Below are 72,089 nucleotides of genomic sequence, written 5' to 3'. Positions count from 1 at the left end.
GAAAACACCGAAAGAAACATGTGCACCATAATCGCTCACACGGCGCGGCCGCAGCTTGCCCACGGGAAACTCGGGCTAAACTGCACAACGCGACTAACCTCACGTATGCGAAGTTAAACAGCGTGAAAGACGAAGACGAAAGACACACGAACAACAGGACTAGTGCTGACCCTGTTGTTCATGTGCTGTTCGTTTTTCGTGCTGTTTAACTTTGCAGATGTCGCACCAACTCTGCAGATGTCGCACTTTTAAACCTCACGTAATTAAACTCAACCAACAGTTAACTTCTTTAAAGTGCATACCACATCGGCCAACTTGGGGACCACATATCTATACTTGATGATGATTATTAATAGGCTTTCTTGGCGCAAGGGCCACTTTTGGCCAAAGAACAACGGACACATGGTAGGAATGAGCCGACAACGATATGATACATCAGTGTACATGACTGTATAAAGGCCTAAAATCGCTCGACTATTGCAGGCTCACTCTGAACAAGGAGGGTTGCCCCGCTGGTCCTCCGAGGATGGCAACTGATGAACCGGAGTTCTTTGTCCAAACTTTACTGCCCAGGTGACGTCGACGGTCAGAAGAACGCGTACATAGCAAAACGGATCAAGGCGTGCATGACTTGCGACTTGCAGTACGCTGCTCCGGCTTTACTGAGTAGTGGTTGGCGTTATAAGCCTCCGTTACGGTAGTACACGTCACAATGGTAGGAAAGCACGCAAAGAGTCCCGTGTATTCCAGGAGTTCTCACAGAAGACAAGCACTGCCGAGCAGGAGAAACTTTGGGGCGAGAATAAACCTCCGCGGTAGCCGCTCTTGCATTACGTAGGGCTGTGGGTAATCGCATCAAAGCGACTGTGACATGCTCACCGCTGCGGTCTGGGCTGACTTCCTAGCCATGAATTCCACCGGGACATTCATCACACGCTTCCAAGCCCTGAGATAGAAGCCAGTCCTCTGGCACAGAGTGTACTATCGCGATGAAAAGAAACACGAACAGCGTGGCTTTAGGTACAGTCGAACTCTTACATGTCTTGAGTGTCGATAGGCGAATCTGTGCTTTCAGCCGGGTCACCGTACCGCTATAGAATCTTCCTCTGGCTGGCGTTATCGCGCCGCGTGTGCTTATCAGCTGCCAGTCATGCCTGGCACTCGGAACACACGTGCGGTGCGACAGCGCCGGCCGGAGCAAGATTCTAGCGCTACGGTGACGCCGGCTGAAAGCATAGATTCTCCTATCGACAGTCAAGGCATGTCGTGGTTCGACTGCGCCGAAAGTCGCGCTGTTCGTGTTTCTTTTCATCGCGATAGTACGTGTAGCATATGCGTGGAAAGAGGCGTAACGTGTAATATTGGCTAGCACAACTACTGTTATAGTACGTAACGTAGGGCCCGTACGACGCCGGGCTCAGCAGGCACAACACGCACCAAGGAGCTATAGGGAAAAAGAATGCGAAATTGCGTTAGTAGCACCCCTATGTTCGCGCCAGAACCACTACGATGACGATGCTGAGCTGCCTGGCGCATGCGCAGATACGGCCGTTCAGTTTTCCTGCGTTCGCCCATCGGTCTAATCTTGCCTCAAGTCACTGGCTCGCACGCCGCTTCGCCGTCCTTATCAGAGCGATCGGTGACGCAGCAAAAAAGCGCAGCAGCGTGATGCTGCCTATCTTGGAATGTTCTAGACGCTTCTCCTGTCTTCCGTGACAGCAACTGCGCAGTTAGCAATGCCACCGTCGCTTTATCGATATACGACGCGTGAATTCACGAAACAGCGGTACAGTGTAAGGCAGGATTTCCACGTCTTGATCCGTACGTTACATTTACTTTCAATGCTTGCCTGAAAATTACGTTTCTGAGGCTCAAACAATAAAAAAAAGAAACAAATGGAGGTGATCGTAATCTTTGACTAAGGAGCCTGGTAGTGATACTCGCACGTCCGCGTTCGTCTGTCCTGGTGTATTCCCTGGGTGAACTTCTTGATTCGCGCGCTGCCAACGAGGATCTCAGAGGCCAGAAGCGTGCGGTTGAGACCTGCTCCACCAGGTGCCGCAACGATCCCAGCTGCTCATAATCTTTCAATGAACTTAATCAATTATTTTTCATTAATTATCCTGACAGTAAATTGGCTCTTAGCTTAAGTAAGGTTGTGTTTCGATACTATACGTATCCAAATAACTGTTAACATAAACAAGAACCATCGATTCTTATTTTTTGGAAGGCTCTTTCTGAATATTCGAAATACCGAAAGTAAGTGCTCGACCGGAAATGCTTGGAAGAGAAACAAGAGCGTCACTTGGTGCTCGTGCCAGCAAAAAGAACAAAAATAAACAAAAAAGACATTGCCGAATGCATTACTGCAATGCTAAAGCGGCCACTTTCAGACTAACTTGGTTTGCAAATCGAGGTACAGCAAATGGATGATAGGGAACGTAATGAAGGCGACTGAAAATAAAATGATAGCGTCGATCATTAATCAATTGTTTAATAATTAGTAGGGTGCGAAATTTGGGTGCGAAGCGAATTCGAATAATAAAGATTGCGTGAGAATCGAATCGAATATTTTCGAATATTTCTGAAATATTTTTCGAATACTTCGAAGCGAAATTACAGAAAAAAGTTGCAGAGAATTCCTGAATATGTTCTTACGAGACAGCAACAGTTACAAGTCACAAACATGGTGAAAGAACGGATTTATTCCTATGGGAGGATGCGGCTTCCGTATCGCAAAAAATAGCGAAAAAATTCATTTTCGAAAATCGCATTTTCAGTTCCTGTAGCCCTTCTGATTCCAAAATATCGCCACTGAAAACTACGTACAAGTGCGGTAAAAAATTTGTTGTGCTTGTCGAGGTGGCGAAACTTATTGCGCAAATCTAAAAAAAAAAATTGCGTTAAAAATTATAGCTCCGCAATGGCGCAACCGGGCGCCGCCATCTTGGGCTCGTCGGAAAGAGCATTTCTCCGACTTCAAGTTTCCCGCTTCAGCTAGGTCCTCCATTAAGAAAAAAGCGTTCGAAAAGCAAATGTTTGAAGTTCGTTCCAAGGCCTTCGATTGGCTGCGTCCGCCAGGTTGCTCCAGCAAACCTCGCCATTGGTCCGATCCTCGCTCCGGGAGAGCGTCGTCTGCTGCTTGCACGTCGCGAGGTCACTGCTGTCTAAAATCGCGCTACTTAGTGACGCGTTCGCACTCGTTCTGTGTTCACAGGTCGACGATCATTTAGAATACAATTACGCTTTAGTCTGGCAGCTGCAAGCGGCAGCTCAAGCATCAGATTACGATAGTGCGCCGCGATCGTCGTGAACATCGAAGACGTGCGTCTCGGACCGACTGTTCTGCTTATCAGCATTTCGCACCTCGTGACGAAGACCGTCGCGGGACGACTCTTCGTACTCGTGATTGAAACATCGGGCACCGCGGCCACGCACATCGCGACTGAGCTTACTGCTCGGAGTAATGGCTAGGCCTAACTCCGCTCGCGGCGCCGATATACGAGACGAATCTGAACTTTGCGGGAAAGAACGTCGCGCTAGCGCACCAGCGAAAGCGAAAAACGAATCGCAACGCCCGCTGGCTCCTCGGAACTGTTGATGGGCATTTTATGCATCGGCAGCGAACTCCCCGGCAAGCTCGTCGCGCAGCGACCGCTCGAAGCACCGGTGGAAGCGGCTAGCAGTTCGCACGTCGGCGCCCCAAAACTCAAGACCGAGCACGCTGCACGCCGATTTATCGTCTTTATTTTCCGTATTTACAAACCGATATATTTATTTTCTGGAAATTCGAATACCTCGAACAGTAAAATTTCGGTGCGAATCGAATCGATTAGCAAACACTACTAGAAAAATATTCGAAACTTCGAATAGTCGCACACCCCTACTAATTAGCGATTAAAAAGGATATCCTCAGAAAAGTAAATAGTGGCACACCATGGGTGAAATTCGAAAAAGTCGTCAAGATAATTCTACAATCAAGATTGGCTAATAAGTTCGTAGTTGAGATCCTTCAAAAAAATTGTTCTGATAGAATAGATTTTGGAAATGCTGAGACGGTGCGATAATAAAACAATAATTAAAATTGCTCACTAAATTACTTATCGCTAATGGGTCTGTAATGAACACGTTCTGGCATTTTTTCAAAAGTGGAAAATGACGGCACTCTACAGCAACACAGGCAGTATTAAGATTATTTCTCAATAGAGAGAGAGAGTAAACGTTTATTATCAATTCCTATTAGCAACTAAAGTGGGTGGGGCCCTTCGTCCAGTGCTCCCCTGGCTATAGGGGCTCGCCCGGCCTGGACCGGCGTTGCCTGTTGGCTTCCCAAGGCCTGATCCGAGAGTCGCGCCTCCCATAACCAGTGTGGTAATGTGCGCGTTTTTATGAGAGCGGAGTTTGCCGCAACAGGACGCGAGGGACAGCTGTGTGTAATGTGTGTCAGTGTTGGTATCCCTCCGCAGCAGGGGCACTCACCGCGATATTCGGAGGGGGTGTATCTTAGAAAGTGTGTGTAGGTTGGGGCACGTGTTCGTCTGCAGTCGGCGCCATTCTCTAGACTGCTCTCTGTTCAGATGAGGGGCTGCCATAGTGCGTCGCTCCAGTCGTTGAGCTTCGACAATGTCGGCTCGACCACTTGGTCGCTCGTCATCGTCAGGGACTATGGTTTCGTCGCCAGGCGCGTCCGTCACTCGGTATGTACTTGCGCGAGCGGGTCGGTCGGCCCGTTCATTCCCAGAAACACCCGTACGTGCCGGCCGGGCACCAAATGATGCCGTCGTCAGATGCGATGCGCGAGTCTATAGGATTCTGAGAACAGTTCGTGGTAGTTTGTCATGCATGTAAAGTCGACATGCTGTTTGTGAATCCGTGAGGATGGTGGAGTTTGTACCTCGCATGTCCGCATCCGTGATGGCCAGGGCGGCTGCAGCTGCCTCCGTCGTTGCCACGGAAGATGTGCGTATCGTCGCTGCTGCCACCAGTTGTCCTCTACTACTTGCCACTGCCGTGTACGTGCGGTACACACTTGGAGAGTTGCCGGAGGGGCAGGCGTCCGTGTAGTACACGTCGGGATCAGTGCCGTGGCTGCGAAGCTTTTGTGCACGAGCTTGGCGTCGCGCACTGTGGAAGTCCGGGTGCATGTGACGCGGTATTGGTGCCACGTGGATACGTGAGCGTATAGTCGGATGGATTAATTCTGTGCTATCTCCACTGTACTGCGGGGCGAGAGGAAAGCCAATCTTGGTCAGTATAGCCCGTCTTTGTGGTGTGGTGCTTAGCCGTTCCCGCTGTGCAAGGAGGTAGCGATTCGTGCTAAATGACGCAGGGGCGGACGGTCGGACAGGCACTTTTATTGTTGAATCGACATAGAAATGGTTATGGATTCGCATTCGGTTTCCCGGCCGCCTTTGAATTGACATCTTTCGAACTTATGGGCACCGGTATTGAATACTTATCATTTCGTCTATTTTCACATAAAGGATGACAATCGAGGGTAACGTGTCTCAAAAACATTCGTCCGGCGTTAGGTGAACCAACAATGCTAATAAACTACCGCCAATAAAATGAGCGCGACACCCAGATAAAGGATGGTGGACGTATAGGTGGCTTATGCTAGCAATGCATACTTTTTTTTTCTTTATTGATATGATATATAAGGAGATGTTGGCGCACAATTTTGGCGCCGGCTACTCCTTAGCCCTTGAGTGAAAGTTGAACACATATCTTAAATTAAAACATACAAGGCAGTTCATGTAAAATAGAACACTCGGGCACACATATGCAAAAACACACTTATAGGCACATATTACAACAAAATGATAAAGAAATGTTCCAAAGACAGCGAATGAAGTCTCTGATAATGTCCGTCGTTAATATTTGGTCCGACCAGCACAAAACAGCAGAGCACACGTCTGGTCTTTAAGACATGCATACTTTCATTCGGCTCGATCTACAGCGTGACCACGTGCGCGCGTTTTGCTATGGACAGCTGCTTGTAACTCTCCTATAGTACAGTGCGTAATACTAAATATGGCCTCCCTTTAATTACCGATATATGGTAGTAGATTACATATTACTCTGCAGCCCTTGAGAGTAGACGGCTATAGAGACAGCTAAGCGGACAGGGGCCACCGGAAGTCCCATTCCAGTTCTTACGTAGCCAGCAAAATAGACAGCTTAGCGAAGCCATCATAGGAGACATATACGATGCGGGCATAGGCGTGCGCAGGGTTCCCCATAAGGGGGGGGGGGGCAAAGGTTCATTACAGCGACTCCCCTCTACTAAGTTAATGTACGAGGCAGATTTTGCGCCGCCCCCCCCCCCTCTTAGCTGACCAGGGTGATCATTGTATGGGGCAGATTTTGCGCCCTCCCCCTCTTAGGGGATTAGGGGGGCGGCCGCCCTCCCTGCCCCTTCCCCCCCCCCCCCCCACCTCCGTGCTCACGTCTATGGATGAGGGCTATTTTGCTGTCCAAACAAGACGGCGGCTGAGCGGAGTTAGGGTGGCTAGAATCGGAGTGCTCTGGTAGCGCGGATCTCGCCAGCACGGCCGTCTGCCCATAAGTAGACGCGTTTTTTTACGCTTAATGTAAGCCACGTTCGGTTCTAAGTGCGGAGCACATAGGGGCACGGCTTGTGGTCCATCCATGCATCTCATGTGACGTGATCACGCTCACAGTAAAGCGTTCAATACAGGCCATAATGCTCAAAACCGGGTTAAAATGAACGAACAAGGTATAAAATAGTATAATTAACAGAAATAACCAATAAGTAATCGCAATACTTAAAGGGACACTAAAGGCAAATAACAATTTACGTCAGAGTGAAAGCTCAATGTATGACAACTTCTAAAACGGCAATATTATCAACATCAGTGCCCTACTTACCGAGAAATTAAGCTAAGTGTACCACATGATGAGCGCCACGAATGGGACATTTTCGAAGTGATCCCGATGACGTATGAGAGTCTGCCTACAATAAATCACTAGTAATCAAACTAGCAGCAATAAATAAAAGAACCTTCCGTGCATCGAAAGACGCAATAAAAAAATCACAGCATATCCACGGAGTGAATGATGATGAGTGGGCGAAGCTGCGGAGGTTCATCGTTAAACCGTGAATCTTCCGTGAATTCTGCCCAGTACATCATCACCGACGTGAGATCGGGCGCGTTTATACTAAAGGTTCGATGAGTTATGACGACTTGCAGCTCACTTTAATTTTACATGTACGCTGTGAATTTTCATTGTTTAGAAAACCATTGCTTTAGAAAACATGTGGCGTCTTTCGTTAAGCAGCTGGCGTCTTTTCGCTTTGCTTTAGAAACATCTGGCGTTCTTTCGTTTTGCTTTTACAAAACATCTGGCGTCTTTCGTAGGTTTATTTCATCAATCAACGGCGTTCTGAACAAAATTTTTATTGTTTAATCACGCACAGGAGAAATCTCACCAGGCACTACCTTGGAGGTAAACAATGGCTGCTAATGGGAATGAGAGACAGAAGAAGTCGGCTTTTAGCAAACACTTACACTTCTACTTCTACTAACGTTTCCTACTGGAACATGCCAATGGCTGCTAATGGGGAATGAGAGACAGAAGAATTCGGCTTTTAGTTAACGCGCACGCTGCGAATTTTTTATTGTTCAACAACGCACAGGAAAAATCTCCCACCGGCACCACCTTGGAGGTCAAAGCGTAAGAGTTGTTACGCACTACTACTACGACTACGACTACGAGGGAGGAACGGGTGCCGCCTTAAGGAGCTTCGCCCCTAAAATGCTGTTTGTTCGTTTTCGTTTGATTCATGGAAAAAAGAACCTCTGTGGCGTTGCCATGGGGAACGGAGCGCGTGGTTCAAAGGTTCCGGTTTCGCCGAACTGCGCTTCGCCCGGCGCCCTGCTTCGCTCACGCGGTCGCGTCTCAGTGGTAGTTTCGGGATCGCGTAATGCCGCGTGTGTTTTGCACGCTCGTGAAAGTCGCTCTGACAGAAAGTTCGACAAAATGCCGCATGCATGTGATATTGCCGGATGAGCGAATGGTGCCTAACGCCAATGCTGCAGCAAGGAAATCGATGTGTCTTTTCACTGGGTGCAGCGGAATGAACCCTTACGCTCGAAGTCTCGTTGTCAAGTTCTCCGTCCACATCTATTGCGGCGATTGCGGCAAGATTCGATGGCTTCGATGGCCGTTGTTGCTGCTGTGGGTCCCGCTACTTTCGCTCTGCTGCTACTAGTGTCGGCGGCCGCGCAGTAAAGGCGGGCAACGTTGGGCACGGCAGCAGTGGCGGATGAGTCTGATTTTAGGCGGGTGATTTGAAGTGCGCTAACGCAATGCGGACCCCTAAACCGTGATTTTATTTCAAAAATGAGCACTTCCTTGGCATAAAAGTAGCACTACGAGGTTTCTGGACCGCTATTTCAACAATCAACGTCGACTTAATATTTGCCTTTAGTGTCCCTTTAAGAGTGCGGGTGTGAACCCATACAATAGTATCTCATAAATTTTTGTTCTTTTTTAAGGCGAAAGCGTTAGTGTCGGCGTCAACACGAGTGATGCAAAAAAATCATCATCACGTAATGACGTCACCATGACGTCACAGATCGCCAAAATTTGTGACGTCGTCGTGACGCGACATGATGACGCCATCATATGACATTGTCGCTAGGTCAAAGTTGGGCCATCAAGGAGGCAGTGCAAAACCAGGTGAGGTGCAGAAAGCGTGCATTGCCTACGATCTTGGAGGCAATGTAAAACCGCGCTGAGTGCAGAAACCTCCCGGAGGAGAGCAGAGGGCGATGAATACATCGAGTGAGAAGAAAAAAGAAGATGGCTTTTGCTTAGAGTCGTTTTAGGGGAGTGCAAGAGCGTCTCTGTCAGTTCTTTCTTTTTTTTTCTCCAGATAGAAGGTGCGAACAAAGCTAATTGAGCACGAGGCCGCAGTTTGAACCTACGCAGCCTTCGCGTCGTGTGCTTTTTCCTACCTAATTTTCACGAGAACTACCTCTATTACTACTTCTATTTCGCGAGAAACAAATTTCGCAATTACAGGGCTATTTTACGGTGTTCCTTTTGTGGCGTGGGACTCGTAGCGACGGAAAAGCAAACAGCCTGTCAAGCCGCTGGTGATAAAAAAGATCCGCCTTTGTCCGTGAGCGCACGGCATTCGCACACCTGGGCGGTAGATGCTGTGAGCGCCTCCTTTATGAAGGTGCGGTGACCCATGAGCCACCGAGCTCAATCTTTAATGCGGCCTTACGCCTAGCCACCTGAATTAAATACGTTTTCCTTAAAAAAAAAGAAAGTCAGGATGCCCTTGCCCTATCGGGAAAAGGGGGGCCAGCGAAACCTGCCGTGTGCCTTCCTTATGTAACACTTTCCTTTCTTTTAGATGCGAAGTATCTTAAGGTCGAGCTCAATCCGGCGGTGGTGGTGGTGGTGGTGTGCGGCGTGACCACCCTCACTGAGCATGCGCATACCCTCTCCACATACCTCCTCTCCACTTCCCCTCACCATTCCCCTCTCCACTTCCCCTCTCCACTTTCCCTCTCCCATCTCCCTTTCCACTCTTCCTCTGAAACGCGGGCTAGACATGCCGAAATTCTCTCCTGCACAACGCCGCGATGAGCTCGAGCGCATGCGCGTCCCCTCCCCTTCTCTCTCCTCTCCTACGCTGCCCCCTCCCCTCTCGCCCGCCTGTCGACCGCGTTCCCCGCTCGCCCTGTGAGAATTAACGGCCAGGCTAGATGGAAGACACGACGCTCGTAGCGTCCCTCTTCGCGTTCCACGACACGAGGTCGGTAGCATGCCCAACGAACGCCGACGGAACGCGATCGTGCAAGTGCTCCGGCTTCGCATCGCCTCATGGTCCCCTTTAGCGGGAGATGGCGTAATTTTTTCTTTCTTTCTTTCTTTCTTTCTTTCTTTCTTTCTTTCTTTCTTTCTTTCTTTCTTTCTTTCTTTCTTTCTTTCTTTCTTTCTTTTTTTCTTTATTTCTTTTTTCTCTCTTCTTTCTTTCTCTTCTTTTCTTTCTTTCTTTCTTTCTATCTTCTCTTTCCTTTCTCTCTTTCTTTCTTTCTTTCTTCCTTTCTTTGTACCGCATTGCGCAATGCTCCCTTTTAACTTTTTCCTTCCTCCATGTTGGGAATCGAACCTTCATCCACGTGCTTAGCAGCGCAACACTTCAGTAGCTACACGCAACAACGACGGTCATGCGTGCCTATCCAGGCAACAATGAAATAGTGGCAACGTGAAATGACAAGTGATCTCGATAAAAGATTAGATTGCCATATGAGAAAGGTCTGATCGCCGACAAGCCCAAGATCGAGAGAGCATCATTTATTGCAAAACGGCGTATACAAATACGCATGCGACCGGTGAACTTTCGAGGGCCGCATTTCTGTGCGCTCCCCGGTGCTGGATTTTTCGGGTACTATGGCGGCATAGTACCCGAAAGTGCCCGGTGCTGGGTTTTGAGGTACTATGCCGCTGCCGCCGCGTCCACACCCCCTCCCTCTCCTCTCCCACGCTCCCCCTTCTCGCGCGCCTCATTCTCTCCTGCGCAACGCCGCGTTGGGCGCCCTCCTACGCTCCCGCCCTTTCGCACGTTCGCGCATGACGCCGCCACCTTAAAGGGACCGACAACTGGCCAGAACGCGTGATTAAATCCTAGTGGAAGTGAAAGGACCGTGAAATATACGACAGATTCAAGCGTTCTTTTCGCAAGCTGAGTAGGATTTATATTTTTGAAGTCGCGTTTAAAAGTCACAAGAAATCAGTATGTCGCGCACCCTAGTGGAAGATTCTTGAAGCTGGCTTATGGAGTCGTTCACTTTGGTGTACGTATAGTCAGACCCTTTCATGTGCGCCATAATTAGAGCTCAAGAATTAGAGTATGTATATAATTATCCATCCTCGCTATATTCTGTGTTGCTTACCAGGTAAAAAAAAGCTGCACGCTGAGAAGTGGCGATGCCTTTGCGGCGCCTAGTGGTACATGTCGAGTCGCGGCGCGTACGCGCGGAGTGCACGCATGCGCAGCGAACCACCGCGCACAAACACGAAGCGCTCTCGCGCTCACCTCCCGCTGTTTGCGGCATGTGTTCGACTCCATAATCGCCGCAGATAGAAAAATTTGATTATAAACGTTCGCCAGCATTTTCCGCGTTACCATTCCGTGATTAGACACTCTGACCGCTAAGCTTTCCGTTGCGCTAAAGAAAACATGTACCATAAAAATTTATTTTCGATGCCTTTAGGTTATATACTTAAAGCTTTATAAATTCTTAGCTTGACATTCCACGTTTTACGGTAGAGTAACCTCCGCTTTCTTGCTGTTTCGTTCCTTGCCCTTTCTCACCCTCTAGCGCCACCAATCCTCCAACCATCTTTTACTATCTCTATTGCATTTTCGATGGACGCGAAAATGTTTGAGGTCCGTCTACTTGATTTAGTTGCACGTAAAAGAACCCCAAATGGTCGAAATTTCCGGAGCCCTCAACTACGGCGTCTCTCATAATCATATCGTGGTTTTGGGACGTTAAACCCCAGACATTAATATTATGGCGGACATGTCCACCATTCCCGTAATGCTCCTCAAACCCACGCCTTCGTATAGGCTAGTGCCCAAAGCATACATTACACACGGGGGATATTTTCACGTTCTGTTAAAACACGCTCCGTCGTTTCCCTCAACTTTCTCGCAACAAGCACATCGCCATCTTTACTGGATATCGCTTTATAACTGCGTATTCTAAAGCACGCGACATCGCTAAGAACAGTAAAGTTGGGCCCCTCTGTCTCCCAGTAAAGCACTCCTACTCCTCGAGGGAAAGGGACGAACAGAGCGGCGGTTCATTAAACCCACGTCAATGAACGCACTTCTAACCAATCTACGACATTAAATGTAACTCACTAATTTAGTTAAACGCCGCTTGCTTATCATGAGTGATATTCAAGTCGACGCCACACGTGATTCTTCACACTATCAATGTTAAATGGTATATGCCAATGTTAGATCCTGTTATTGCTGATGCAACACAACATGGAAAAAAAAGAGACAGGAACGTCGTTGCTGAAAAACTCATGCTTGTTTTTGAACGATTCCTGCCACGAGGGACGATTCCTGCCACGAACATCGAAACTTTCACCCTAGTGAGGGACAACTCTACAGCTGTAACAAGCGGAAGGAGCCGCGAAGGGTCAGGCCCTTGCTTTCCCCAAGTGGTCATCCACCCGTGGACTGAACCAAGCAAAAAAGGGCTGTGTATGTATAGTTTCGGCATCCTGACTCAAAGAACAACAAAAAACAAAAGAAAATGACTTCGGCATTCCAACAGAAAAAAAAACAAGAACAAAAAAAAAACGACGCGTTCAACATGATCGACACATGGCCGGCGGCCGCCTCTCTCGCGAAACAACCCCTTTCTTATTTTTCGAGAAGCTCCCCCCCCCCCCTCCTATTCAAACCCACCCGGAGTTCCTCAATCGGCGCGTCCCGTCCGTGACTGAGTCCCCTTCTTCGGCAAGGCCGAGCGCGCTGGCCATGCCTTTTCTCGCGCGAACGCCACGCCGGGACCCCACCACTGGCGCTCTGAACGCCACGAGAAGAACAAGACGAGGAACCGGTCAGACCCGAAAGGCAAGCAGCTAGCGAGCGAGAGGAGGAACGGACGTCCACGTGGCTGCCGCCGCTAGCAGCGCGCAGGAACAGCAGCAGCAGAAGCAAACGCGAGGTCAGCCGCCGCCGTCGACTGGCCTGGCACGCTCGCCGACGCCGCCGACGCCAGCGGCGGCGGCGGCCGAGAAAGGGTCAACGCTCCGGCGAGCGCGAGCGATGCCCAAGAGAGGCCGGTCCGGTCCACTCTGCTGCCACTGGACGCCCGTTGAGCCCCGCGAGCGCCACAAGGAGTCGCTGCCTGCACCTCCTCCTCCTCGCCTAAGTTGCATGGCCCTAGCGACCGTGCCCGCCCGGACAGGTCTCTGGCCGCGGCATGGGAAAATAAGCGACGCCGGCCTCTACCGCCAGGGGTGGAGGGGTGGGGGTGAGCAGTCTCACTTGGAGCGGGCTTCCAGAAGCCGACGACCTCCGTAGGGTTTAGCCAACCGACAGGCCGGTTGGCTAGCTGGCCGGCCGGTCTCTTGGCTGGTCCGGTGGCGGACCGTACGCCCACCTGCTACTTCTGTACGGGCTACCGTGGTCTCCGTGTCCTCTTCCGCCTTCCAGATGGGAGACTACAGTTACTTACAGGTGAGTCAAAGGATTGCAGTGACGGCAGTGACGTCGAGTACATAGCTGTGTGGAACGGGAGTAGCACTTGAACATTGTGTTCCTCCGCAGTATATGGCACGATTGTGCTTAATCCACCATCCAAGTACTTTAAATCCTGTGCGTACACTTTCTTGTCCGTAAACTTTACAGGTTAGTTGAGTACAATATCGACCAAGACAGCGATATTAACCGTAGCTCAAAAATGATACTTTCAGCAATGCTACGGAGTAGGGAAGCAAACGTGAACTAGGAGCGTCGCACAAGACAGCTTGAGTATCGGCTTTGTGGATGCGCTTCTCTGTCACCTTACACAGCCAATGAGTATATTCGATAAGAATATCGGCACGAGCAAGAGAGGAGGAAAAGTTGACTGTCCGCGACGTTGTGAGTCGTTCGATAGCCTCGAAATGCACAATCCGTAACTATGCGTAACGTTTGGTTTATTCTCTTCTGGCCAGTACCAGTGAACTCACAATGGTTCTTTCCGAAGCAAACAACTTCCACAAACTTTACTCTGGAAGTTGCACCCCGTAAGACATCTTTGTTCCAAGACCCGATTACCAAGTCTGTTCTGTTGAGACACTAGACGGCGTAGTTGAGAGGGTAAGCTCATGGGCGCAACAATGCCTGACAGCTCGTTACGGTGCGGAGTCTAGCTGAAATCCACGGATAAGACATCGCCTGCTCGATACACAAGACCACTGCGATGCTACAAACTGCACCATGCGACACAGGTATCGCTATTCCTTAATCTAATCCTTGCGGAAAACCATAGCTCCCATTTTATTTCGGCATTCAGTTACTCGATGCATGGATTCACGTATAAGCTCAATGAGTTACCACATAGACGAAACTTTTGCTCGTGAGTGGAACCTACAGTTCTTGGTGCCAGCCGCCTATCGTTGGCTACCTGTCCTTTCGTATGTGTGTGTCAAGAAAGCAAATTTGCTGCCAACTAGCCTGACAAGTGATATCTGATTGACAAGCGAGTGCCAAATTGATTGCAATAAAAAGACTACTGATACACGGGGAGCAATCGCGCCGGTCACGGGTGTCCAGAGGTGAATACCTCCGCAAGGTCAATGTCCGAGGGTCCAATGCCCCTTATGGGCCGAAACGCGAGAGCCATTGTCGTCATGAGCAAACTCGCGCTGCATAAGTTATTAAGTGTTGAGGAGAAGGAATGAAAAAGTGAGGATATTACTCTCTTTTAAGCTATAGATAGTATCCCCGTCGCATTAAGACGTGGTTTGCGTCGCCTTAAACGGGACACGGCTTCTATTTCTGGAGCGAGATGTTATCGTTCGGCGATCAATGACCCGGATAGAACAATCGACACGCTTTAACAGGTTGCTTACCCCTGCCCATATGGAACTTGTGTGCACTTATATGATAATAGTAATTGTAATAATATTTGAGGTTTCACTTGTTTAAAACCACGATATGATTATGAAAACGGCAGGAAGGGGAATATAGAAGCTTGCGATGAAAAAATCCGTAAACAGGCAGTAGGTGCTCGAGGCGACGTTTCGACTTGTGTTCTTCAAGCCTTGAAGAAGACAAGTCCACTTTTCGAAACGTCGGCTCGAGCACCCACCCCCTGTTTACGGATTTTTTCATATGATTATGAAGCACACCGTAGTGGAGGGCTCCGGAAAATTTCGGCCATCTGGTGTTCTTTAACGTGCTCACTGACGTCGCACATTACACGGGCCTCTACCATTTCGCTTCCACCGATATGCGACCGCCGCGGCCGGGATCGAACCCGCCACCTTCGGGTCAGCAGCCGAGCACCGTAACCACTGTGCCACGGAGGCGGACTGCGTTTCTGTGATAGGCTAAATACTTTGTTTAATATCAACGAAAGAAGGGGAGTTTTACTTGGAGGGGCACGTTTCTTTGTTAGACACATCCAAATGAATCTAACAGACAATTAGGTCCGGGAAACCATAGTGTACATTAATTGTTGCTTTCAACCGTAGTGTACTAATCGTAACGTAGATTGAAATGAATTAAAGTGGACGAAAAAGTCATCCTTTCCGTCGGTGGGATCCGAAGCCACAAGCTTCGCATTACGCGACAGAGCATCGGATTACGTGGTGGAACATCGATAGACCTTCGATTTACGCGATAGAGCATCGGACGCGTAATTCGAAGGTTGTAGGTTCGTGTCCCACAGGTGGAAAGGGTGACTTTTTTCGTCCATTTTAAGTCGCTTTACGTTACCTCATGATTGCTACACTACTGTTAAAGACAACAATTAATGTCCCCTGTGCTTTCCTAGGCCTGACTGTCTGTTGGATACATTTGGTTGGTTATTTAAAATGAGTCATTTATAACAAATATCGTAGGAGTAAGTATGACTCTCGTTCGACTAGACGCAACGCATCCTAAAGTTGGCTGCCTAGATCCTTAGCAGCTAGTCAGCTGTCTTTTATGTCGATGTTATTCTTTCTTTCTTTTTTCTTTTTCTTCACAAATGCACGAATATTAGAGGTTATGTGGAACTCTTGTTGAAAGTCCGTCGTCATTTTTTTTATCCCGCGAGTGAAACGGAGAAAGTTCAAATTCGCCGCGAGGGGTTACACGAAGCTAGGTCAGGTCAACGACCCAGACAGCGCGGATTTTCCTGAAGGCGAAAACGCAGGCTATTCTTCTCAGTGCAAATGTTTCCTTGGTGCCTCTGTGGGCAAACTGAGCTTGAAGACCGTCTAAATATTCCCAACACTAGAATGTATATCGGTCCATGAAATTTTCTTATCGCCAACCTATAACGAAATAAGGGTATCTGAATACCACCTGCATTGACATTCAGATCATGGGGCCAGCCCGTAGATAGCGATACGTCCACGAGACTTTGTCGTAGACTTAGTGACGAAACATATGCACCAAATTAGATGGTGTGCACACGGAGACATCTACGTAATCAGTGTACAGAGTTATTTCTGTATTGGTAATTTAATCGTTACCTGATGTCAAAACACAGGCAGAAATAATTTACGGGATATATTTGAACAGGGATAATCTTCAGTCCATGCAATTTTGTCACTCTATTTTACGACGAAACATGGATGCCAGTTCGTATTAATTACGCGTTCTACCAATGGCGTACTGTGCAATAACTTCGGCCCACTAAATGCTGCTATAAACCTTATGACAAAAGATACGTGGCGGATTGAATGATGTGTTCACGCGGACAGATAAATAGTCCGCAGTGTTATCCAGGCGTGACAAACTACAGCTCATGACGAATCATTAGCAGGCACAACGTATTGATTATACCGGAACAGCATTAACGGTATATCCGTCAGCGATTCCAGCGGCATTCCGCACATGTCATCAACATGTTGTTGATTTCCAGTTGAGGAGCGATTGCTGATAACAGATGAACACGATTGAACAAAAGAAATCATTCCACGTTGAAGATTCTAGCTGCTAATTCGGTTGATCCGATTGACGTATTATCATTCTGACGTACTTTGCGATCATACTTAGAAGTCTTAAATGAACACTAGCCGCCCTTGGCAGTGTCATCTATAGCATAAGCTTGACTTCACGGCAACGGCATTTACTCACTGAAATTCACACAAACTAGCGCTATGTTGTATGTTTTAATACCACAATCTATGCGGCGAAATTGAAATGGCGGTCGCAGGCACTTCTCATATAGACTGCAATAGTGTTCATCGTCTATTTTTTTAAATAAATGTTTTTAAGGAGCGATTGGTGCTCCTACGTGATTCCGGCATGCACTCCTTTTCTCTTACTTCACAAGTGTCATCGTAAAACTCTCAAGCAATCCCGAAACTAGACAAATCTACACAGGAATGATCATTCACATACTCAGTACCACAACATAAATTTTCACGCACCAGGAAGTTTCACAGAGCGTAAATGTTGACACCTCCAAATTGTCCACAAACGACTGAAGAGTTCATCAAGACGCTCGCACAGCAAACACTGAGCACTTGCAAACTGCATGTAAATTGCCGCAGTCAGACTCACAGCGAATGAAAAACACGCTAGGATTGTTTCAAGGCTGTTTGCAAGGCCTCAAAACGAAATTAGTGCCGTCATCTTAAAGAAATGTGCCGCTTCGCGTTTCTGAGCTTCAGGGCATGAACGTCCGAATAAGAAAGTCATTAGCTGTTTGCAAAAAATAAATTAAAAAACGCTTAGTTCGACGACCTTCAGCGGCTTGCCGTCGACTCATTTGTGTTTGCTTTACTTACCTGAAATGTCGAAGGCCCGCGCTCAGACTTCAAGGTTCGAGAATGCGCGACACTGACATTCGCGGACAGTTTCATTACTGAGAAATTTCTCGGCGCCGTCCACGACGTCGTCAACAAGGCTGGTTCTTTTGGATTGAACGGCTTTGTGGCCTGGCCCGGCTAACAGTGGAAGAGGGTTCAACCAACCTTTATACATGTTCGCGCGTGTGTTTACATGTGTGCATGTATACACACATATGCAAAAGCGAAAACTTTCGGGAGGGAGTGGGGCTTGAACCCCCAAGCTCCCCAGGCTACGTCAACGATGGCTAATGATACACATCTTCATGATCAGCACATCGTGATACACATCGTCATGATCAGCAATGAAATTTATGAAAATGTCGAACTTGTTTGCTCCTTCCTTTTTTGTTATTTTCGTTATCGAATAATAACTAGACCAACACACGTGGCAGTGCTGATACGCGATAGCAGTTTAGGCCACGTCGAGTTAATCAACACGTTTTATCAGTTACAACTTTTCCGGCCTTGCCTACGAGTGCTCTGTGTTTCATCTCTCTCTCTCTCTTTCTCTTCTTTTTTTTTTGCGGGTGCACTTCTTGCACTCGGAAGTTCGGTCCACCTTCCTGTACCCGTAGCTCGCACAATCTTATTTTTTTTTGCCATTGCAATCTATAACTGACTTCTACAAATAGAGATATTTTTTCCTCAACAATTTAACGTTGCATCGAATGCAATGCCCGGAAATGTTCGTTCTTTGCTCACGACCGATTTTTTTTTTTTTTGTCTTCACGTGAAACGCGATGTTATCGCCACTCCTGCCCTATAGCCCATGATGGGCCGCGGTGTAAAAATAGAGAAATATACCTCCTCCGGGAGGCCTTTAAAGGTCAATAAACTGAACTGAACTGAATGGCGGCCATAGTAGATAACCTTCTTTACGGGTATCGAATACACTGCAGGAAGAGTAGTGGTCCACTGATACCGCTAGAGTGCGCGTATTGAGGCCAAGCAGCTCCGCCCTTATACGTGTCTGTTCTAGTTACCCAGGCACACCCTTGCTTAGCGTCGTTGCAAGTGGGTCGTTCTGCAAGATTATTTTCCCGTCCTTTTAATTTGAGCGTTTCTGCGCACCTGTATCTACTCAATACGATTTATTTTTTTTTTTTGCATCTCGCATAGCGCGAATATACGCAAACGCGATTTAAATTTGTTGCGAGAATTATCTGGTATAAAACCCTTTCGTAATCACTTCGCGATCACGTGGCGTGTAGTACTTACGGATAATAACGAGGTCACTGGTTCATGGAGGCGACATGCTAGAGACCCGCTTGCTTAGATTTAGGTGCACGTTAAAGAACCCCAGGTGGTCGAAGCCTCCGGAGCCCTCCAATACGCGCCTCTCGTAATCATATCGTGCTTTTGGGACGTAAAACCCCGACAATTATTATATATTATTAAGGTCACTAGTTCGATTCCTGGCTGCTGCATCTTCGTTGTGATGGCCACTGTTAGCAAAAAGCGTTCGTCCGTGGATATTTAGGGCAGGCAGTTCCAGCTCACTGAATTTCTTTCGGAGCAAATGAATGTTAATACAGAAATATACAGAAATTCCCACGAGAGAATTCTTCGTGTCCTCCGCAGACGATCTCCTACATCTACACTTTCTTATCTTCCTTCCGTCGTTCACGCTGTGTCTGACAAAATCACCATCGATTGGAGCTTAGATTTTAATTATTCGTTTATTTCTGTATTTATATGGTGGTACTGGAAACAGCTGAAAAATTTTAGTCGACCATTTTTACTTTCCCAATGTTTTTATTTGTAAAGCCAAGCTATAAACTAAACGTGCACAGTTACCAGCATATCGGCTTTCGTACTACTCAATCCCTCAGCACTGGCCAATAATTCCGTATGTTTCCGTAAGAATCTTACGGAAATATATGGAAAACGCATGGAAAATATACGGAAAACATGGATTCCGTATGAAAACATATGAAATTATTGGACTGGCATACGGAACGTTTCAGTAGGGAGGGGGAGGGAGAAAGGGGTTGGAGGGGGTTTGACTCCCTCCCTCCCTTTCCTAAATTTTTCAGTTTTGCATCTGTAATGTACACGCACACATACAAACAAACATGCATAAAGTGTGGTTAACCCCCTCCCCGGAAAGATTTCTGGCAACGCCCCTGCCCCTCGGCATTTCTGTAGACCCATCAAAACACTCTGCAATATACAATGCGAAAAGCGCAAATCAACAGCGAAAGGAGAAAAATTAATTAAAGAAAGCGATTAAATAAATAGAAAAAAAAATAGGGTAATCAATCACCCTCATAGGTGAGCATTGAGGAACTGTCACAGTGGCGACAGAAAAACGTGAACGGGGACAAGGCGTACGCGTAGTGGACAATACAAATAAGCGAAAAAATTAAGCTGACCACATAACGAGCGAGAGAATTAATTGCATTCCGCAGCCATCAAAGGCTAATGTAAGGACGCGGAACGCGTGGCACTGATAGCTATCCGCCTATCTTTGTATCATTCGCAGCTCAACAACAAAACACATTAATTACTGCATCCCTCCTCACCCCATACATGGCCGTCAAAATCGCCGCAAAACGACACTTCGAAGGCTGCCGTATCTGGAGCGAGCGCGCGCGCGCGCAAGGATATTTTTTCTGATTCATTCGCCGCGTTTCAGCCTAGCTATGTAGACAACGATACAAACGACATCAAGGATTCCTTCAGGGCTTCCACACAACGTGGCCGCAGTTAGCGAGAGAGAGAGAGAGAGAGAGAGAGAAAGACTTGACTGTCCCTCTCTCCACCACGCCGAAAAACGCGTCCTCGAATCTCGCCGACTGTGTACGACAGACTTTGTCACGCCCTATGTAGGCCACAAAGGCGCCCGTCTCGCGAAGGAGGCGAGGGAGAGAGTATAAAAAGATGAGAGAGAGAGGGGGAGATGTTATTGGAGGAAGGTGGGAAAGGGGGCACGGCTATCAATTATGGGGGTGGGCGCGCGAAGTGTGGACCACCATCACCGACAACAGTCCCGTTCACTCGGCTTTCGGTAAGGCGGTGACCTCTAAACGGTGAGCTAGCAGAAAGCAGCCCAAACTTCTTTAAAAAAAAGAAATAAGCAAACACACAAATAAGCAGAAATTAGGGCAACCCTTTTCCACAGCCATTCCTGTATTTTCTTTCGCTGTAGTTGATTACGTTTTGCCCTCCTCTCAATTTTAATCTGGCTCACCAAATTCGTGCATTACTGAGCGGACTCCTAATATATAGACTTAGGCAGTCCGCAGCTTTAACACTACTTCGCGTTCCTATAGTTTCGTTTTTCATGTTGTACGCGTTCGATCTATAGATTGTACGCAAAGATGGGTAAGAATTAGTACCTCCAGCTATATGACTTCAATTAGACCCGCGTTCCGCATCTGCATGTAGTTGGTCTATATGCAGACCGTAGACTGCAGTTTCGCTTACGTAATGCTCAGACGTTTGACGGACAGATGGTACTAGCTGTGTTGTCGGCATACAGGCAATCTTGAACTCATGGTGTTATAGCGCTCTTACAGTAAACGTGGAAATTTCGCATAACAGAGCATTTATGCGTAGAGTTTCTAAAAGATATCTAAGAGACATCATCAACAAACTTACAGAGAACCTGCTAACTGCCCACATATTACAAGATGTAAAAACAATCTCTGATGTTTCGTAGCTACGCAAAAAAAAGCATATTGTGACTTTATCGTCAACCTATCAGGGGCCACATGCCGTGGCAACCGGTCTTATGTCAAAACAGTTCCGGATAGGCAAGAGGCCAATGTACACACTGCCACGCTCTTTAGGAAGCATTAGGAGAACTATTGCTTCGACAAAACCAGAATTGCGGTTACGTACTCTCAGATTTTTGAACTTGTCTGTTCCCATTAGCCCGAGGCTGCTCTCTACGGAGCTCACTTCTTTTGCTTTCGCGCCCGCGTTGACGGCAAAGCATACGTGATCTCGACACCTGTTATCACCAGTCATCGAGGCCAGCACAGGGACTGCGGATGCTCTGTCCTTTCGTTAGGCTGGCTCGACCATTTCATTACTTTCCTGCGCTGTTTTCAGTTAGGAAATGACAAACCTACTTGCCCAATGTTCGACGTGGGTTGGTTACGGCACTGTTGACGGCGAGCAAACACTAGCGGCAAGCACGCCATAAAGACTGACCGAACGTTATCGTGGTTTCCCCGTCCGAGCAGCCTCCGGGCGCAGATGGCTGCCCCCTGTGCAAGCGATATATATTCTCATCAAAGGGTCATCAAAACTGCCGTCCTGTGTTTAGTGAGAACAACGGTTCTAAGGGAGACGATGTAGCTCGTCCATGATTATAATATTATCTGGGGTTTTGCGTGCCAAAACCACGACATGATTTTGAGAGACACCGTAGTGAAGGGCTCCGCAAATTTCGACCATCTGGTGTTATTTAACGAGCACTGACATCGCACAGTACACGGGCCTCTATAGCATTCCGCCTCCATCTAAACGCGACCACCGCAGCCGGGGTCGTACCCGCGACCTTCAGGTCGGCAGCCGAGCACCGTAATCACTGTACCACCGATGTGGACGAAGTTACCCAAGTTCCTGCTCTTGTTTCCAGTGGGAACAACGGTTCAAAAAGGGGCCCGTCCAGCTCTTCCTCGACGTCCACACCTGCAGGAACCACGAAGAAATTGGGGCGCGAAACGCGATGACGTGTCCCACGCTAAACATACGCCGTGGTGAGTGATGAAGGCGTCAGGACCGGCCTACGTATGCGTGGACCGCTATAGGCGCTAGCCCCTTTTTTTTTTCAGCGTACTCCACCACCACAAACGCCCCCGTTATGTCCACCAAGCTTGTTTCGACCGCGTTCGTCGGTCGCCCACCCTCTCCTGCCCATTGGCTCCGTCCTTCATTAGACAGCACGGCAAGGCCGTTCCAAGGGACGACGCTTGTCCGAGCCGGAGAAGCGGGATCAAAATATGATGAAGGCAGTGAGAAAGAGAGAGAGAGAGAGGTCCCAGTGAGAAGGAAAGAGAAAAAAAAGGAACCAGGATGTGCCCCGGGAGTCTGTGTTTCTCCACTGTCCTAGACGGCATAGTGGTCGCCCGTTGTGTCCAGGTCGTTTTGTGGAACACGAAATGCAAGGACTGGCCTCTCCGTTGGTGTATCGCCAGTGAGTGCGCAGTGTCTGTAAGGCTTCTTCTGAAAGCACTGCAGTTGTACAGCGGACTTGGTCTATACGCCTTTTTACCGGAAAATTCTGTGAACGACGTTGCACGACTGTCGGGACGTCCTGGGTACGTCAGCCGTGAGCTTCGAGAAGTGTCATGTAAGTAGGTAGCTGTCGACCGTTGCTCATTGCATTTAGCGCTAAATTTAGGTAATAAATTGTGGAGTCGTACGTGTCAGGAACATGATATGATCGTGAGGCACGCCGTATAGTGGAGGTCTAAGAAAATATTTACCATCTGTTGTTGTTTACCTTCCACTAACATCGCACAGTACACGGGCCTCTAGCATTTTGCCTTCATCGAAATGCGACCGCCACGGCCGGAACCGAACCCGCGACCTTCGAGCCAGCAGCCGAGTGTAACCACTGTACCACCGAGGCGGACACCACAAGGCTCAGCTCGTAATGGTTAATGCGTTGAGAGAATATGCTTCGAACCTCTCTAGAAAGCCGTGACAGTGTACCAGTCTGTTAGATACCTGGTATCCTCACGTCAGGTAAGTGATACCAGCACATGAAGCAAGAGAGACACGGGTTCTTTAGCGAGTACTGGGGAGGAAGGAATCAGCAAAACCAGATCTACATCTGCTTCCTAATGTACAGTTACGCTGGATGTCTCACGTGATAATGCGTTGGGTTGCCTCTTCCTACGTTTAGTGAAGAAACGTAACGCTGTTACGTTTCTTCACTAAACGTAGGAAGAGGCACTGTGTCATGGTAACGCAATTTGCGCTACATGAAACAAGGATTGAAAGTGACACAGCAAATCTTATGGTAACAGAAACGTTTTTGCATTTTCTTTCTCGGCTCGTAGCAATACAATGATGGTGTGTTTGTCATCGCCGATGAATCGCGCTAACAGACGCGTAACAACGTTTGGAGAAAAGTGTCCAGCACGCATTCGGTGACAATTGGTGTTCTACAGCGTTTCAAACGGGTTCATCGGCATACATCACGAAAACGATGAAATCTGCCGAGAAATGTGAATTGCGTTCGAAAGAAGGAAGTCTTTTTTTTTGTGGTTCATGGGATCTGCAATGTGCAAGCTAGTCGGACTTTCTGGACCCCCACTAACATTAGGGATTCTTACTACATTGAACAAGAGTGCGTCCGGCTCGTGGGCCACACGTGACGAACATTTCTGGCAATTGCGTCATTATATAAAAAAATAGTCTGAAAGCCATATGCATTAATTCCCTTATTACAGCGTTCCTCCACGTGGAGTCTGCAGCGGCGCAGTGCGTCGTGGCCTTGACAGTCTCGACGATCTGCACGACTTATTACGAAGACTCCGTAGCAAATCGCTTGCTCTGAATTCCGAGTGTATCGTTTTCGCTCGAGATCAGTGTCGTAACTTGCCTCCTCACCGTAAGCGCTGCGGATGAAGGTCTACAGGTCACACCGTCTCGGAAAAAAAAAATGATGCCACAACGAAGAAACTAGAAAGCAAAACGTAATCTTTCAAGTTCTTCGATGAGACCGAACGTGCTTGGACTTCGTTAAACGCGTGACTCACACAGCCAGATAACTTGTAACGGCTCTGCACACCGTTACGGGCAATGCAGGGCTAGAGGTACTAAAGGTGCATTACGATGAACAACGGCTCGCTAAAACACGCCGCCGTTTAGTGCCTGCAGGTTTCCTTGCGCATAACACAAAGTTGCGGTTTCAATTCCTGGAGGTGGCGATCTCGTTGTGAAACATGTGCAGCTACCTCGGACTGGATACTGAGGACTGCGTTATGATGCACGATGATTCTTTTGTTCAAATGCGTTCGTTTGGCGGCTGGAAGTTTTTCTGCCAAGTACGAGGGTACGAGGGTTCGATTGAGGATCTGTTTTGGTGGAGGTCCGCCGCGGTGGTGCAATGGTTACGATGCTCGGCTGCGGAGCCGTAGGCCGCGGATTGGATTCCGGCCGGGGCGGCCGCATTTTGATGGATGCGAAATGCTAGAGGCGCGCGTAATGTGACGATGTGAGTGGACTTTAAAGAGAAACAGATGGTCGAAAGTTGCTCGTTACGTCTGCCCAGAAACTTTAATTGGCGTTTGCCGCCCTAGTGTTCCCTTGTTCAATTTTAGTGGACCAGTGGTGAGAAGTACGACAATTGCGTCCTCGCACACATCGAGAGGGACATACGGCGGCATGCTAATAGAACAACAGCGGTCATGATCCCTCATTACGGCGCGAATATCATGCGCTGTGCATCAATAAACGTTATGCCCAAATTTTTCAACCGTGACGTCGTCATGTCGTGTGAAGACAAGAGGCGCCCCTCATGGCACCAGGCGCACGTATATCGAGAAGGAACATCCATATACGTGGTCGGCCTGCTAGAGTTAGAACGTGCCGAACCTTGCAAGCAGCTCCCTAAAGAACTCTTCGTGAATCTTAGACGACAAAGAGAGAGAGGAGAGAGAGTGAGACAGGGACGTAGAAAAACCGAGGAAAACGCCAGAAGTCTGGAAAGCCAGGTCCACACACGAGGAAGGGCAAGGAAGCCGCCTGGTGTGTATAAAGCTGCAGCCATGGAAGGACAGTGGCCACCTTCAGCTTCGACAGACACACATACACAGCCCCCTCTAGCTTCTCTCTCTTTGTCCCGTCCTTTTTTTTTGCGCTGTTAAAGTGAACACACGCACACAAGCACAAACACGCACGCACGCACGGACATACACAAGCACGGATATATAAAAAAAAGCTGAGCGATGCGAGAGAACCTAGGTGCGCCATGATGAAGGAAGACCGGAGAGGGTTGATTCCGGTTTGAGGCGCCGCGCGGCTGCCTGCCGCGGCCACGCATCGCAGCGTCGCCGCGCCGGCTTCTTTTCTTTCCCCGTCACGCGTAGAAAACGAGAGAGGAAGAGGTGGAAAGAAGAGACTCGAGAGGAAAGAACGAGGAAGGAAGAAGGAGGCGTGAGTGGCATACGGAAGAAGAGGAAGCACGAAAGAAGAAAAAGGAGCGAAGATTCTGCTAGGCGATGGAATTCACCCGTCCCTCATCGTTGCACCGAAAAGCGGAGAAGGAGGAGCCAAGAGTAGAAGCGAAAAGAAGAAGGAGACGGAAAAGAAAGAGGAATGGAAAACAGAGCGGAGTAAGAAGATGCGGGGAAAGCAAGAAGATGCAGCAGCAGCATAGTTCTCCCGCGGCACTCGTGGTAGCGACGGTTTCAACTGCAGTAGCGGCGGCCAGCTGAGCCAGGACAACCGCGACGCACAGGACTCCAATAGAAGAAACACACGCAGTGTCTTCTAACCGAAGCAAGGTTTCGGTACAGGCTGGTATTCCAACCGCCGCCTTGTCTGTTCAGATGTACACTAACACCAGGATCTTAAATACTGGATAGCGCGAATTCAACACAGGACAAGCGCTACTCGCAGTTGCCTAGTTGCGCCTCTCCTGTGCACCAGTATTGTCTTGAACAAGCGCTATACTCCTGGACAGCGCTTGTCCAGGACAGCGCTTGTAGCGCTTGTCCTGTGCATCAGTTTTCTTTATTGTCCTGGACAAGTGCTACTCCTGGAGAGCGCTTGTCCACGACAGCGCTTGTAGCACTTCGTCCTGTGCATCAGTTTTCTTTCTCTGTCCTAAGTTGGATCCGCGCTATCCAATATATGACTATGAACCAGCTAGCCCATCAATGAAATTTGTTAAGCTATATCCCTCCAGGATGTTCTCTCGTTAAGTAGATCGTATGCAGACAGTGAAAGACGCAGATGGTATGAGCTCGGCAAGCAGGTGAAATATGCGTACTTTGTGCGGGCGAGAAAGAAGGTGGGAATTCAGGCACACCCCGCCTCATTGCCGCGCTTTTAGCACATGGCATATATCATAAGACGTCATGAGATGCAAGGCCGCGAAGTCAACTGACCGGCTATGAGATACGTCTTAACGCGGAATCGATTTCGACCACGCCTGGAGCAATTCGCCAATGCGCTGTTATACCTAAGTATACGCGATTGATTCTGCATTCTATCCAAAGATGGGGGACACGCGGCTGACAGGAACCGAACGCGCGACTTCCAGCACCAGCAGCGCAACGCCAAAGGCGCTGAGCCACGGCCGCAGGTTTCGGACCCTAACAGAATGACCGGCAAGTTTAGAAGCGAGCTAGGACGAACTGCGAGGATCTAAGCGGCGCTGCTGGCGTTTAAAACATGGCGTCCGTGACGCAGTTCCCAGCGCCCGAAATGCTTCCGGCGTAAGCAGCCTACAAAAGCGCAGCCTTAGAGATCTCTCTGTTCACCAAAGAGAGTACCATCGCAGGGAGCATAAACTTGGAACACCATTCGTTATGTTTGACCAAATCAGCACTTAATATGCCATTTGCTGAGCCCTCCACTACGGCGTGTCTGCATAGGCGATAATCATATCGTAGGTTTCGGCACGTAAAACCCCTGAAATTAGAAGCGCTTAACCTGCTCGTCGGTTCATCCTTAGGTCGTGTTTCTTTGACCCGTTCTTACGCACAGGCTGATTTCGGAGCAGGCGCTCTTGGAATTCCGACCAAAACAGTCGCCGCAGCGAAAACGCTCAATGCTTTGCTGGATTTATGTACGGGTTAGTGGACTATTAGTGAGGCTGTAATGCCCCTTTTCTTCGAATCCTTATATTAAGGCGAAAGCCTCAGATGCCTCATCAAGCGCTAAAATTGACCGTTGTCCCGCGTTCACGTCCCCCGTCGGCGGCGTCAACGAGAGTGATGCAGAAAATCATCAGGCGGTGACGTCACTATATGACGTTATCATGACGTCACTTACAGGTAGCAAAATTTTTGACGTCATTATGTTGTCATGGTGATGTCGCGTGACGTAACGCCCCATGATGACGTCATCGCATGACATCGTAGCTTGGTCAAATCTGGGCCGATCACGGAGGCAGTGCAAGACCAGGTGAGAGGCCTCCGATTCTGGGGGCAGTGCAAAACCACGTCAGGTGCAGAAAGCTATCGGAGGACGACGGGGCAGGATCAGTGCATCGACTGAGAAAAAAAGATGGCCTCAACTCTTACTTCCTTTCTTCTTATTTTCCCCTTTCCCTTCCCCCTATTGTTGGGTAGCAAACGAGGCATAGAAATGGCGGGTAACCTCCCTGCCTTGCCGTCTTTCATATTTATTGCCCTCGCTCTCATACAAACGCCCGAAATGGCGATTATTTTTCGAATCACCAGCGCCGACAGAAAATCCCCGAAGGGAAAAATTTATGGAACAGCGAGGGGCCACTTTTCTTGTGTCGATCATCTAAGTAATACCGCTATGCGTACAGCCCAAGCTTTTACGGTACTATTGACGATATGTCGATCAAAGTATAGAGGCGTTCTTGGTTGAAACTCCAGTGTCGCCGAAGAGGTGGCGCCATAAATACGCTATCATCATCACGACATCGATGGTTTCCGTTGGCCGGGCTCTTTCAATATTCTAACGTTTATCAATAGCCATGCAATTTATATGTGTCCATTTCTTTTATAAATTTATTCGTTGCTTGGCCAATCACCCAGGGTGGGTGTGAGCCACTGACATAGGCCCTCACTATCATCATCATCATCACCATCTCTCTCTCTCACTCTCTTTCTCTCGTTCTGCCTGCATGTTCTTGTTCACATAAATGGCAACAGACGCTACTGCTGTGTTAGTGTAACTTGTTCGTGCAGATAATACTATTGAACACTGATGCTCATCTTATATTAGTGCTAAGGCTCGTGCTGTTATAGCTGGTTCATATTGTATTTAATTGCATGGTCCAAGGTTTGTTTTCACGGACCCACTTCCCTGCGCTTTATTCTTTAAATTTCAGAGACATTTTCTGCACGGTGGTGGTGCTGGTGAAAATCATTTACTGGAGAGATTAGGGCACTTTCCGTGGTGGAGTGCAGTGAAGCCTATCCTCTGCATAGTGTCAAAAAATTTTCTTTGCGTGTATCTTGCGAAGAAACCGCTTTTGAATAATTTTTTAGATGTTTGAAGACACGTAGAATCAATTGGGCAAATTTTACAAAATATGAATTTTTATCATCTTCGGGCGATAAAGTAGGTAGGGAAAGGGCTGTTCACCATTCAAGCGCCACCAGCGCTGTTCTTCAGACATAGGACAGATGATGTATGTAATAAATAACGCAATCCTGCTGCCCTTCGTCTTAAATCCTGCTGCCCTTCGTGACAAAAAGATCCACAGCATATCCACGGGGTGAATGATGATCATCAACGACGTGAGATCGGGCGCGTTTATACTAGCACGCATCTTCAACGCAGCAAGCGCCTCCGCGCCATCTAGGGATCTTTCTGAGAACTAGAGGTGGCTACGACAGTGCCATCTAGTGAACACTCCAAGAACTAGAGGTGGCTACCTACTACTACTACTACTACGTACTACAGAGGAGGGGACAGACCCACACCCAAAGGAGCTTCGCCCCTAAAAAGCTGCCCTGCGTCTTACAAGGCCCCTCACCAGGTGGCATAACGAATTTTAGTTAGACATTGGAAGTTGTTGCGCGCCCAATAAAACAGCATTATGCCACAAGAATTTTTCTAATCGGTCCGTTAGAAGCTGAGAAAACCAATGTTTTGAGGCGGCGCGAAACCATGATGCGAGGAGGCTAGCTCGAAACCCTTGCCGCTCGCTCCGTGTAGCCTTCGCAATCCCTTCCCTACCCTCTTCGGCACGCGAGCGGGAAGATCACATTATGCATACACATGAACACGGCATGCGTACACAATGTCACGAGCGCATGACGTGCCCGAACCAGCCCGGGCCCATGAGAAGCGAGCGGTGTTGTGGCGGCGTTCTTTGCGCTTCATTTCTGCACGTTGTACCGAATGCGCCCTCGCCGATCACTTGGCTTTCAACCTCTGACTTAGCACGAAAGCTGCGGCATTTTTGCGGACGCGAGACTATAGCGGTGTGCCGCATGAACATCTAGTTAGACGCGGGAGGATAAATGAGCCTAATGAGCGCTGGAACGCGGTAGAAAGTTAGTTTCGTTGTAAGGGGCGGCGTCTGCACGATGCGCAAACCGCATCTCGCTGCGTTTCGCAGTAAAAAATTTAAAAAAAAGAAAGCGCATTCATTCCCTTTGTGTGTCTAATTATTTCTCTCAAGCTTCATTAATCTATTCAAGCAACAAATTACACGAACTACACGTCGTGTGAAATAATTATCGCAATGTCACGTGCTACTGTTGGCGACGTCAGAGCACATTCGTCTACGTAGAGGAGCGACGTCACAGCACTGCCATCTACGTAGGGCCATTCCACCATGTACGTCATCCTTTATTCTCTAGGCGCGAGCCCGCGAGAGGAAGGGCAAGCAGCGTTCAGCTTGAAATTTGATCCATTTCCGCGGTGCGTAGCGCTGCAAATTTTGGCAGACGTGATCGAGAACGCCCAATGCATGCATTACGCTCGTCAGATCAAAATTGTCAAACCCGGGGTGCAACTTCTTAAGGGGAGACGTGGGTCTTGAAAAGTGTGTTTTTAATAGTTGGGTGAACAAAATGAAATTTAATACACTTATTCAGTTTTTTCTGTAGATTCCAAATCTGTGAGCAGATTTTTAATAGCTGCATTAGAACAAAAGATATGCTATTTCTACAACGTTTTCTTGCACATTTCTTACGGGGATTTCTGGCAACTTCTTTTCGTCAAACACAAAAGCAAAGTATGAGGCAAGATTGCCAGAATGCTGATCTAGCCGATGATGCTATTTATTTTCTTATAATGTTGTTTACCAAATTATAATTATCAATAATCATAAAGTGTGTGAAGCAAAAATTTTTCACTCATATTTGCATGCATTTATTTTGCATTCAAAGTTCGATGAAAATAATAAAATTAGCATCATCGGCTAGAAGAGCTCTCTGGCAGTCTTGCCACATACTTTGTTTTTTGTGTTTGGCAAAGCAAAGTTACCAAAAATACCGTAAGAAATATGCTCTCAGAAATTGCATATCTTTTGTTCTAATGCAGATAATAAAAATCTACTTGAAAATTTGGAATCTGCAGAAAAAGCTGAATAAGTGCACTAAATTTCATTCAGTTAACCTAACTAATAAAAAAACTTTTTTTCAAGACCCACGTCTCCCCTTAAATGACATTTATCCACAAAGCAGCATATTTATCATCAATAAGGATAACTGGTAATCTAGGGCCCCTCTAGACGCACAACTTTAACAGCAAGATTGCGATTCAGTATTTCGTATTTTTCTAAGTAACAGCTCTTCTTTGTCAAAAGGTTGCGTTTGTCGCTTTCCACTGCACAGGTCTTTTATATTAATCTTTTATTGTCCTGCAGTTCGCTCCCGGAGCTTCACGAAAAAAAATAGGCAAACATGCAGCTCTGCAGGAGAAATATACGATGGTGTGTCGGACGGAAGTGAAGGAGCTTGTTGCCGACGGTTGGGAACAACATCACAATTGTGATTCAGTACAGTAAATGCTCGTTTATTCCGATATCATAGGGCCGGAAAGGATGACCGAATTACCCGAATTTCGAATGATCGAAAGTTCCAAGAAAACAATAAGCAAATGTCTATTTTCATTTTCTTGATGAATACTTAAATGATGTACTTATTTAGCATGTGAGAGCGGCGTAAAAGCCGCAATTTTTGTCATCCTGCGACCTATTTCACAATGCGACCGCGGCGCAAGACCCCCATGTCTTAATTAGCCCGAAACGTGCTCAGCACCCCGACCTCCCAGCCCAATTACTACCACCGCCACCACCGCCACCACCACGTGCACGTGACGACACTTTTTTTCGCTGGTACACGAAAGAAATGTGGCGAAGCAACTCAAGCCTTGGTCGCCAACAACGTGATTGTGGATGGCGACAACCCCTTTTCGAACACCCGCAGCCAACAGGGTGTCACACGCGGTGGTAAACGCAAATAGGCGTTCTGGCTTTCCGGTCGTTATATACTGACCGGAAAGTTCACACCGATGACGGTGTGAACTGTGCCGCCGCGTTTCGGTTGTCCTCGAACGTCTTTTTCGCTCTCTCGCGCCGAACATTTGCGGCCCTCTGCGCTGGGCGCGCTTCCAGGATCGTCCGAATTAACCGGGTTGCGGCCAGTTATGACCGAACTAACGAGAGTTCGGTTCCATTAAGCGATATATGTGCTCGCCGGGACCGGCGAACACGTTCGAATGATCGGATTTGCCAAATTAACGAAGGTCGAATTAACGAGCTTTTACTGTATTTCGTATCTTTCTTAGTATAATCGCTCTTTTTTGCAAAAAAAAAAAAAATTAGTTTTTCGTTGTCCGCTGCACAAGTCTTTTATGCTATCTAATCTTTTATTCTTCTGCAGCTCGCTCCCGAAGCTTCACGAAAAAAAAAAAAAAAAAACAGACTATATGCAGTTCTGGAGGAGAAATTAATATACGGTGGTGTGTCGGGCGGAAGTAATGGAGGTTATTACCGACGGTTGGGAACACTCGACCAGCCAATAATAATACTTGTGTTTTACGTGCCAAAACCAGGACATGATTATGAAGCACGCCGTAGTGGAGGGGCTCTGGAAGTTTTGACCATCTGGTGTTCTTTAACGTGCACTGACATCGCGCAGTACACGGGCCTCTCGCATTTCGCCTCCATCGAAATGCGATCGCCGCGGCCGGGATCGAACCCGCGACCTTCGGGACAAGCAGCCGAGTACCGTAACCACTGTACCACCGAGGCGGACATCGGGGCCGGGCGAGAAAGTGATGTCTGGTCAAAGCGAGTTCAAACACATAAGGGGAGCGTTAAGTTTTTTATTATTATTATTATTGTTGGAAAAACTAAGCGGCGAGTGTTTGCTGCCGCACACGGAACCACACAGGTCGTGGACGCCATATGTTTACTCTGCAAAACAGAGGTGCAGAAAACGTGGAGCTGTGTAAAAAAAAAATGAAAAAAAACAAGAAATTCTTGTATAGCGAACATTAAAATTACTATATACCTACGACTTCCCGTAACTGTTACTCTCGTAATCAAGTATTCATAGTTTCGCCGCAACGGCGAAGCAATGAATGCGACAGCAACAAATTGGAGTGTAACGCGAAGAACGGAAAGCAGCTCGAAATTTCCAGCGCGTCGCTCAAGCGCAAAGGACGCACGAAAAGAGCACACACAGGACGAGCTCGAACTATCAAGTGTCACAGCTCGACACTAATTAAAGTGCGTTGCTCAAAAATAAAGAAAGACGCACGAAACGAACGCACAGGTATACACAGGACGAGCGCGAACTAACAAGTGTCACAGTTGTTACTTATTTCTGTTTGAACAGCGCGCTCCTTTCGCAAACGCGGCCGCTGCAGCGAGCGACGTCACTTTCGTACGCTTTGTAACTTCAGCACGGACATCGCGGTGAAACAGAAAACATACAACTCCCTCCCCCCAGGAGATAAGCGCGCGGCGCAGGCGACCACGCACTGTAGGGCGAAGTGCACCGTAGACCGCGCGCATCGCAGCGAGCGGGGCGACGACCTTTAAAGCGCGCCCATCGCGCACTTCGCGCCATCTCGCTGTTGACCAAGAAAGCACGCCTGAAGTAAATGGTGTATATAAATAGCCCGCCGTTAGCATGCTGAAAGACGTTTCTCACGTGGCCTAGCCGTCTATCGCCGCGCGCTGCGGAGTGAGAGGTCGCCCGTTCGATTCCGCGCGTCGGAGAGTATTTTCCTCTCCGACGCGCGTCAGGTCCCGTATATATACGGGACCTGACGCCGACGGCAAAAACCGGCCGAGAGTGTCCATATAAATGCTATCTCAATAATAAAGCAGTATTTATTGGAAGAAGGCAAATCAGAAAATCATCAGTACAAATAGGTATTGTGTCTTGGCGCACTATATAGCAGGCATGCGTTTCGGTTCTGTAGCTTCCGCAGAGCTCCCACGAAACGTTGTCCCTGAGTACGTGGGAGAGTTGTATGCAGCCGTCCCTGAATAAGGCAGATAAATGAATATAGAAAAAGAAAGCTAGCACAGGGCATTGTGTAATTAGATACAAAGAAAGAAAGAACCAAAGAAAGAAAAAGAGAAAAATCCTGCGTTAATAGTCGTTCTTGTGTAGCTCTTCGTGTATTCTAAATACTGCGCTTAATGCAGGTCCACAACCGTGAAACCTAAAGACGTACGTACCTTGGGCAACCTTGGCGCTTGCCACCGCGTCGTCAATCGCGTGCTTGCCGAAGCGGTGGCGCCCTCACTAGCGCGGCGCGAGTACCAGCCACATGTTTCAGCAGCAAGTTTAGGTAAATTATTGCGATTAATTGGTTATTTCTGTACTTCATATTAGATTCTTCGTTGCTCTTTAGATAGCTAGTACTTCAGAGCTCGTTGTTTTGCACTGACTTCGAGCAATGTTTAAGGCCTGTATTTACCATTGCGTGGCCATGCAACTGGAGACAGTGGGTGGACAAGTAGGGGCCCTATAGTGCTGCGCAGTTGCAATACTAGACGAATGAGGGTAGGAACCGTGCTACACCCCTCCGCTTCCCTCGACTACCCACAGTTTAATCCAACAGTTAAGAAGATACGGGCAGCCCTACGCTATCCGTCGAAACCTCCATTCACACTCCGACAATATTCAATCTTTCATAGATTTTACTCTTAAAAATTAGTAGACATCGCGCTTCGTTAAGTTTCTTTAAAGTTACTTTGTTCCGCAACGTCAGCCTTTTATTCAATATTTGGGGAATCTGAAATAGCAGGCACAGGGAGGTATCTGGTGCACGCGAAAATGGTGCCTGGTGCTACAGCGACACGCATGGGCGCCGTGGCAACGACCCTTGGCAACGATACACGCGGAAACATGGAGGAAGAAAATATCCACGGAGTGAATGATGATGAGTGGGCGAAGCTGCGGAGGTTCATCGGTAAATTAACCGTGAATCTTCCGTGAATTCTGCCGAGTACATCATCACCGACGTGAGATCGGGCGCGTTATACTAAAGGTTCGATGAGTTATGACGACTTGCAGCTCACTTTAATTTTACATGTACGCTGTGAATTTTCATTGTTTAGAAAACCATTGCTTTAGAAAACATCTGGCGTTTTTCGTTAAGCAGCTGGCGTCTTTTCGTTTTGCTTTAGAAACATCTGACGTCTTTTCGTCTTGATTTTAGAAAACATCTGGCGTCTTTCGTTGGTTCATTTCATCAATCAACGGCGTTTTGAACAAAATTTTTATTGTTTAATCACGCACACGAGAAATCTCACCAGGCACTACCTTGGAGGTAAACAATGGCTGCTAATGGGAATGAGAGACAGAAGAAGTCGGCTTTTAGCTAACACTTACACTTCTACTAACTTTTCCTACTGGAACATGCCAATGGCTGCTAATGGGGAATGATGGACAGAAGAATTCGGCTTTTAGTTAACGCGCACGCTGCGAATTTTTTATTGTTCAACAACGCACAGGAGAAATCTCCCACCGGCACCACCTTGGAGGTCAAGATCTGGTACTAGCGTTACGACTGGTTACGCACTACGAGGGACGAACGGGTGCTGCTTTAAGGAGCTTCGCCCCTAAAATTCATGAGCTCTTCCCAAATCGGGCAAATGGGGCCAAGCGTAGTTTGGCGTGGGCGTTTCTAACGTACTTCTTTCTTTCTTTTCTTTCTTTCTTTCTTTCTTTCTTTCTTTCTTTCTTTTCTTTCTTTCTTTCTTTCTTTGTAGTATCGGCCGTTCCCGGAATGCTGCATGTCTTCAGGCTGAATCGGCATGGCGTCTTTCATGTTCTTTCCAGCGTTTGTCAGCCTGTAAAACGGCCCAACGAAAGGACCATCACGCGATCATGGAAACGCCGGTTAGTAATTCAGGTTTCTGAAAGTCAAAAATTTTCTGAAATGTGCAATTCCTGATATCGACCATACGCATTGTCCAGCAGATCGTTTTAAGTCTGCCAACACGAAATATTTCGATGAAGCGCCCATAGCGAGTGTACTGCTTCCCAAATGTTCTTTTCTGGCATCGTCGGTAGAACACATTCGTACGCTTCAGTAAAGTTCACACTGGGTAAGCACGGGCGCGCGGCCTAGGGTTCAAGACGCTCGCGTTCGGACCGGGGCTTCGCCGCTAACGGCGCTCCCACGCAGCAGCCAATAGGAAGGCGCTGGCTGGCGGAGGGTCCTTTCCCCATTCCTCACCGTACCTATCCCTTCCACGTAAACGCACAATTGCTAACCCCTCCGAACATTTCTTGTTTTCCCTAAAAAAATGACTTATTTCTACAAATTGTTCTTTTGGGATTATTCCCCTAGTCATTTATCTTTAATTGGTTTAAACCTGTCACACCTACCAATGGCACGGGTTACCCCCCCCCCCCCTCTTTATTTTAGGTTATTTTTCTTTAGGGGGACAAAGCCAGCCATGAACGCCGCAGAGAAGGCTCGCCGAGAGCGACAGCGCGTGCTCGCCCGCTTTTGTCTATTGCCTTTTGACTCATTGAGTGGGCATAAATGAATAAAAAGAATATTTCTATCGTAGAGCTCCTTCAACGAAATGTCTCGTTGAAAACAAAAAAAGCATACTGGTAACAGACTCAGGCCTCTACAGTGCGGTAGAATATCAACCTTACCGCGGGAATGCATGCGCCACGCACGTGTCAACCTTCTCATCTATCAACAATAGTTGCAGGGGCAGCGCTAAGGGGTGCACGGTAAGCGCCGCCCCCCCCCCCCCCCCCCCCCCCCCCATGTTTTCGCCTGGCCGCTTCCCGAACACGTCATGGAAGCCATGGTTTAGAAAAGTGAGAGCAGGCCATTTTCCCCACCCGTCCGTTTCAACGCGGCAGCTATAGCACTGAGACACAATGGTCATGCTCAACTGCACGTTCCCGATAGTCCCTGGGTGGTGCATGCAGCCTACGAGCGTTCCGTACGCAATGTCTCGGGCTGTCCCAGGACTGTCAGAAACGGACAATCGAAGACGTTATATGACGCTGCTGCAACTTTGGGATCGGCCCGTATACGTATACTGCATGAAGCGGCAGGAACAGACGCGTTGCACGCGCGACATCAAAAAGTGGGACACACATTTGCCTCAATATCCACGCACAGCCGCTCCTCTCGCCGTTCATATAAACCTACTCATGCGCGTCCTAGACTACTTCATGAGTTTCACTATCAGCAACCACGTTGATTACTAACGGTGATATGTGTATAAAGAGACCGTCAATGTACGGAGAAGTGCCGCGTGTGTATAGACATCTCGGTATTAATCCTGCCTGCGTACTAGTTTCGCGAAACTCTCTTTCGTGCGCACAGCCGAGGCCGGAAGAACCCCTCCTTATAACGGGTGGATAACTAGAGCGGGTCAATAGCGAAGTCAGTTTGCGTTAGGTTTAGCTGCACGACACGAAGCCGGCCGCTCGCATTTTGCGATTGCCCGAAAGTGCGCGAGCACCATGGAAGGTGCGGCAGCCGGCGGACTGTAAACGATGCGAAATGTGCGATAAGGGGTTTGAGATTCGCGTCCCAGATCTCTTACAGGCGCGGCAGCCAGTCTACTTCACTTAGCGGTATATAGACGGCTCTAAATAGAACAGGAACACGTATAGATATGACGACGTCCGCAGGACCGAGAATTCGACGTATATTTACGTCGCATATAGCTATCGCGGTATATAGATCTGAGCTCGTAAGACGAATTCAACGTCGGAAGGAAGCTACAGATGAGAGATAATTACGGCACATGGGCTAATCCGAGTTTTAGCCGAGATTGTCCCTCTCTTCTTTTCATCGACAGTTTCGTGAAGATAGAGAGAGAGAGAGATAGAAACGTTTACTGATAGAAGGGCGAGTGATCTTCCTCGTATATGGGGTTGAGCCCTTCTGGATCAGCCGACGCTGCTCCTGCGGCTCTGAGCTGATCAGCGCAGTCTCCCAGGAGGAACGTGAGGGTGAAGTAAAGGGTACATAGGTGGGTGTGGGCATTGCCAGGTGAAGTGATACACTGTGGGCTTAGCTCCACAGTAGGGTCAGTATATATTGTGTGAGGCGGAAGAGGTGAAGAATGAAAAGACAGGGAAATGAATAGAGTCGGAAGCTGCCGCCGCGTAACAGCTTCCTCTCGGTTGAGTGATTTTGTGTGGTGCTGGGAAGTACATCCGGCTTTGTCTGTAATGTATACCGTTTCAATGTCTAGCTCAGTGGTTCCGTTGGTGCGTCGTCTGGGGTCGGATATATCTCCCAACGGCGCCCGGTTGGTGAGCTATTGAGCAAATATTTATATTAGTACAACGAAACTGTATATTACAGGCTAAGCGGATGTCCGTAGGCAGGTTGTCCCTATAGCAGGAGTATGTGCCACGGAAATACCAACCACTGCTCAACTGCAGAAATGACGAAGTGTCTGCGGGCAAAGACGGATGTCTGATGCATTTTGTAAATTTATTCAAGCTACTAGACGTACCCCGTTTTAATCTATACTTTAACAAATATTCGTAAAGCAATTTTTAAAATGTGTTAAAATCTGGCATGTCTATGGAAAATTGTTTTGGTCGTGTTAATACAGCTGTCTGGTCCACATGCGCAATCGCACAATTATTGCAGTGTTTCGTTGATACACTATCTGTTATTTCCTTTTTACCTTATCATTTTATCAATAATCATTCTCGAAATTATCATCGAAATGTTAAGATACGAAGCCCCGCCACGGTGGTCTAGTGGTTATGGCGTTCGACTGCTGACCCGAAGGTCGCGGGATCGAATCCCGCTGCCGCGGCGGCTGCATTTTCGATCGATGGATGGATGAGAGAACGTTATTGAGGTCCAATACGTCGTGCTAGTTTCCTAGCCGAAGCGAGCCGCTCCCACGTTGGGACCGAAAGACCTATGTAGCCTTTCGGCCGCTTCGCGGTTTCGATGGAAGCGAAAATGTTTGATGGCCCGTGTACTTAGATTTAGGTGCACGTTAAAGAACCCCAGGTGGTCGAAATTTCCGGAGCCTTCCACTACGGCGTCTCTCATAATCAAATCGTGGTTTTGGAACGTTAAACCCCAGATATTATTATTATTTATAATGTTAAGATACGAAGTCTCGGCCAATCCCCCAGAGTGAGTATGCGCTAGGAAACAAACACACAGAATTTGGGCAAACCCCACTACTCACTACTGTCCACTAAAGTGTCCAAGGTTATTATTCTGCATAACCTGTCCAATTTCGCCATTTTGGAATTTTTCCACGCCAATTAGAGACGACAGTGTGACAGTTTATACTGTCTACACGGCTGACTATTCGCAGTTTTGGAATTTTTAACTAACTTATTTTGTTGAGGGTTCATTACCCCGCTACTGTATTTTCTTTTTTTATATAAATTGAATTGAAGGTATCGTAAGATACGTTGCACTGCTCATTTTGTGGTGCACCGTGTCTTTTTTCTAGTTTTTTCTGAGTTTTTCATGCAACATCATTAGTCTGTGCTGTTTCTGTTTTGTGCGTACCGCATTACCGACGTGCATACGTGAGGAAGGGAGCACCGTGAAGCCGCGATTGAGCGGTGTTTTTTTTTTTTTTTGTCTTCTCTTCTCCTCAGCCGTGTATTTGTGCACGTATCGAACAAGGACTGAAACTCAGACTCATAATTGCGGGAGCACGCGTCCCGTGAATCAATCAGTGATTATAATGTCCAGGGGCGCTTTTTTTTTTTTTTTTGAAACCGTGGAGTTCCATCACGAATGCGTTTTTGCCCAATCAGATAGGTCAAATTCCATCGTTAACGCGTTTTCGCCCAATCAGAGGGGTTAAATATCTCCACGAAGGGGTTTTCGCGCAGTCAGAGCGGGCGTAGGCGCGTGTCCACTCTGACGTGAGCCGGTCAGAGTTCTCGAGATGACGAATTCGGCAGTTTCGAGGAGATCGCCCCTGTTTTTGTTTTGGTTTGTTTTGTTTTTTTGGACGCGCAACACTCACGCCAATAGTAACAGATCACTCGTGCCCTCCGGTCCGGTAGACCTGCTGCCCATCCGTTAAAGCCATTTTGCTCTCCTCGATACTGAGGAGGTCTTCCAGACCTAACCTACGTGCAACTGTGAGTGTACACCACGCCTTGTCATAACTGCGCAGCGCCAGTAATTATTACTCGTGATTGCAACCGAACTGCCGCGCACTTTCGCAGCAGCCCTGACCGAAACGATCCCGGCAACGCGGAAACCACGAAGGCCGCGGAGAGGGCGTCGCCCGCCACTATTACCACCAGACAACAACAGGTGAAGCCGCAAGGAGGAGGAGGAGGAAGGAGAGGGTGCGGGCAACAACGCGTGACGCCAGCGCATGCAGTTCAACGGCGCCTCATCGATGTGAACAACCGGCGAGCGTCGACTCCGGTATCGTGTGGCGAGTGAGAGAGATAGAGAGAGAGAGAAAGGGTGCATCCCAACGAGAGAGCACGCCTTTTTCCGTCAACGCACACTCGCGACTGTACAACCTCCTGGTCAGGTGAGTTCTCGGCCAGCCATCCGGCCACTGTCCGAGCTTGAGCTGCAGCCGTCTTGTGGTCAAGTAGAGAGAGAGAGAGAGAGTGAAAGAAGGGAGGAGGAATCGCGGCGTGCCCAAAGCGGCCGTGGAACTCTGCAGCAGTCTTGTGGTCAACTAGAGAGGGGGAGAGAGAGGGAAAAAAAAGGGGAGAAGGGGAATCTCGGCGGGCCCTAAAGCGGCCGTGGAGGTCAACGTCCAAAGTTGTCTTGCTAGACAAGCGTTGCGGCGCGAAGTCCGGCTTTCCAGTCGGAAACGGGCGAGAGGGTCAGCGACAGGTCAAGACGCTTCTTTCGCTGCCTCCTCCGGAAAAGTGGCGCTGGCCAATGCTCTCGCAGCCTGTCATGGAAGAAGGCACGATGTAAGAAGGGTGGTCAGCGTAAGAGTGAGGAGGTGGGTACAGATGAGGGCACGGCGTTCGGCCACCGTAGAATGAGGGGCCAAAAAAGAAGCGTTCGACGTCTGGGCAGGTCTTGAAGAGTTGCTAAGGGACGTCTTCGGCCGCTGGCCCCTTGGGCGGGGCAGTTCCGTATTATTGACGGCGCGTGTTGTGACGTGTGTACGAAGTCTTGAGAAACCCCCTACTATCGACCAGCCCCTATAAACGCGATATAGAAAGAACGGCGAGTAATGTACCGAACGTATCACGTTGTTCGTTTCATTCGAAAGCTGCATTTGTGGTACAGTGGACACCATATATGTCGTTTGGAGCAGCGATAGAAAACTAAATGGTTCATTAAAAAGAAAAGGGTCTGCGGACTGTTCGTAGGTCGTAGGTATAGAGAATATTAAACGCGAACGCTAAAGAACAAAAGGAAAAGACATGCGGTCGTGAGGTTGTTTCGCAATCTCGATCTTTAATTTTCATACATTTTCCATTAACGGTAATGAACTTTACCTTGCCTTGCACCACATTTTGCGCTGTTATATCTGTAATAACGTCCCCTCACGAAATGTTCTAGACTGGTATACACTCGCAACGGAAAAAGATTGGCACGAGTGACCGGTAGTCGGAGCGGCAAGATTGCGACACGCGGCGCTGTTTTTCCCGAGCACACCGATATCGAGAGTGCCAAGCACATTCCATTTTCCAATAATAATAATAATAATAATAATAATAATAATAATAATAATAATAATAATAATAATAATAATAATAATAATAATAATAATAAATGGGGTTTAACTTCCCAAAACCACGATATGATTATGAGGGACGCCGTAGTGGAGGGCTCCGAAAATTTTGACCACCTAGGGTTCTTCAATATGCACCTATATGTAAGTACACGGGCCTCAAACATTTTCGCCTCCATTGAAAACATTCCATTTTCCAAAGCAGGGGTGGCCGGCGGAAAGCACTCCAACAAACAGGCAACTGCAATAAAAATACGGTTGCTCGCAACTCCAGAGAATAAAACAAACAAACAAAATCATGTGCATAGCCACATCTGCCGATAAGCAATGAACAAGCGTTTCTTTAAGATATGGGCTTTCGGATGGGCCAACAGCAAGATGGGAACCTTTCCGACGGGCCCCCAGCCACCCCTGCTTTGGAAAATGGAATGTGCTCGGCAATCTCGCTATCGCGTGCTCGTGAACAACAACGCCGCGTGTCACAATTTTGCGGGACCGGCCTCCGGTCACATGTGCTAATCTTTTAGGGGCGAAGCTCCTTAAGGCGGCACCCGTTCGTCCCTCGTAGTCGTCGTGGTCGTAGTAGTGAGTAACAAGTCTTACGCTTTGACCTCCAAGGTGGTGCCGGTGGGAGATTTCTCCTGTGCGTTGTTGAACAATAAAAAATTCGCAGCGTGCGCGTTAACTAAAAGCCGAATTCTTCTGTCTCTCATTCCCCATTAGCAGCCATTGGCATGTTCCAGTAGGAAACGTTAGTAGAAGTAGAAGTGTAAGTGTTAGCTAAAAGCCGACTTCTTCTGTCTCTCATTGCCATTAGCAGCCATTGTTTACCTCCAAGGTAGTGCCTGGTGAGATTTCTCCTGTGCGTGATTAAACAATAAAATTTTGTTCAAAACGCCGTTGATTGATGAAATAAACCAACGAAAGACGCCAGATGTTTTGTAAAAGCAGACGAAAGAACGCCAGATGTTTTTCTTAAAGTGTAGTAGTAGTAGTTGCATGTAGCCACCTCGCCCGATCGTCAACGGGCGAGGTGGACCGGCAACGGCGCGAGGACCCTGCCGTACGAGAGTTAAATCACACTAAAAGACATACTTTGCGGGCGATACACTCTAGTGAGCTTTCAACTTTTCGTCTTAATGTACATGATAAAGAAATTATTTCTACGAAAAACGCAAGGCACACCTTGAGCAATATGTTTGGTTTTGGGACGCTAAATGGAACCATGAGGCGATGCGAAGCCGGAGCACTTGCACGATCGCGTTCCGTTGGCTTTCGTTGGGCATGCTACCGACCTCGCGTCGTGGAACGCGCGTCCTGTCTTCCCTCTAGCCTTGCCTTTAATTCGCACAGGGCGAGCGGGGAATGCGGTCGCTCTTTCGCTCGGGAGCGGACTTCTTCCTTGCATTTCACCGATCACAAGTGATAATGAAGGGACCACGTAAACCAACAGTACAATAAAAGTTTGATGTTTAATATATACACGATGTTTCACACTCTTTATATTATGTACTGGGCGCATTTCACGGAAGAGTTTCACGGTTTACAGATGATTCCCTCCGTAGCTTCGCCCCACTCATCATCATTCACCCCGTGGATATGCTGTGATTTTTCCATTGCGATTGTACTTGTGCGGTATGTGTATAAACAAATAAATAGTCTTTTGTCTTTTCTTTTGTGTGCGCTGGTCATCGGGAATATATCCCAACTCGCTCAGTTTGATACCTTATACTACAGGAAGAACGAGAGGTGGCCCAGTGCGTGTGCTTTTTTTTTTAAGTTCATGTTCGCTTCACCGATACCTTTCACTCACAGGTGATCAACCAAATCGTTGCGTGAGCAAAGCTCGTGTATATTATTGTTCTATTTGTTGTAGTCATATAGCTGTTATTGTGCGGCTGTGTACCTGCGAAGGGTGTAGCATCGGTTCGCTGCAGCGAAACACTCTCGAAGTGTTAGCGTTTCACAAACGGAGCAAGGGTTAAACGTTACCGACATATACCTCTGCGTCAACGCGTATCACGATTATGCGTATTTCATACACTATATTACGCTATAACCAAAATCTTAAGCGATCACTTCTATAATGACTCCTAACTACGCATCACGGCACGTTGATCACAGACACAAAATGAAGTTGATGCTCCAATTTCAGGTAATAACGAGTATCCTGAATCACTTATTCCGAGTATGAGGCGGATCTAGAACCACATTCCCGCCTTCCTCGTGTTCAGAGGCCTATGTTTCCCATTTGCCCGGAGTGAGGGGTGGGGAGGAGCGGCACGGACTGAGGTACACAAGTATATAATCCGCCATCGTTGCGATCGAAGTATGGTGGTTTGTTCAAGGTTCATTACAACATTCCAATGCATTTGCGTCGTGTAATGAACGTACGGTACAGTGTGGTGCCAGAGGCCAAGTCAGGTGTCTCTTAACGTCGCTTTTAGTCTCTTGCACTTGGACAGTCATGGATTGTCAAGTAGATAAATGAATATACTAGTTGTATAAAACAAAACGCAACCGCTATTAAGGACTACCGGAGGCACGGAGCCCGGTTGGGACAAAACCCACGTATACAAGCTCGGGGGGAGGGGGGCTACCGCTAATCTTGCCCTCCCTCTCCCTCACCCCATCTTTTTAAACAACGCCTCTGATCGTCCGTCGAAGATGCCTCAGTGTTCAAGTCTGCTCCTTATGATCACCAACACTTCTGCTGCGTCCTTTTCCGTTTTGATACTTATTAATTGTCGTCACCCACTTCTTCTTGTAACGCCTAAACGGCCTTGAAGGCGATAAATGAAATGAAAGAAGTCATTCTGCATATATGAATCGTTGTACCAAGCATCAAAGCTCGTTTCGCTGCAGACCAATTTCGGAAGAACACCTGGCCCAAAGTTAGTGAATGTCTACACAGCAAACTACCCAGTGCCGTTGACGTTCTTATTATACACATCATAGTTAAATACTTCCACTCCCTCCTTTCTTTCTGCAGGAGGAGCAGCCCACCGAAGTCGACAGGAGGCATCAATGACCTTCCAATCCAGGCAACCCCATCAACTAAGTTAACGAAATTCTTGGGAAACTTACGTGTCGTTACATTGACCTCACCATGCGGCACGCCGCGATGGGGCAACAGCGCATAAATCTTGACTATCTGCTTTCATTATTTTACGCCTGAATCTAAGTATACAGACGTTCTCTCTCTCTCTCTCTTTTATTTTGATTCCACTGAAATCCGACCCATGACCTCAAGCTCAGCCATGGCCACTGCCTGCGCGGTGCCTTGCAACCACGTGTAGCAAACATACAACAGAGACAATGAGCACATAAGGGAGACTAACTATTCTGTTAACTTAAACGTAAAAATAATCAAGCAAGTACAACGGCGACTGCGTCCTCCAATCCTCGTTGATGGAGAATTCGCGCACCCAATACTGTCAAAAGGTAAGGAAGTGGTATAACGTTAACATATGGCTTACAGCATTCGGTTAGAGCGTTATGGCGTATAATAGAAAGCATTAGAGCGTTACGTCAGAGCGTTATGGCGTGATAGATATGCTAGGGAGTGCTAGTGTTGCGCTAGGCTGTTGGCGGACTGTTAGCCAGCGTCAGCCAATACCATATTAGTTGACAACATATCGAACAAGGGTGACACCATGGTGCATGACTCTGACGAAGGTCGACGTCATCGAGACAGTCCTGAGCCCCGAGGTTAGAGCGTTATGGCGTATAATAGAAAGCATTAGAGCGTTACGTCAGAGCGTTATGGCGTGATAGATATGCTAGGGAGTGCTAGTGTTGCGCTAGGCTGTTGGCGGACTGTTAGCCAGCGTCAGCCAAGACCATATAGTTTACAACATACCGAGCAAGGGTGACACCAATGCATGACTCTGAGGATGGTCGACGTCATCGAGACAGTCCTGAGCCCCGAGGTTTCCATGGCGCATCCGCCCTGCACAGTTCTGTCGGCAATGCCCATGGAAACCCCGAAGTTCTCGGCCAAGCCTACCAGAACATCGATGCACCAAGGATACACGACCAGCACCCATGATATTGCCTGTCAGTTGTTGTTTTTTTGCGTAACTATCAGCTACGTGCCGGGAGAGGCTGGAGCAGGGGTGCTCTCGTACCCTTCTGCCTGCCTCTGCCGGGCCGCAAACACAAGGCAGCCTCGCTTACCGGCTCCATATTGTCCTGGATACGTATAGTTATACCGCTACTATGAACCATGCCTGAATAAAGTTTCCCATTTTGATCACAACACTGCCTCATTTCATTTGTGTAACTTCGGCAATGCACGCTTATATGTGTGTACATGCCACATTCGCAAATCCTCCCCTCCTCCCCCAGGCGACACCATCAGGATGGTCTTGAGCGCTGTCTTTTTACATCACATATACTCGAAGTTTTTATGCGCCCCCCTCAAGCTATATGTCTAGTGAAAGGATGCTTGAAGAACAAAGAAATCAATACGGAGTTCAGACTTTAGCTGGTAATAAACCTGCACTCGAATGCACATACCTGTGGTCATTAGACAAGTACGACTACACTAAGCAATAAAAAATATTTAGGTTTGTTAATTTTGTTGAAAGTTCAATTTTTCGGACAATTAGACCAAACCTTAATGTCCGTGAAGGGTCAAAGTTGAGTGTAATTTCAACGAAATGTGACTGAAAATAGAAGATTGCGGGTTTTCCATATTAGAGCGACACTTGTACGTAGCAATGTCGTCGGACGCGTCAGCTGAAATGGACTATACTCCTACACAGACCCGTAGCCAGGGGGGAGGGGCCTAGGGGACCAGGCTCCCCCCCCCCCCCCCCGCCCGAAATATTGATGGAGGTGGTTGTTTTACCGAAAATAATAAGAATAGGTGTTTTTCTCAAATTGTCAAGGTTTTCAGCAAATGGGACCCCCCCCCCCCCCCCCGAAAAACTATTCCTGGCTACAGGCCTGCCTCCAAAATAGCATTTAATGTACGGTGACGAAGAATTGTGGCGTGGAACCTACTTTTTACGTGTAGGTCACAAAATGGTAATAATGTGTCTTAAAATGTCTTAATAATAGAACTAATAACGATTTCTTGTAGTGAGAACTGCAACCTAAATTTACCGGATACCCAAACTTAAAGGAGTATTGACACGATTTTAAGGCATCGCAAAACGAGATATCTTCTTTTTTTTCCTCGGCATGTAGTGTTGACTATTTTCCACACACCGGAACCAGGAAACAAGTATAACATATTTTAGTTTGATTTTGAACTTTCGTCGCCCAGCATCTGCAAGGCAACCCCACCGAAATGAACATCATCATGACGATTCAACACAGTTCGGTGGATTTGCGAGCTCTGCGCCATGGATGCGGCCGAAATTGCCGTCAGAGCCGCTAGATAACAATTCAGACTTCGTTGGTTATGCTGCAACACGTACAACTAACAGGTAACTACAGACTGCTGCAAGAACGTCAAGAGTTGCTACCCCACGTGACTTATACCAACGTCACACAGTGTTTACACGTCACTGTGACACCACGCCCTCGATATCAAAACTGAGTGTTTTTTTTTCTAACGAAGCGGTATTAAAATATATTAAATGCGTTCCGAGCAACAACGATACACTTTTTAGTGTTCTTGACACCAGTAATTTTGATTAACAGCAACAATACAAAAAATTGTAAAATTCTTTTCAGTGATCCATTAACACCAAACTCCTCCTCGTCTTGTCAAAATTCGCAAACAAAAAAAGTACCCTTGCTGGGCGCTGTACAAAATAACGTTGGCGGGTCACGACAACAGCTAAACATATCAAAATCCTTGCTTATTTCTTTATGTTGTACTTGAAGTTACGTGACGGCATATTAAAATATGAACACGACGTCTGGTCCTCCTCTCCCATCCATTGATCTATGGCTATCATGTGACCAGTTGTGAACAATATGCAATGAAACTCACTGATGCTTCTAGATTTAGATAATCAGTGCTTAGTACCAACACTCGCTTCTCGCTTACAATTACAGATGAACCTCGTTATAACGAACACTGGTGTAGCGAATTATCGGTTATAGCGAACTAAGTGCGAACTTTGGTTGGTTACGCTTGATTTGAGTGACAGTTATTCTTCTTATAACGAAATTGAAAAGGCGACAGGCACCGCGATATTGGCTATAACGAAGAAATGTTCTGAAGCAGAATCGCGAGTTGGGCTAGTTGGTGGATGTTCATCGTAATATAATTGACTCTTCTTTCTGTCCGTGTTTAACCCGTTGCGCTGCCAATTATTTTACGAAGAAATATTTGACTCATGCGGTGCTCTGAACTCGAAAGGTAGCATATAAAGCAAAATAAATATTGCAAGATAATTCACCACCTCATTTTTTAACCGCTTCAAGAAGGTGCGGTAATTCTGGTCACCCAGTGCAAAAAAAAATTTAATTTGGCGCACACACACACACACACACACACACACACACACACACACACACACACACACACACACACACACACACACACACACACACACACACACACACACACACACACACACACCTTTATTTGCATATACCTCGAATTTTCGCTCATGGCTAACACTGCTTTTTCGCTCACAACCAATGACGCCGACGCCGCCGACACCGGAATTTCCGAACAACGAGTTCTTTAACGCTGTCGCATAAAAAAAAACGCTCCAAAAAATCGCACCTCGTTTACAGTGGGTTTGAAGCCTAGAATAATGCGTTTTTGCATCCATGATTTTTTGCGCGACACAGACTGCCTATTTCTCAAAGCCGACTTTTACATCGGCTGTTATAACGAATATCGGATATAACGAACTAACTTATGGTCCCGATGCTACTTCGGTGTAGCGAGGTTCGACTGTAGTTTGATAATAAGCAATAAAATCACATCTGCAATAATTCTCCATCGAGTTGTCTATCCGCTCACACACAAAAAAGAACAAATAAAGGTAGAGGGAAACTCGTTGTACTTTGCTGTCCCAGGAAAGTGAAACATCATAGTGACGGTTGTACTTAAGATATTGTAATATAAAAATATAACATCAATTTCTTATAAAAACTTCAACGTGGATGCTATTGCGAGGTCAGCAACTTTACGTCCTCAAACGGAAAGCGCGGAAGAATTTCAGCCAACTATACGGCTTCCGAGATGAACGACCCCGTGATTCAAGAAGCGTAGTTCAATGCTCACCTTGGAGCACATCACATCCGTACCTGCAGTTGACGGCAGAAAAAGCGCGCGGTTGCGCAACCCCTTTAAATATTTGCTACGTCTTCAGCGTGCACATCTTTTTATAGAAGTTGTTTGTGATCGTGTACATCACACTATGACACCAACAAATTTCACTTTGGACCCGATAAGCCGAAATCTGCAGCTTATGAAGAAGTTTCACCTCACAGAGCCATCTAATGGCAAATTACTTTTCCTCTTTTTTTTTTCTTTTTTTGTAACAGTGGACCACGCGTTCAAGATCGAAACGGTAGTAAACATAGCTCACGTAGGTATACATACCTTCTATGCACGGTGTTTAATAGGCCGCGTGTGTCAGAAAAGGTCGTGTCCTGCTTTTCAATCATAAAACACGCAGAGACAATGGGCTCGAACGCTTGATTTCACAAAAGAAATAGCTCTAGCCTGATTCACTGCACGATTGCCCTCTTTTAGGGACGAAGCACCTTAGGGTCTCGGCGTGCATCGTCGTCTGCTCTCGTGACGGTCGATTTTCTTGAGCGCAAGAGAGGGCGCCACCGCCTCAGCGCCCGCCGTGTGGCGAGAGAGAGCGAACGGTGCGCGTTGACTATGGAAACGCTCTTTCTGCGATGAACGCCGAACTACCAGCTCGCAAGGAACGAGAACACGCTTTCGCCCACGAGAGACAACGCCGACGCAGGCAGCGTCTGCTATCGAGTGTTTTTTTATTGCGGTAGCAGTTATATGGATAGTCTCAATGGGTTTTTGCCGTCGCCGTTGCCGTCGCCGTCATGTCCCGTATGATGTCCAAATTGATAAGATGCTCCTGCGCATAGTATGTTCTACCACGGGTAAAAGCGCGGGAGCGGGGGACACGAACGCGGCTGAAGCAGAGATCAAACGAGCCGGCCCATTTCAGTCGCTCGGAGGGTGCATGCGATACCCCCACTCGGGAGGCCTGCCGTCGAAGCAGACAGGAAACGCCCCTCTCGTGCTTAACGAGCATGAAAAGACGCGAGGGTGGGGGAGGTGTCGCGCGAGCAGAAACTTTGAATCTAAGGGCGCGGTCGCGATCGCTGACGCGCGTGCTATCTCGACAACCATCACAGAGGGCGGCTCGTATACCCTTCTACGTGCTGCGCTCTCAAAGCGAAGTGACGATGCGGACAGAGCATCTCTCCCTGGAGCGGCCGTATTCTCTTACACCAGCGTTTTGTAGTTACGCGAGATCGAATACAAAACAGTTAGCTGCCAGCCTCACTTCATATAACACTACAATTTGTTGCTATCGCATTTATTGCTTCGCCCTTCCGGTTAAACTGACTTAATTTTTTACAGAAAAAACCGACTGCTCGCGCTGCACAATCGTTCACCGGCCACCCCGTATTGGATCGTGACCTGCAATGAAGTGCCGGTGGGAGATTTTTCTTGTGCACAGTTGAGCAATAAAGATTCGCAGCGTGCGCGTTAACTAAAAGCGGACTGCGGGTCTCTGGGACTGATCGGAGCCCCCAGTTTTAGGGGCGAAGCTCCTTGGGGTCTCGGCGTGTCTCATCTACCGTACGGTGTGCGTCGTCTGCTGTAGTGATGGTCCATCTGCTTGATTAAAACTGGTTCAGCGCAAGAGAGGGCGCCACCGCGTCAGCGCTCGCTGTGTGGCGAGAGAGAGCGAACAGCGCACGTTTTGCTGTGGGAAACACCAGCGCACACTGGATGCTTCGCCCCTCCCCAGGTTTCACGTTAGTGGAACCGAACATCTTTGTCTACATGCCCCTTCGCCACAAAATTTTTTGTCCCTCAGCCCACGCTTCTCAATGAGGCCCAATCAGCGGTTACCGGCAGAAGTAATCAAATCACAGCAATCACAATCGCGCAGTATCATTGCATCTCAAGAAAAATGACTACACTGCACTTGTCATTATTCATGCTTTGATCAAGACAATAGTAAAAGATGACAGAGAGCTGAGCTAGTTGATAGGTGTTCATGTTAAAAGGACGGCATGCGTGAGAACACCGGCACGAGAAAGAAGTGAGGACACCGCTAACGCAGGCGACTGTGATGTCCTGACTTCTCTCTTGTGCCCGTGTTCTCACGCATACCGTCTTTTATCATATTAAAAAGACACGCCCCTGGACGCACATGTCTGAACGTGGAGCAATAAATTACAACGTGTATTATGATATGTTCACCCGCGATAAAACAGAAACGTCACTGGCAAACGCACTTTTGAATGGTGCCGATACAAAATACAAGCACAGTGTCATGGATATTACGAAATAAATTATAAGAGCGCATTTAAACTACGCGGACGCTTGTTTACCACTGACCACTACACAGCGGGCCACAAAGCGAAAACGTGTTACCATTATCCCTCCAGCAGTGTCTGCCCTTCTACGGGATTAATTTTTTTTAAATAGCGTTTACGTTAAGTTCATGACAGCGTCAAATTTCGTGAGATAGGCGGAACGTTCTTGTTGCACCTTTTCTCGCCAGAACAAAAGAATTTATGGAGTCCAGTCGTCGTAGCAAGCCTTCGCTTTGATATTGGGAAACACGAACAAGCCCATCGACCAGGCCGGCAGGCTGATAATGGTGTACCACAGTTCTTCGGGCTTAGGATCCGGAGGGTCGGTTTCGTCGCCGCTGGACCAGGACAGGGTCTCGCCATTCAGGTACACCTCGGAGCCTCCGACATCCGAGGCCGGCGTGAGAACCCAGCGAAGCTGTTGCTCCCACTGCCTCCGAGATCCGGACTTCTTCAGCTTGGCGCCGGTGTCGGCGAGCCGAACGCCGTACAGGGCCAGGCCACCCGGGTAGTTACGGGCGCAGTGGACGTAGATGCGAGTAGCGGGATCCTTGAGCTTGGGCCCATCGATGGTCAGGACTTTCTGGCCGACGTGCTTGGCGAGCAGAAGCGACACCCAGTAGTCGGCCGTGGGCTTGGCTCCTTCGCCAGCTTCGTTCTTGGCAACGATCATGGATTCGGCCGTTGTTCCAAGTAGAGAGTCTCTGAGTACCGCCGCGACGCCCCTCTTGGAAGCTGCGCCGAAGGCTCCGTCCAGGCCAGCATGGACGCGAAGGTTCCCGAGACGCCCTCGACGTAACCGGGAGTCGTGGAGAGAGACGTCAGCCAGATCCTCGTGATTCGAGGCGCTGCCGTCTCTACAAGGGCCTGCACGCTCTGTAGCTGCGAGTCGAAGCGTTCCATGACAGCCGGGTCCAGGAGGTCCTTGACGGTCACGTTGGAGGCGTCGTGGAGGACGTGCCTGAGGGACACGACGTCGACGAAGCGGCCCCGGCCCTTGATGAAGCGTTCCAGATAGCGCAGTCCTGCACTGCGCAGGGTCGACACGCCGGGTCCGACCAGGGGCGCAGGGTAGAAGGAGACCAGGTCGCGGAGGGCCTCGTACTCGCAGGCGAGCGCGTACGGGCTGGGACCTGGGCCCGGCCAGTTTTCGGCCACGGCCTCTCCCAGCTGCCACATGAGCTTCGAGGTGAGGTTGTGGCGTTCGCTGAAGCGCATCAGGAGGGCGGCGTCCCGGAGGTCCCAGCGTCCGAAGACGGGCGACGAAGGTTCCACGTCCTCGAGTCGGTGGGCGTTCAGGCTGAACAGCAGCCGCCAGTCGCAGCGTTCGACGAAGTGGTTCAGGGCGATCCACTCGGAACCCATGAGAGGAAACCGCTCGCGGCTGTTTGTGCTTGCAGTGCGGAGACGGCTGCGCTGAACGACGAACTGTCGACTGCCTCGAGTAGACAAGGAGACGGCAAATGTTAAACGACGAGTAACCGAACGAGGCGTTATGAAGCATGTTGCATAGCGACAACGTTTCTTAGTGCATACGTTAAAGGTCTCGTCAAACGATTGTTCTCTGTTGCTCTTAGGTGGTTACCTTAGGGTACAGTACAGTGATCTATTTTGGTGATATTTCCTAAGAAGTGTGAAGACAAGACTCTTCGCTGACTGCCTGTGCTCTAACAACCACGAAAACAAACATGTGAATTTCATCGATTTGTACTACACGTCAATGTAAACTACATAGTTTAATTGTTTGGGCTGCATAAGCTTCATAGTTCACTCACTCTTGCCGTTGATAGTGAGGGAGCAGCGTGAACTGTTGAATCTAATAAATGGGTGACACTCATTGTCCGCATGACACGACAAGACTCATTGTGTGCATGACACGACAAACCACGGTAGCGTCTGCTAGGCGAAGCACGTGGTTCGTCGTAGCCATAGTTGCAACGACGTCAAAAAGAGCGGTGGCAAGGTACTGTGACGCCACCATGAGGCGAGACTTCCGGCACGTCTCTATAAGACGGGCGCGGTGATTGGGAACGGCCCTTGACATCAGCGGGAGAGTGAAGTGCGAAAGGGAACGTTTCTTGTCGTTTTCTGCTCGAGTTTCGAACTTTGTGATAAGTTTTCCTGCACCAATTTCCGTAATTCTTTTTGCGTTCGTCTCGGCCTTCATTACTACACGCATTCCAGTGCTAAATAAGGCAGTCGCAAAAGCGTCGCAGGGCCCCCTTTAAGTATAGCGACTGATGGACCCCGTGCGTTTTGAAGCCGCTTGCCACCTTGATTAGTCAACGCGATTTGCTTTAGTTGACTTGTAAACGAAACAAGTAGAACAAACACGGCGCTAGCTGGACGATATACTTTCTGCAGTGTCGACCAGTGGTCAATATATATAAGTCCTGTTTTACTTGGCTGTTTATTCGTGTCGTAAGACAGTTTGCTCTTTAATATTGTTACTTGATTCGACTGGTTAGGAATGCTTCTCCAAAATAAAGCGCGAAAGAAAACAACGAGCAGTAATTCACATCTACGCCGAGTCCTTGGCTTTTGTTGTTCGCGCAGCGCGCTGATATTTCACCATTTTCACCGTGGTTAAATTGTTCTGAATGGCCCAAATTGCTACCTTATTATAATTTTTATTTCACGGCAACGTAACAGTCCCGATGTCTCGAAACTTGAACAAGGTTATGCTTTGTGTACTGCTTGACTTCGATTCTTTATTTACAACGCACACCCCAATCTCCATTATCGAAAGGTAAATTCTAAAATTTTAATGAATATTCATCACATTTGTGATTATCGCGAAACTATACCTCTTCCTGTAAAGTTCATGATCAGCAAAAAAAATCTTTTTTTCGAATCTCAAATTTTAAATGACTTAAAACAGTCGTCGCTAGAACACGGTGTTATACTCAGGCATAGGGTGAATTCAAATCCTCAAGCATTAAAATTCCCATCGGCACACCCCATAAACCGCCTCTGGAGTTAAAAAATTCATGAGCTCTTACCCTGTGGGAAAATGCGGACGAGCGAAGCTTGGCGTGTGTCTTTTCCTTTTCCTGACTTTTGCTTCCTTGTGCCTTTCTTTCCTTCTTTCTTCCTATCGCATTGCGCAATGACCCCCCTAACTTTTTCCCTTCCTCCATGCCGGGAATCGGCCCTTCATCCACGCGCTTAGCAGCGCAACACTTCAGTTGCTACATGCAACGACGACGTCAAGCGTTCAGGCAAAAACGAAATTTGGTAACGTCAAATGACCAGTCATCTCGATAATCTCGATAAAACATCAGATTGCCACATCAGAAACGGCTGATAGCCAACAACTCAATGATCTAGAGAGCATCAAATACTGGAAAACGGCGCATCCAAATACGCATGTTTCAGGCGCAACTTATATTTCTATTTTCTTTTTTTTTTTTTTTGCTGTCACACTCACAAAGCAAACGATACTCGTGAGGCAATACGAGCGTCGCTTGAAAAATAATTAAACTCAGTGTTTTTACACACCGAAAACAATGACATCATTACAGGTCACGCCGTAGCGGGCGACTATATACCCACGAACATTCACCATCCGTGGTTCGTTAACGTGCGCCTAAATCGGAGTAGACGGGCGTTTTCGCATATCGTTCCCCATCTAAGTGCGGTAATCGAACCCACGCCCTCTGACTTAGCAGCACAACGCCGCAGCTGCTAAGACATTACAGAGGATATGCCTGTTGAAATCTACACATGGCCCAATCTGTAGACACTGTCAGCATAAAATAAAATAAAAATAACTCACAATGTCCCGTATGCACTCGCCTAAGACGACTCGAAGGCGAAAGCCTTCTTCTTCTTCATCTTCTTCTCAGTTGATGTACTGATCCCCCCCCTCCTTCTCTCCCCGAAAACTCTGGGCCCTGCCTCCAGGATCGGAGGCATTGGAAGCTTTCTGCATCTCACCTAGTTGTGCACTGCCTCCGCGACCGGTCCACCATTGACCATGAGATGATTTAGTGTGATGTCAGCAGGTGACTTCATGTATATGACGTCATAGCGACGTTATGATGACGGCACTAATAATGGCGATTTGTGATGTCATGATGACACCACATGGTGACGTCATCATGCTGTAATCTCTGATCACGTGTTGCAGTAACCACGTGATCCGTAATCAAGCCGTAATCTCTGATATTGTGTTGACATTAAGCTCTAATCTCTGATCACGATACGCCACATGGTAACGTCATCAAGCCGTAACACTGATCGCAAACGATCTGTGATCATTCGTGATCAGAGATTACGGCAAGTTCGGGTTGACGACGCCGCCGACGCCCACTTTTCGTGTTTGATGAGGCACCTAAGGCTTTCGCCTTAAAATATAACTCCTTGTAGCTCTGACATTTGACACACCGCCTTCACATTCGTGTGTTCTAGAAACGACAAGACAAGATAAAACTTCTTGCAGAAAGAAAGTCATGATTGAGACGAGTAGTGCTGCTCGTCTTACAATAAATGTCAAGTTTTTGCCTCTCGCACCATGTGCAGGTCGGAGCAGATAATGTCCACCGGCGGCACGTTCGAGAAACGCGTTTGGAGGCCATTCCCTGAGTTGAATGCCAAATGTGAACAGACTGCCCGCCGCCCGCTACGACGTCGCTGCTACTGCGAGTTCCACGGCGCAGACGTGAGCAAAATTCGAAAACGATCGTGAGGGCACCGGGTGCACAGAAGGAAAACGGATAAAAAATTTTTGTTGGTTTTGGATTATTTTCGTCAAAGAGCGGTTGTTGAGAAAAACGCCCTGGCACCGATGATAAGAAAAGACGAACTACAAGGACAGCACGAAATTTCGTCTCAGTGATTTGAAAAAAGAAAAAAAAGCTTAGGAGTCCTTTCCCTATTGGGAATCTGGGGAAGAGAAGCTTGGGGTGTGCGTGCCTGACTTGTCTTTCTTTCTTTCTTTCTTTCTTTCTTTCTTTCTTTCTTCTTTCTTTCTTCTTTCTTCTTTCTTTCTTCCTTTCTTTCTTTCTTTCTTCCTTTCTTTCCTTCTTTCTTTCTTTCTTTCTCTATTTCTTTCTCTCGTTCCTTCTTTCTTCCTTTCTTTCTTTCTTCCTTTCTCTCTCTATTTCTTTCTTTCGTTCCTTCTTTCTTCTTTTCTTTCTTTCTTTCTTTCTTTCTTCCTTTCTTTCATTCCTTCTTTCTTCCTTCCTTTCTTTCTTCGTTCTTTCTTTCTTCCTTCCTTCCATCCTTCCTTCCTTTTTTTCTCTCTTTCGTTCCGTCTTTCTTTCTTTCTTTCTTCTTTCTTTCTGTCTTTCTCCTTCTTTCGTCCCTTCTTTCTTTTCTTTCTTCTGATCCTTCTCTCTTTCGTTCCTTCTTTCTCTCTTTCTTTCTTTCGTTCCTTCTTTCTTCCTTCCTTTCTTTCTTCCTGTCTTTCTCTCTTTCTTTCTTTCATTCCTTCTTTCTTTTCTTTCTTTCGTTCCTTCTTTCTTCCTTCCTTTCTATCTTCCTTTCTTTCTTTCTTTCGTTCCTTCTTTCTTTCTTCCTTTCTTTCGCTCTTTCTTCCTTTCTCTCTTTCGTTCATTCTTTCTTCCTCTCTTTCTTTCGTTCCTTCTTTCTTCTTTTCTTTCTTTCTTTCTTTCGTTCCTTCTTTCTTCCTTTCTTTCTTTTCTTTCTTTCTTTCGTTCCTTCTTTCTACCTACCTACCTTTCTTTCTTTCTTTCGTTCCTTCTTTCTTCCTTCCTTTCTCTCTTTCTTTCTTTCTGTCTTTCTTTCATTCCTTTTTTCTTTGTTTCTTTCGTTCCTTCTTTCCTCCTTCCTTCCTTTCTTTCTGTCTTTCTCTCTTTCTTTCTTTCTTTCTTTCGTTCCTTCTTTCTTTTCTGTCGTTCGTTCCTTCTTCCTTTCTTTCGTTCCTTCTTTCTTCCTTTCTTTCTGTCTTTATCTCTTTCTTTTGTTCCTCCCTTCTTTCTTTTCTTTCTTTCGTTCCTTCTTTCTTCCTGCCTTTTTTCTCTTTTTCTTTCATTCCTTCTTTCTTCCTTTCTTTCTCTCTTTCCTTCTTTCTGTCTTTCTTTCTTTCCTTCTTTCTTTCGTTCTTTCTCTCTTTTCTTCGTTCCTTCTTTCCTGCTTCCTTCCTTCCTTCCTTCCTTTCTTTCTTTCTTTCTTTCTTTCTTTCTTTCTTTCTTTCTTTCTTTCTTTCTTTCTTTCGTTCCTTCCTTCTTTCTTCCTTGCTTCCTTTCTTTCTTCCGTTCCTTCTTTCTTGCTTTCTTTCGTTTCTTCTTCCTTCCTTTCTTTGTTTCTTTCTTTCCTTCTTTCTTTCTCATTGCACGCAATGCTCCCTCCTAATTTTTCCTTCCTCCATGCCGGGAATTGGACCTTCATCCACACGTGCTTAGCAGTGCGACGCTTATGTTGCTACAGGCCACAATGACGACCATCAGTGAAACAGTGAAATGGAACAATGAAAGGCAACAATGAAATGTGGCAACGTGAAACGAGACGTGACCTCGATAAAAGGACAGGTGGTCACATCAGAAAGAGGTGATCGCCGACAAGCCCATGATCGAGAGAGCATTAACTGTTGAAAAACTGCGCACACAAATACGCAAATGACCAGCGCACCTCCGAGGGCCTTATTTGCATAGACATGCAATTCCGTACGCTCGCCGGCGCCAGCTTTTTTCGCGAACTATGCCGCCGCCGCCCCCACCGAAATCTGCAACTTAGAGAAGCTTCGATGAATTTTTTTTTTTTGCGTTGCAACGGAATTGAGCAGAAATTTATGGCCACAGCATAGCCAACGACGGAGGCAAGTGCCCAGCATTACATTATTTTAGTTGACCAGGAAGTTGTGGCGTCCTTAACTGAAAGTAGCGCGTGCGAAATAAAATCTGTTCGCAATGCGTTTAATGTTATTAAGCCGAAAGCCTTGTTTGTCTCATGGAGTCAAGAAATTTCGAAACTCGGTGAGACATTGCGTGACGGCGACATCATTACCAATGATGAAAAAAAAAAATCTAGGCAATAAAAGTCGGTCAAAAGTTACGTGATACTTAAGTGCATGCATGTATGGATGGGGGCCGACGGCGTAACGAAAGGCTCGTAATGTCAGTGTAACATGACGTCATCAAGGACGTCATAACATGATGTCACGTGGTGACGTAATCACACATCGTTGCTTGTTCAAAGGCGGGCTGATCACGCAGGTAGTGCACAACCATGTGTAGCGCAGAAGGCTTTAGAAGGAGGAGGGGGGAGATTGATACATTGGCTGAAAAGATGGCTTTTGCCTTTAAGCCGTGTTAGGCGAATGCATAAAAGATTGTGCGAGTTTTTTTTTTCAGTTTTTTTTTCCTTTAATTACGTGAACTACAGAATAGTGTGCTTAGTTTATGAATGCTGCCATCCTTTTTGTTTTTCAAGTCACTAAAATGGAGGGTTAAGTCGACAAAAAAGAGCATTTTCGATACCCGCTTACTGCGCTTAATCCATGGCAAGTGCTAATGCTATACATAACTTGCAACTACGTCACACCGCGGAACTCTGGGATGCGATCTCGGAGTGCGCCGCCATCCCCGAGCACATGGCAACAGACGACACGGAGTCACGCTGGGCGACTCTCGCATTTCCCCGTCAACGCCGTACGTCACAATGGCGATTTGTACGATATTCGACTGCCGCACAAGAAATAAGTACATCAAACGAAAAGGGTCCAGACACGGGTATGTACACTAGCTGTTTGCCAAAGGTAAACGCAAACCAGTGTGACTGCACGAAAGAGCTGTCCGAGAAGCGGAGAAGCACATGGCTTGCGCGCATAAACATGCAGGGAAGACCTCAAGAGTCAAAACACAGACCAATGTTCGTGTATGCAGGCGTCACTTCATAACAGGCAACTTGTGTTTCCAAATCCCCCTACCGTTTCGCTTAGAGTATCCACGGGCAGTTGAGTGCTCAGTGCGTTGTGCGCGAGGTGAATGCCGAAAGGTGACACACCGAATTGAACGCAGCGAACGCGCCTTGCTGACCATGGTCGTATGCATCAGTCGACTACGAAATCTGCTTGGTTTGAGCGCCGTAAATTGCGTGCGGCGAAGAACGCCGCTGTAGGTGAACGTGCAAAGTTGTATGCCAGGTAAATGATATTGTCTACATGGGTAACCGTCGGCAGCAGGCCTGCATCAACAGCGGCTTGTGCGCCAACAGGTAGCTCATAGGGATCTACGCAGACGCAGAGGGCTATTTTTAACGCGATAGAGTCAAAGAGCTCGTTCCGCAGAAATTCCGGTGCCGGCGTCGGTGTCGGCGTCGTTGGTAGTGAGCGAAAAATCAGCGTTGTCCGTGACCGAAACATTGAGAAAGATGCTTATAAAATAAATACTAAAAATCTTTGGTTCGGGTGAGAACCAAACCTAGGCCTTCTGCGCAGCAAGCAGGTGTTCTAGCGCAGATCCACGTCATTGCTTAAAACAACTTCGAAAAAAACACTATATGAATGTCACGTAGTGGACGGAGTCTCCTTAACACATGTAATAATGCGTGGCAGAAGTGTAGAACTGCGCCAGGCGTCAAAACATGTGAATTGCGCAAGGAGTGGGTGTTTTAAAGGCCCACCCATTACAAAGCGCTCAGACGTACTTAATAATCATCAGCTGCGAAAGCATTAGCACAGTTAGCAGCTGCGTAGGTTCGCGTGTTGCCTTACAGACGCGTAGTGGGCCCTTCGCTGATTCGCAAAAGGAAGCATTATAGCGTAGTGGGCACTTAAGAACTGTACTTGCAGTAGGCATTCTAGGATAGTTTGAAAAGGCCGATGTTAGGCCCACAATCGTTCGTTTCCTTACGGCACGGTTGAGGCATGCACTGAGAACCGAAGCCAGGCTAGCAATTGAGAAGGCGATGTGCACGGGGCCCAATCACGCTATCGCGTTCTACTCTTGAAGTCGAAGCTCAAGCGTCCTTTAAGTTTTTTCTTCGAACGCGCGGCTTACTTTCGGTATGATCGCGAGCGCGCAAGCGGGCATGTGGAGACATCGCGCGGCGGCCACCGTAACTATGCAGCTCACGATGCTCAAGTCAGCCAATGGCCGTGGACTTTGGCTTTATGGCGCGGTCATTTTGGTTTATGGCATCCTTTGTCGTGAGAACAGGGACCGAATTCTAGCTGACCTTGACGATTGATTGTAAATTCCAGGCCGCGTGCTGCGCTATAATGTTTGGCTCGCGTGTTCTCAGGAGGCTCGACTAGCGATCGGCCGCGTTTTCTGACCATGCTGAAAAAGTGCTGCAGGACCCCTTTAAGTCGGTTACAACCCTAATAAAACTCGGCGGGTCCCTTAAGCATCCGCCTCAGTCGGCCGAAGGCGAATGCCATCGTCATCTTCTTCTTCTTCTTCGCAGTCGATGTACTGAACCTCCCGCGCACCCCTACGAAAACTTTCTGCAACTAACGCGGATTTGCAATGCCTCCAGGATCGGGGGCATTCTAAGCTTTCTGCACCTCATATTGTTTTGCACTGCCTCCGGGATCGACCCAATTGTGACCAAGCAGTGGCGTCATGTGATGACGTCAAGTTATGTGACGTCGCAGTGACCTCACGATGACGTCATACGGTGACGTCATGGCGCGATTATTTTTTGCATCACTCGTGCTGATGCCGCCGACGAAAAACGCCGACGCGGGACGCCGGTCAGTAATAGCGTTTGATGAGGCATCTCAGGCTTTCGCCATTTATAAATTTAAGCTCCGCCCGCAGCCGTCGCTGTGTTTCCCAGAGAGAATTTGCATAGATGGCCTATCCAATCGCAGTTGCTCATTTCCGTGACGTCGAGCACCTTCCGCGTATTCCAGGTAATTGATTCTCCCATACAGACATATATTGGCGTCGCTGTCATTCAGCCGCAAAGTTCATCAACCTGGCTAATTTCAGCAAATATCCCGACATCACTGCTCGGCCAATCGTAACATTTTATGTAGGGACGACGAACTTTTAGTTCATAATATGCGTAGTGTTCCAATTTACAGAGAAAAGGTTCTTACCGTTGGAACGGAAACTACCTGGAATGACTGTCTTGCACAGATGAACGGCAGGCGCACCGCGGAGCTAATATCATTTCTAAGGTTGTAACAAACTATAGATACCATACTATGAAAGACTGGTAAGCTGTCCCGAACGAAAGGTTAAACGACCGACAATTATACCACATGAAATTTTATTGGGTACTGATAATAATGGTTCACATCACCGTAACTGCATGAAGAAACGAAATACATACACGAATGCCCAGGTACCGTCTGTGTGGTTGCACTATGTGCCACCATGATAGGTTACTACCGTTACTACCAGCAAATCGTCAGAAGGAAAGGACATCGCCCATGCGTACCTACCACATGAAATTTTATTGGGTACTGATAATAATGGTTCACATCACCGTAACTGCATGAAGAAACGAAATACATACACGAATACCCAGGTACCGTCTGTGTGGTTGCACTATGTGCCACCATGATAAGTTACTACCGTTACTACCAGCAAATCGTCAGAAGGAAAGGACATCGCCCATGCGTACCTACCACATGAAATTTTATTGGGTACTGATAATAATGGTTCACATCACCGTAACTGCATGAAGAAACGAAATACATACACGAATACCCAGGTACCGTCTGTGTGGTTGCACTATGTGCCACCATGATAGGTTACTACCGTTACTACCAGCAAATCGTCAGAAGGAAAGGACATCGCCCATGCGTACCTACCACATGAAATTTTATTGGGTACTGATAATAATGGTTCACATCACCGTAACTGCATGAAGAAACGAAATACATACACGAATACCCAGGTACCGTCTGTGTGGTTGCACTATGTGCCACCATGATAGGTTACTACCGTTACTACCAGCAAATCGTCAGAAGGAAAGGACATCGCCCATGCGTACCGCAAATGGAGCCAGCTCACATGGTCTGGTCTACTACATACCACTGTAAGAAAGCCTCACAAATTCTATGGTTAACCCTGCGAACCAGACAAAGCATTTGTTTAAAGTGTCGTCCTTGTGACTTGGTCCAGGCGTTTGCCGAGAAACCAACGATCAAAGCATTCGTCTTTCATCGAAGTACACCTTCAACTTCTGTGGAACATAACAAACACACCTTTTTTTTCTTTTACATTGCATAGGCGTGTGCCATGATTAGGGTCACAAAAACTCGCAGGGTCCCTTGCGCATTCGCTTGACGACTAGAAGGCAAGAGTCAACTTCTTTTCCATCTCAGTCGATGTACTTAAGGTCCCTCCATAATTTTTAAGGTAGCGACATCTGCCGCGCGCGCCACCTAGAAAGTTCCTGTAGCAGACGACGCCCAGGTTAAAGCACGGCATTCAGCTGGTGGAAAAATATCTGCACATGCTAGGAAATAAAAGCTACTGATGCCTGACTGTAATGAAGGCCGAAATAAGTCCCCAAAATGCTAAAGCTGTGCCTTTATTTCAAATAAACATTGAAAAAGAGAGCGGAAAAAATGTTTCATCGCCTACATTTGGCATGTTTACATCTCGTTTATTCGCGCTCGTATTACATTGCATTTGGAAACGACTTTCTCAACATGTTGTAAAACTAAGTTAACAACGCGCGCAGAGATAGAAAAGTCTAACAGTAGAACTCACTGCCGAAATTTATGAACTTTTATCGCTATAACAATAATAATAATTGCTGGGGTTTTACGTGCCAAAACCACGATATGAGTAAGAGGCACGCCGTAGTGGACTGCTCCTGTAATTTCGCGACTACCTGGGATTCTATTACGTGCACTGAATACGCGCCGTACACGAGCCTCTAGCATTTTCGCCTCCATCGAAAATGCGACCGCCGAGGCCGGGATCGAACCGCGTCTTTCCGGTCAGCAGCCGAGCACCGTAACCGCAGTAACTGTCTTACCACGGCGGCGGACAAATTTTGATCGCGCGCAACACAATGCGGATATCTGTCGGCGAGTTAGTGCGCTTCCCTCGCTTTATTTACTTGCATGCTAGGTTCGTACTGCATGACCTACGTCAGCGGGTTCATAAAGCACTAGAATGAATAATCTCGACAAATGTGGGCCATCAAAACCAGCGCGCACGAATAAAATGCTATTGCAGCTCGGCACATGCACGCGTATGCTTTTTCTTGCGCCTTTGTGTCGCGTTACTTACCTCGCATAGTCGTGCAGTGGCCGACGGTTCGAAGTCTTTCCGTCCAATTCTGTGCAACCACACTTTTCTTCTGGTTAGGTTCTGTTTGCCCCGCGGGATGCAAAATAACTTCTTGCCGTCTTCCGTCCGGTTTCGGCACCCAAACGCGCAGCAACAAGGCATATCGGACTTTCCAGAACGAAATCACCGCACAACGTGCATAGCGGAACAGGCGAAGCGAGCGCTCTCCTCCCGGGGCGCGGGAACCTTCATGGCGGGGCAAGGTCACGTGTCACAGATCAGCCTATCGCGGGCGCCGTCGGCTTCATGAAAGCTTTTCGATACTTTTGAATTTATTGAGGGACTTTAGATGTACTGATCCTCCCCCGCCCCCTTCCGAAAGCTTTCTGCACCTAACGTGGTTTTGCACTGCCTCCGTGATCGACCCAAGTTAGACCAAGCAACGATGTCGTATGGTGACGTCATAGTGACGTAACTATGAAGTCGTATGGTGACATAATCACGTGGTGATGATTTCTGCCTCACTAGTGTTGACGCCACCGACGCGGGACGCTGACGCCGCCGACAGCCAATTTTCGCGTTTGAGGAGTCCCTAAGGCTTTCGCCTTATTACCCCAGTCAACGGTAGGAAAGTGGATTTGAGATGCCTTTTCCAGCAAACGCTGCTCAATCTGCGATCATGCCTAATGGAATAGGTTATGCGATCTACATATTCAAGCGAAGCTTGTTGTGAGTTAGACTGCGGTGGCGGCCACGGCGCCGGCGTTGTACGCGCAAAACCCGGCGCCGGCGAGTTTACAAAAATGCGGCCCTCAAAGGTGTGCCGGTCACTTGTGTATTTGTATGCATCATTTCCGGATAATTAATGCTCTCTCGATTGTCGGCTTATCGGCTATCAGCCGTTTCCGATACGACAATCTGATATCGGGGCCTCTGTCATTTCACGTTGCCAACATTTCATTGTTACCTGAACATGAAAGCATGAGCTTCATTTTTGCCTGTAAGAACTGAAGTCTTGCGCTCTAAGCCCGTGAACGAATAATAATAATAATAATAATAATTGATGGGGTTTAACGTCCCAAAACCACGATATGATTATGAGAGCCGCCGTAGTGGAGGGCTCCGGAAATTTAGACTACCTGGGGTCCTTTAACGTGCACTTAAATCCAAATAGACGGGCCTCGAGCATTTTCGCCTCCATCGAAAATGCGGCCGCCGCGGCCGACATTCGATCCCGCGACCTGCGGGTCAGCAGTCGAGCACCGTAACCACTAGACCACCGTGGCGAGTACACGCGAATGAAGGTCCAATTACAGGCATGGAAGGAAGGACCAAGTTAGGAGGGAGCATTGCGCAATGCAGTAGATAGAAAGGCAAAAAAGTAGTTCAGCCACGCACACACCAACATTCAGGAGCATTCCCATAGGAAGGGCTCCTGAATTGCGTTTATTAATGGCACGCCATTATTAGTGGCACGAGATAGAGCGACACCCTTGTCTTTCTACCAAGCACTTGCGGTCGAGCTTTTACTTCCTGTTTTCGCACGTGGTTTTGCACTGCCTCCAGGATCGGAGGCATTGCAAGCTTTCTGCACCTCGTGGTTCTTGCACTGCCGCCGTGTACGACGTCATGTGATAGGCGTCATCATGTGACGTCACGTTTACGTGCCGTCATTTTGACGTCGTGATGACGCTGTGGTGACGTCACCAGTTTTCGTCAGTCTGTGGCGTCGTGATGACGTCACGTGTATACGTCATGAAATGATGGACCGTTTTTGCATCACTTGTATTGACGCCGAAGACGCCGACGGTCAATTTTCGCGTCTGATGAGGCATGTAAGGCTTTCGCCTTAATATTTGTTAATTCTTACGAGAACCGCGAGCAGCAAAACTTCCACTATTTAACACTTCGCAAAACGCATTACCATCGACTGTCTATAACTCCGTAAAACTTACATGATTTGATACCAATGTTCTGAAGACAAAATTAAAAGTGAGTGAAATAGTCTGAATAAATTATATTGCACTTCGTAGCAATTAATTGCGATTACAGCGCAATTAATTTCCTAATTATCGTTCACTCAGGCATGCTATATTTCTTCATAAAGCGAATTCAACGGCCCACTGAAATTCCACACGACAGTTATCTGCTGGTGGTAAGCGTTCCTAAAAAGCTAAAAAAAATTTAAAATAGCTGCTCAAACAACCCTCGTCCAGCATCTCCTTAAACACGGTACTGCCTTCATAAAAATAATTGTCGGGGACGTCCCATAACCACGATATGATTACGATTGACTCCGTAGTGGAGGGCTCCGGAATATTCGACCACCTGGGGTTCTTTAAAGGGGCCATGACACGGTCGCTCAAAGATTTGTGGTTTTCAGCGAAATCTAGTAGTAGAGGGTCTATTATGCCTATACGGATTTCAAAAGTGGGCCGTAAAAGACTATTTCAGTGCACTACAAGACCTAGAAGTCGCCGGCTGTTAAGCCCGCCCGCCGCCGGCGACCGCCATTTTGCTATGGCGCGTGTGACGTCACGTGCAGCACGGAACGAAGCCGTCGTCTTCTACCAAAGTTTCAACCGCTGAAAATCGTTCAATTTCAGTTGCAAGCTCAAGAAAGCTCGAATATGTCGATGTCACGAGCAGCTGAGCACGGAACAATATCGTTCGCCGCAATGCAGAGGCTTGCACAGCTAGCTGCTTGTTACGTCACGGCTCGCGAGTGCACCAGTGTTGCCTGTCTCTCGGGCCGGTCGTGTGTTTATAAAAATATTCGATTATAAATTAAGTGCTCGACCAAATGCGCTAAAATTTCGCCAGCTTATTTGTGAATGCACAAGGATTGATCCACATAACACAGAAGATTATGGTGGAAAATTGGGTGTCATGGCCCTTTAATTAACGTGCACCTAAACCTAAGCCCAATGGGCCTCTAGCATTTTCGCCTCCGTCGAAATGCGAGCGCCGCGACCGGGATTCGATCCCACGATCTTTGGGTCAGCAGCCGAGCGCCATAAACGCAATATCACCGTGGCGGGTACGGTGCTGTCGTCACCAGAGCGATCGTGCGTAGCAAGATATCTCAATCACAAGTGATATAAAGGTATCGTGACAAGAATTAGCTCCGTGTTTTCGGTCTCTCCCTTGCCGATAGTGCGGAGAAATGGCAGAAGTAAACTCGTGTCTCCAAACTGGGACGCCGTTTCGCAAAAGGGTTAAAACAATGTCAACGGTAGCCGCACAGAGGCTGCATCGCTGCACGAAATGCCTCGCACGCATGCAAAACCAGCGAGGAGGGGGAGCTGCGGAATGCGCTCGGCATATCGAAAAGGCCTGCGACTGAGCGCATATATTATGCACGAACCACGCCCGGTCACCAGATGTTCTTTGGTAGGTTCGCAGGCAGAGATAAGAGAGACTACGAAGAAAGAACGAAAAAATAGAACACTCGGACACCTTGTCCCCGCGTATAGGCAAGCGATAAACAAGGGCAACACCAGCAACGTGGTCTCAAAGCGTATTACATGACTTTTGTCTGGCTCTTAATTGATATGCGTAAGTATGAGCGCGTTCGCCTGGACCTGCAGCTTTCGTAACGCGAAGCCGATAAGTAACACTCGTTAGGAAAAAAAAAAAAACGGGGAACAAGTTTGCTGCCATTGCCGTGGCCCCGTTGTCTGCTTTGCTCGGAATGCGCGCGTTTAGGTGTAGAGCTCTTGTATAGCAAGAGTGAAAACGATCCGTATCGTGTAGACCGCGAAATTCTTTGTTTTGTCTTTTTCGAACAGTAGAGGTAACATTTGAGCAGTGCAAACGGATTCTCATACCGTCTGTATATAATATAATGGCAAAGGTGACGACATTCGCAAAACTGTCCGTGAAGTTCAGACGCAATGTGCCCGACTTTCGTCGTGCACTGCAACAAACGAAAAGAAAAAGTGTCGCGTTATGTATGCAGCGCTAATATGAAATAATTCCAAATAGTGATTTTGGCGTATTAAGCTCGCTGTTACTCGGATCCACCGACCGCCGACCTCATTTCCTCTCCCCAACTGCGGAACAATGGGAGGCCCTTCTCTCCAGCACCGACAGAGACGTCCAGACACGTTTTCTGGAACGAGCTGAAGACGTCATCGAGCAGCACAGCCTGGCAGCCTGCGTGGCTTAGCCTCCCTTGCCTCTCACTTCATCGATTGATAAACCTGATACTCACTATCGCTAAATCTATTCGCGAAGTAAGCTTTCTGTACAAGTGAGCATGCAAATATGTAAATGTTAAAGTGTAGACTTATTTCGAGTTTAACACGGTTCGTCTCAGAAGTCACGAAGCGGGCGTCACTAGAGAGCACGCCGTGGCGACTGACCTGAAAAAAAATCACACCATCTCCGCTAAAGGGGACCATGAGGCGATGCGAAGCAGCGTTTCGGCATGTCGAGCCCGCGTTTCAGAGGGGAAGTGGAGAGGGGAAGGGGGAGTGGCGATGGAGAAAGTGGGAGATGGGAAGGGGAGAGGGGAAGGGGAGATGGGGAAAGTGGGAGAGAGTGTGTGTGGAGAGGGTTCGCGCATGCGCAGTAAGGGTGGCCACGCCGAACACCACCACCACCACCACCGGTTTGAACTCCGCCATAAGATGCTTCGCATCTAAATTATATGGTCTACGGAAACACTTTCTAGTTGGTGGATCTTCTGTATCAATTGTATGCTTAGCAGCGAGGACACAACCACAAGAGGAACACACATACGTACAGGACAGGCGCCCGTCCTGTCTGTGTGTTCCTTTCGTTATCGTGCTTGTGGTGCAGAATAGATTATTAACGCAAAATGGCTTGACATCCATGCAGAATGGCATAAGACTGTCAAGGCGCGATGGAATTCTATCGCAGATTACAATACTAAGAACACTATTAGTAACAGCTTCGGCAAGGGGTTTCCCAGCGAGAGAGGAGGGGAGGTGGTTAGCACACCCAGTGCCAGCCACTTCTAGTGGTTAAGAATGTGTAGTTGCTGTATCTGTCCTTTCAAGAGGCCTTGCGCAGTTACACAAGTAGGCAAACAAGTTCTCGAGAAATAATAGCTAATACAAACATCGGAAGTATCTGTACGCCTACGGTTACCGACTATCGGAAAGCCAAAGAGTGGTGATGTCAGCATTATTATACTGGTAGCGCACGCATATACAGATTGTGTTAAAATGTATATACTTGCCTCGCGAGGCTAGTCCCCCTTCGTCCGTTCCGCCGCGACTAGAATTCCCGTCCTCGTCTCCCTCTACGAAGTAGAAGTGGTCGGTCTCGTGACCCGCAAACCGAAGGACGGCCGGCGCCAGCCCCCTCAGCAACAGCACGAGGCTATCGTTGGCCGGTCTCTCCAGTAGAGGTCTCCACGAGCCGGGCTTGCCCATTATCGACGAGTTCATGCCGGCCCCAAGAAAGCCCACGTCGTCCAAGACGTTAACGACTTTGCCCAGGTCGATATTGAAGGTGGGCACGCTGTTGTCCAGGTCGTCGAACAGGTCGCCCGACAACAGGACCGCCAAGAGGACGACGAAGATGACGGCACCGGAAGTGATGAGCAGGCAAGCGTTGAGCTTGTACTGTTTGGGAGCAGCCGCAGCGTCGGCAGGCGCCTCCAGCGGCTCCACCCTTTCGGGATTCGTGAGCCACTTCGCCGGCGGCTCCCAGGTCTTCGGCGCCCTCGATAATCTCCTCGTCCATTTCGGGATAGCGGACTCCTTCCTCCTCCGTGCTCTCTTCGTCTTCGGGCTTCCGGCGGAAGAAGTGTCGCAGCGTTTTCCACCAGGAACTGGACTTCTCGACGGGAACCGCAGCTCCTTCGAAAACAGGACCGTGACCAGCATGTCCCCCAGTGAGACCAGCGGTGGGCGCTGCCGCCGCTCCGTGTGGCTTCCTGCCGGGCTTGGCTTCTGGCTTGCCACCACCGGCCTTGTCGCCGTGCAACCTTGTGGTCCTTCTCCGGCTTGTGTGTTCCTGGTTCCGGTTTCTTGTGCGCCTCGTCCTTTCCGCCGTGCTTTGCCGCTTCCGGCGTGTGGCCCTCCTCGTGGTGCTGGGCACTTCCGCCATGTGGTGGATGTTGATGCGCTTCCGATTTGTCATGACCTTCGTGGTGCTTGGCGGCACCGCCTTCGTGCCCTTTCGGATGGCCGTGCTCGGCCTTGCTCTGTAGCATGTCCTGGAACTTCCGGTACTCGTGCCTCTCTTTCGGGCTGGCCACCCAGCTGGCGACGCTTTTTTCGGTCGCCTTCCCCGCGGTCTTCATGAGGTTCGGCTCGTCTGCCGCCATGTGTTCGTGCTGCTTCTTTTCCTGCTTGCCCTTGGATTCCATGGCTTCCTTCAACATGGCGTCGAGAAATTCCTTGGATTCTTTCTGCGATATCATGTAGAAAGAAGTAACGTTAATTGGCTTGCAGCTGCCCAGCGCCACGTTGAGTGCTAGTTAAGGCAACACTGTCTGTAAATGAGCGTGTGTGTCTGTAAAATAAGCGTACTGTCTATAAAAGCGAATGATCGACACTCTTGTTTCTCTTCCAAGCACTTCCGCTCGGGCGATTCCGGTTTTTCGAATATTCAGAAAAGGTCTTACAAAAAAAAAATAAACTGGTATGAAGTCTATGGTTTACCCAAATCGGTGGTTTTTCAAGGCAGCAGTTGCTTCCTTGAAGAAGACAAGACCATTTGTCAGAACGGTGGCTTCATCGACACCTCTGTTCAATAATCCTTCAAATTTATTTAGTGTCTCGTGAGATCATATTATTTCGCCTGTGATTTCCTTAGCGTGAGCTAAAGGGGCTGTCTACTTTTTTTCAACTTATACTGGACCACCAGTCGCAATATGCTGCTTCGCCAGGGTACTTAATCTCTTCAAGCCTCCATATTCTTCTGCAATTCTGACTAATTAAACTTGAGGATCCATCAGTCAATTGCGTTGTCCCCACTTCCCCACTGAAGCTCCCTGCCCCTCACCTGGTGTTGCATTAAACTCTATGATCGACCCACCCTTGACGAAACGACGATGTCATCTGATGATGTCATAACATGGTGCCGTTGCTACCGTCACTGCGCGTGCCGTACATTGCACGCCGCCGCTCGGTCTCGTCACCTTTGTTACCATTTGTGTTCACACCGACGCCGGTCGACGCAGCGAGAGCACGTCGACCGAGAGCACGTCGTGCGTGTCATGCGTGACGCGATATCCATCTCATCAAATAGCACTCATACTCTTCATACAGCCATGTCATTCGATGACAGTTTCAATCATAATACTTACCCATGGTATGTATAAAGCTTCCTCCTTAATAACGATAAGCGGACCACAGACCGAGGCGGATTCCGCCTCTTTCGCGATGCCACGGCGCATGCGCCCTTCGCCTAGCGGAAAAGTCGCGCAACGCTCCTTGATCTCGGAGCTGCTTTCACTCTGGCGACACCGGTTGTCCCAGACCACGGCCACCTGGATCGGGGCGCACACCGCCGCGCGCCCCGATCCAGGTGGCCGTGCCCAGACCCTACCAAAACCCTATCAAAACGGCAGAGGGCAGCACTGGAAAATGATAAAGGCGGTTTTGCCATTTTTTTACACGTACATGTGACGTCGGCTTGGTGATGATCTTGCCCAGCTGGTCCTCGACGAACTCATTGAAGTCGTGCTTGTTGCGCTTCTTCTCAGGGCGGCAGAGTGTGCACCTCCTCGCGGCCGAACTTGACCTTGTGACCGGTCTCGCCGCCACCCTTGCCCTCGGTGTGCCGGTCGGGGCTCCTGTGATCGTCGCCTCCGTGATCCGAGGCCCGCTTGTGCGCTGTCGTCAGCGAGTCCCGGCGCTTGAGCGCTGGCTTCAGTGGCAGCTCCGTAGCGCTCTTGTGATGCTCGGGCTCCTTGGCACCTGAACCGAATTCAGTATGCTTGGTTCGCAAGTCTTTCTCATCTGTCTAAAGCCCTTCAATGAGTTCACACGTTACCCGCAAGTAATAATTATCGCTAATTGTTGGGGTTTAGCATCCCAAAACCACGATATGATTATTTGAGACGCCGTAGTGGAGTAAGTAAGGTAAAAAGTTGGGCGAGTTGGTGTTGGTTCATGATAAACGGAAGGGCGCGATAATACGGTACACAAGGAAGAAGCGCGTCGTCCCGTGTCCATCTTCTTCCTTGTGTACCGTATTATCGCGCCCTTCCGTTTATCATGAGCCGTAGTACAGGGCTCCGGAAACTTCGACCACCCGTGGTTCTTTAACGTACGTGCACCTAAATCTATGCGCACAGGCCTCAAGCGTTTTCGGTTCCATTGAAAATGCGCCCGCCGCGGCCGGGATTTGATCCCAAGACCTTAGGGTTAGCGGTTGAGTACCGTAACCACTAGACCACCGTTGCGGCGTAAGTTACCCGCAAATCAGCGTTTAGTTAGGGCTTGTTGCAAGCAAGGAGGTTATACTAAAACTTGTGGAGTGGCGGTCGCGCATACCTGCCTATATGGCGTTCTTACACCCAAAGAGGTTAAAAGAAAAAATTGCACCATCTCCCCGAAGGGAACGCTGATGGGATGCGAAGCAGCAGCGTTGCGCACGGGTGGCGTCACGGGTTGAACGGCGCTAACGCGGGTGCTGCGGTGAGCACTGGAAGATTCGTTTGAAGCGAAACTCGGTGTAGCGTTTACTGGTGTAAACGTTTGTTTGAAACGCAGACACGGGAGGTGAGCGGGCGTTGGAGCCGGCAGCTGCGGCGCTCCGGCGGGTGAGGGAGAGTGACGTACGCGCGCTCCTGCGAGGGAAGCGTGCGAGGGGTGCGTGACGTCAACGCCCAGCTGCGGCGTGCCCTACTTGGCACCGCTCCAACACCTGCGCCGAGGGAAGCGCGTTGCCTCGCGTTTGTGCGGACGGACGGACAGCGTTACACAGGCTATAGTCAAAGAGCTGCTACGCATTTAAAAGTTTCAAGAAGGCATACAGAAATGCTGGAGTGCAACCTCTTGCATCGCCTTACTGGCTAAAGTAAAGCCAGCGCTTGCACACTCTCCATAACGTCACCATGCCATTTTAGG

At 48.1% G+C, this 72,089-nt stretch overlaps 1 protein-coding gene across 1 annotated transcript; it reads right to left on the bottom strand.

Annotated features, from left to right (window-relative positions):
* Positions 1 to 51,018: 51,018 nt before the first annotated feature.
* Positions 51,019 to 68,990, bottom strand: LOC119400889 (uncharacterized). Its single transcript, XM_037667783.2, has 2 exons — positions 68,239 to 68,990; positions 51,019 to 52,301 (listed from the first exon to the last, which is right to left on the bottom strand). Exons 1-2 carry the CDS (start codon positions 68,892 to 68,894, stop codon positions 51,536 to 51,538), a joined length of 1,422 nt encoding a protein of 473 aa, XP_037523711.2. The 5' UTR covers positions 68,895 to 68,990; the 3' UTR covers positions 51,019 to 51,535.
* Positions 68,991 to 72,089: the final 3,099 nt, after the last annotated feature.

This window comes from Rhipicephalus sanguineus, chromosome 7 (assembly GCF_013339695.2).
Source record: "Rhipicephalus sanguineus isolate Rsan-2018 chromosome 7, BIME_Rsan_1.4, whole genome shotgun sequence".
Lineage (NCBI taxonomy): Eukaryota > Metazoa > Arthropoda > Arachnida > Ixodida > Ixodidae > Rhipicephalus > Rhipicephalus sanguineus.
The sequence above is the reverse complement of the archived record's forward strand: the minus strand, read 5'-3'. Positions and strand labels throughout refer to the sequence as shown.

Bases quoted from the DNA above. Each gene is read 5' to 3' on its own strand.
- LOC119400889 (XM_037667783.2), bottom strand. From the start codon at position 68,894: ATGCTGGTCACGGTCCTGTTTTCGAAGGAGCTGCGGTTCCCGTCGAGA. The intron at 52,302-68,238 runs GTATATACATTT...TACTCGAGGCAG, and splicing joins GGACTAGCCTCGCGAGGCAA to TCGACAGTTCGTCGTTCAGC.